Raw genomic sequence first — 72,089 nt, forward strand, 5'->3', positions numbered from 1 at the left:
AGAACAGGACAAAACCACTTTAAAGTATTTTTATTATCACCGAGGCTTGGAGAAGTGAAGAACACTCTTCACTGGAAGGTGTCCCTGTAATTCATAAAAGTCCTGCACATGAGAAATGCCCTTTTACGCTTTGTAAACGAGGCTGAGCTGCTTTTTATGCTCCACTTAACTTTTATGGTGTGTATTTTATTCCTCTTCTAGATGGCGCCAGTGTCTCATTACTGAGATGACTCCTGCCTCTTCATGGATGTTATTTCCACAATTATATGTAATGACTTGTGTAAACCACTGAAATAGGCATTTGTCAAGACTCAGGTTTGCATTCCTTTCTGCTAGCTCTTGCAAGCTGCTATTATTTTTCATACAGTCTTGACTTTATGGTACGGCTGCTTTCTACAGATGTTAAATTTTAGTATTTCTTTTACACCTGTTTTATGCTTTATTATTGTTATATGGAACATGCCAGTTTACATGAAATATGAAAGAAGATTAATAATATTACTCTAATTTTTCTGCTTTTCTGGGCCCTCGGGAGAGCAGGCCTTTGGTAACAGACACTCTCTAAGAGCAGAATGGAGCCAGTGTGTACTGGGGCATCCCAGTTCATGTGTAAGGAAGAAATCAGCGATGTTGCTTGATCAGCTCCCTACAAAAAAGATTTTGTGGTAAAAAAGATTTTCACATGTAGCTGGTGCAGTTCAGTTTGTCTTTTATATACCAATGCAGTTTTAAAGAGTTCACCACCTAATGTCAATTACTGCTGCAGGACGGATGTCTCTGGTTACAAAGAAATGAATTTTCTCACACTCCAGCTATTTCAGGAAGAGTTGATGGCTCTTGCTTTCAGATGTATCATGCAAAACTCCAAGAGAAGGAGCTGTTAGTTGAGCTATTTTTTTAACTAACTTCTTTATTACTAGGCTGATGTTGCTTTGTGAAGTCTAGACCAACTTTTTGATTGGTCTACCCACCCTGGCTAACATTTTTTATTATATTGCTCTGCTATTTAAAATCCGTATCTGCCACAAGGTTTTGTACAGCATGTGTCATTCAAAACACCTCGGTAGAAATGGGATTTTCTGGCCTTTCAAGTGGGAATGCTGAAAGAAGGAGGATTTTGGAGCATACCTGAAGGTTAATCACAGTTTTTATCATTTTGATTTCCTTCAGAATCTAATTCCCCATCGGCAACCTTGAACTGAAAACATCTGTCTGTGACTTGCTGTTCTGATGCTGAGATTTGTTTCAGCAGCAAGCAGTTGCCTGGGTGGTGCAGGGAGGAAGTGGCATTGCTGTAGTGCCCTGGACCTGACACATTTCTGCCCAGATTCTGAGATGGGTGTTGCTTTGCACCTGCAGTGCCTCAATAGCATGCTCTTGGTAATGCTGAGGCGCTGCTATTTGCAGCCCTGCAGCCTGCCTTTTACTCACAGCTCTGCAACATCTCGCTAAAGCTACTGTGGCAGTGTATTTCAGAGCTTCTAAAGCAGTGGTTTTCCCCTGTTAGCCTCTTGCTCCTCATGTTGGTCATTTTTCATGCTCTCTTCATGGCTTCGTACCTGCAAACCCAGATATTGTTATGATGGGTTTTCAAAGAAAACTGCTACCACTGCCAAGACACTGACACTGCATTTCCCCTCTTTCTTGCCTCTCATTTTCTAGGTTTTTGTTTGCATTTGAGAAAGCTAAAATATAGCTTGTAATGAAGTAAATAGAAGTAATTTAAATACCCAATAAATATTATCCAATAAAATACATGCAATGCTTTCACCTAATGGGCAGATTCCCATCAGCATTAAGAGCCTCATGAACAGGAACAAGTAGTAGGGTGTTCAAGTGAGTCCCAACAAAGTGCATATACCTGTAGGGAAATAATACAGTCACCATTGCTGCCACCCACTGCACTGGATAGAAGACCCTGAGAGGGATGCTCACCTGGGTCCCCATCACTGTGTTTCCTGGCTGGTTATTGGAGAGTTTTCACTTCACCTCATCTGTCTCTGTCTGGGATTTTTGTTTTGTTTTGTTTCTTCCAAAAGTAACTTTCAGCATTAGATCCAATATAAGCCATGAGCTACAGACCCTGCAAATAAAACTGCATGTGCACCTCTGAACATCCTTTGTGCAACGGAGAAAATACAGTCTTCTGCCATCCTGCAGTGACATTGTGGTGTCCCTGAAAATAGCCCACATGCTTAAATTATATGGCATAACAAGAGTCCCTGGTCTCTCTTTTGACATACATAATACATGTAGAGAATACATGTGTATATAAAAGCAAGTTTTGAGTTCAGACTGAAAACACTTTCATTAAGGATTTTATTCCTGAAGCAACTTCAGTAAACAATAGGTACTGTTTTAATCCAGATGACTGCAAAGTGTCATATGAACCACTCTGCAGGTATGAACTTGCTTTCTGCCTTTACCAGGAACCAGCAGGGACTTTGGCAAACTCTGTACATATAAATGGAGATCAAAGAATGCTCACACAGAATTCAGTAGATTACTGGAAAGGTTAAAAACCCCTTAATCAAATAGCAAATGGCAAAATTATATGACAGATGGGCATCCAAAGTACTCATTAAGAGATAGTGCAAGAAGGAGCATGCCTGAAATTATGCTCTCTCTATTCACACAAGCCAAATTCACTTTGTAAGCAGATTGACACCTCCTGGAGAAGTAATTTCAAGTCAGTTTTTAGGTATTTTTGGTGTTTTTATAACACGATTGCTCCTTCTTCCAAACGCACAAGGGAGAAGCCTGACCTTTTCAAAGATGAACTGAAGCTTTACTACAAACAGGTCTGTCTAATAGAGGCTTTGCCAATCCGTGGCTTGCATTACATGAAATCTGTTAAGAAAAGCTATTTAAGCCAGCTACAAGGAGGGGAAGAGGTTTGTGGCTAATAATTGGCCAGTTTTATCTGGGGCATTTAAGCCTGTGGGCTTTGTGGCTGCGTATCCAGGCACTCTGGCTATATTTACACTAGTACCATGCTGCTGACAGTACCCCAGACCAAACCCTTTGCCATCCTTGCTGTCCCAGTGCTGCTGCACACAGGGATGGCTGAGCTCCCTGCTGCTGTTGGCAAGGACAGGCTTTCCTGGGTAGGACACATCTGACACATCTGGCCTTGCTCAGACCCTACACTGCACTGCCAGGGCATCTCCTGCCTCAGTGCTGCTTTAGTGCCAAGGGACTTAAATTTACCTCACAACAGGTTGTGCCTGCAGACGTTTTGTGCTTGAGTAGCTAATGTTCCCAGCCACAGCCTGTCCTGGCTTGAATGTTTGTCATCACCCTCCCTAAGTCTTGGCATAGACAGCCCAGATAGATGGGCCTTTGGGGCACTGTGCGTTGCAGCACATGGTCAGATTTAGAGGACACATGGAGATAGAAAATGAGCAGTCTTAACAAGAAACCCTGATTTTGCCCTAGTGATTTCCACTGGACTGTGAGTTGGTTGTACATGTGTCTGACTTACACATGCCCCACTACATGGGTATGTGGGGAAGCGTTTATCTCTCTTTCAGAAGCCTCACTGTGCCACAGGCCAAGGGCACAGTGAGATCTGTGGGGCCATCAAAGCTTCTCTTGATATTATCTGTCCCCTTCTGAGCTGCCCTGGGCAAGCTTCCCTTGTGCACTTGGTGTCTGAGGATGCCTGTAAGGGCCCTGGCTTTGCCCGCAGTGTCTCTGAATAACAAGTGCAGAGGTGTTAAGCCTGGCACCAGAAGCAGAAATAAGATCTCTGTTGACTGACTATGTGCGCCTTGTGTCCTGACTCATTGCATTAGTGTTTCCAAATCCTGTGCTGTTCCTTCCTCACACCCAAAATGGGATTTACCCAGAGAACAGTCATTCCCTCTCTCCCATAGCCCAGGTGAGTGGTCCCTGGTGTCTGTGGGTGTTTCCAAGTTGTGCTGCTCTGGGCTGAAGCTCGTAAGCCTCTTCTGTGGAAGAAAGCAGAAGGCATTCAGGCCTTTTCTCTGTGCTAGAAGAAGTCCTCAGTGTGCTGGTCATTTGGCTGTGAGCTCTGCACTGTTCCATCTTCTTCTGTGATAGGAGGAAGCCACCTCGATGAAAACAGTGATCTCATGTGCTGAGGCATTATACGAGTTAACGAGTATGGAGTAAGCCCTTCCCAGCCCTTCCAAAATAAGTTAAGGATTAGAATTTTACTCAGAATCTGTACCTACTTTTTGACAATGGTGTTATAGATGCTGGACAAAGAGGCAAATTTCACTTTTAGGTATAGCATGGACAGCTTGGACTAAATTTACTTTCAAACACCAACATTAGAAGTTTCCCCAGAAACTGCACGATGGTAACAATCCACTCTTAAAGCTGAGAAAGAACTATGCAATGACAAGTGGAAAGGTGTGAAAAGTTTGTATTCTTCAGGTCAGTATCTTTCCCGAGATAAAACCAAAACATGGAATAGCGGTTAGGATGTAACACACTTATTGACCAGGGCAGAAAAATGAGAGTTCCGAGTAATTCAAAATGGTTTTAGTCAGTCTGCTCAATTCATCAGAATTAACTGCAGTTGTAAATTATTTTCTTCTTAAGTTCTGGTTCCTGTAGAGGGTGTTGAAGTACTTCTTAATGGAGTCTGCATATGTTAATTTTGCTGGTCCATAAAAGTGCAGATACACTGAAATGCACCTCCTGAAATCCTAACCCCGCTTCCAGTTTTTTGCTCAAATCAGCATGGAGACTTGTTTTTCAGATTTTTTTTTCCTCTGTCTACAGGGAGATATTATTGAATTGGAGATCTCAAATGCAAGAAGCACTGTATTAAGAAGTCCACCATAGGTATTTTTTGTCCTTTAAAACTGAACTTTCACACTCTAGTTTCTTTGGAGCATTCCAGCTCTGCTGGAATATTCAGTTCAAGGGGCTGCAACACTCTTGGGCTCCTTTCTGACACTAGTAGAAAGCACTGGCTTGAAGCCTCTTTACCTTCTGACAGTCAGGGACTTGTCACCTCTCAGATCATCCTTGACATATAATCTCTTACCTACAATAAAACTAGCAAAGCCCATCACTCTTCATTAGCACCTGGCAAGGAGAGAGAGCAAACATGTAATAAACCTTTGTGACATTGTCCTCAAGTCTCGCTGTGGTGGCTTGGGAGCGGACGTGATGGATGTAGTATAGCAATTACTTTCAATAGAACAGTACTGGAGGGACTATTTAAGGTGCCATATAATTTACCCATCATTAGTAACCAGAAACATACATTTAAAAAGAAAATACTGCATCTCAGAATCATCATCTGTTTGTCTTAACTAACACCTTAAAGGTCTTTTCCAACCCAAACAATTCTATGATTCTATAATGAGACAACAGGCCAAACTTATTTCAAAATTAATAACCTTACCTTTTATTCACTTTCATGATTTTCTCCTTGGTGAGGCCATGATGTTCATGTGTACCAGAAATAAATGCATATTGATTCACTTCAAAGAAGTTCTGTTACTGTGTAGGTAAGTCATTTTGCCTTAAAAAGAGAACTTCTCCTATTTGGCCATGCACACATTAGTTTAGCTTTCTGATTGCTTAGATCAAAGTCATTAAGCTGTTTCCTGAAGGCCTTTGTTGCTTCTGCTAATAAGTTGCTAAGGACAACCAGCCTTCAAACAAAAAACATCCAGGTGAACTTCAGTAGATAAAGATTTGGTTTAGCGCAGATAGCCAGTTCTTCACAGTCAGATGCACTCTAAAACAAGTCAGCCTGGTCCTTCAGCTTCTTTTGGGAGTTTTACAATAATTTCTGTAAGAAAGCCATTTGCAACTTGTGAACTTGGGTTTGTGCACATACCCCAATTAAGGAAATATCACTCCATCAGCTGACAGAAGTGCAGTCACAAAGATGAGGCACAGAAATATAAGTTCAAGCCTTGTTCTGGAGTCAAAATGAAGGTTGCATAAATAAAATTCTTGGTCTCTCAGACTGGAGAGCCAAAGATCAATGTATTGTAAGACTAACCATCACTTTCCTCTGGGAACTTACTGTTTAACTAGACTCCAAGGAAAAACCTATGTCAACAGACAAGTGTTTGTGCATCACCAGAAAAGAAGTGTAAACAGGCACCCTTTATACCAGCTGTAACATTGTCTATTGGTAGTCTGATAGTGTTGTTTTCTGTGCTGCAATGGATTTAAACAAGATCATAGCCCAGATGGTGTTCTCAGCATGTTTGTTGCAGTGAGGGTAAAAGATAATAGGGACTGACTGGCTAACTTATTCATCACCACTAATTTAGAATCATAGAATAGTCAGGGTTGGAAAGGACCTCAAGATCATCAGGTTCCAACCCCCCTGTAGATCATGTCAGTCAAGGCTCTGTCCAACCTGGCCTTGAACACCACCAGGGGTGGAGCGTTCACAACTTCCCTGGGCAACTCATTCCAGTGCCTCACCACCCTCACAGTAAAGAACTTCTTCCTTATATCCAATTTAAACTTCCCCTGTTTAAGTTTGAGCCATTACCCCTTGTCCTATCACTACAGTCACTAATGAAGAGTCCCTCCCCAGCATCCCTATAGGCCCTCTTCAGATACTGGAAGGCTGCTATGAGGTCTCCACGCAGCCTTCTCTTCTCCAGGCTGAACAGCCCCAACTTTCTGAGACTGTCTTCATATGGGAGGTGCTCCAGTCCCCTGATCACGCTCGTGGCCCTCCTCTGGACTTGTTCCAACAGTTCCATGTCCTTTTTATGTTGAGGACACCAGAACTGCACACAATACTCCAAGTGAGGTCTCACGAGAGCAGAGTAGAGGGGCAGGATCATGTCCTTCGACCTGCTGGTCACGCTGCTTTTGTTGCAACCCAGGATACGGTTGGCTTTCTGGGCTGCAAGCGCACACTGAAGCTGGCTCATATTAAGTTTCTCATTGACCAACACCCCCAAGTCCTTCACCCTCAAGTCCTTCTCTGCAGGGTACAATTTGAGGTACAAGTAAGTAATGTCTCCCACAAAAGCAGCCCGTTTGGCAGAGTCTCTTTTTCCTGGACATCTCCACATAGTTTTGCCTTTCATGGGAAATGCTTCAACCCCTGTTGCTTCTAAATCAGAATGTGTACGCTGCCAAGTGGCAGTGGTTTTGTAGAGTCTCTTTGTTATCTACTCGCTTGGGTGAAATATTTGTATCAAAATTAGAAATACTTGGTTCCTTACAATTAGTGTGGGTGCCTTTGCTTAGTAAGCAATTGTTAGTACAGTTTTCAGTATCTTTTCTCTTCTTTGGGAAGGGAAAATTTATTTTGTGGTCAAGAAGCCCTTTCCTTGATTCATATTCGTCTCTTTTCTCATAAATTCATTTTCTATTTACTCAGGAATCTGCTGTTTACCAACCAGTTTGTGCTTCAGCTCTTGTCCTGAATCTTTGAATTACCAAATAAGATGAGTCTGCTCTAATAGTTTTTAGTTATTCCCATTCTTTAGCTCATTTCCTGGATTGACTGCAATTCCTATGGCTACAGCTATACGAGCAATAAGTATGCTGAACCATTCTCTCATATTGAACTGAACGGCTCAGGCCCATATTGCAGAAAAGTTTGACCCTTTTAATCTTTCTAACCCTCTCTCTTTTCCAAATGACCTTTTGCAATGACCCTGATAGCTTCCAAATCACGCATGGAAATTGGGAGAACACATGTTGGCACTCCCAGTACCAGATTGTTTTAACCATGTAACATTGCAGACCATCTGGGAACATTTCTGGTGTCTGAGAACATCTCTGGGCATGTGTTATTTCAGTCTTATAATTGTAGCCTCTGCTTCTTAAAATAGCTGTTTCATAGACTATTGGTATTCCCAGGGATCTCTATCTGTCAGACTTCCAATGGGGATTTTTCCAGTAAATAACATCTAAGGTTTACATTTTTTTCTACTGTAAATACTACTACTGTTTACTGCTCATTTCAAATCTTAAATACACAGAGCCATTGGTAGTTGCTGCCAGAGCCTCCTCTTCCTTTATTTGAAAAGATCTGAGGGATGGCTTTCAGGGGCACAGCATGCTGCTGACCCTGTTGCCAGTCTTCTCCTGTCTCAGACACTGACAGTATTTTTTTGCTCGCTAGATTCTCCCAGTCCTGTCCAGTTTCCATGAGCAACTCTGGCAGCCAGAAGCCAGCACCATGTCCAGTGCATGGTGGTAAAGTCAACATGCGGGGACCATGTCCTTACTTTTCCAATGACTCTGTCTTTGTGCCTGTCTCTGCTGGGCATCACATTTTGTCAGTACCTCCTTCTTCCTGCTGCACCACAGCAATCCTTCTCTGTTAGTCTGTGCCTGGATACTACTTTCTTTTTGCAGACTGATGACCTGTTAACAGCTGGATGACCTGTTACCAAAACCATTCTTTACTTTGTTTCTTGATTTAAGACATCACCACCAATAATTTGCATGCCTTGGCTCTTGTCTTCCTGGTTACTGAATTTTATCTGTGCAGCAATTGGAGACTCAAAACTTCTAAGGACCTCATTCTTGATTCTTCCCCCTTATTACTTAACCTGGGCACCAAAGGTCTCATCGCCTCCCAGGGCTAGTTTGAATGGTAGTATCCAAGGTTTTGCCAAGCCCAGCTTTATCAGCCTAGGACCTGGAAAACAAACAAGCATCTGAAGTCTCAGTATTCTTTCATAACTGTGTTAATAGCAGTCCATCTATTTCTATTACTCTCTGCATTTTATTAATACTTTTCCAAACGTAAGTAAGGATCATTGCTATGAATAAACCATAATTCCTACAAGAGAATTCTTCATCTCTGTCAGTTCAGGTTTTAGTGTTGATCTGTGTTGCTTTGCTGCTCAGCCTGTCTTTGTCTGTTGATTAACAATGCCAGTAGAAGAGATCTCTGCCTACCTTCTGGGCCCTTTCGGTTACAGTCTGACAAACACTAAATATGTCTCAACTGATCATCATTCCCTCAAAATCTTCTGTCTTAAAATTTCCTCATGGGTATCTTCCTTTTTTTTTCCATGCAGTTTTAACCTTGCTTAGGAAGGAATTTCATTTTTAGCATGGACCAGGTGTGGCCTACTAATGCTCCTATAAAAACAGATTCTCCTACATCAGACATACATCTTTCAGGTCTAAGCAATGTAAATTAATGTCTTTAAATTAAGGAGTTAAGATCTTTATTAAGTCTTTAAATAAATCCTTCAGGAGTAAATACTGAAATATTTCTACCTTAAGGTGAAAACCATGAGAAATTGAATCTTTTTCCAGGAGTGTCCTGGTATTGTTGTACTTCCCTTCCTAATCAGAAGGAAGTAGCTGCCTTTCCCCCTTCCCTCCCCCAAGTCATGTATCTCAGAATTAGGCTGCTTCTATAAGCTTAGCCCTCTGGAGGCAGAGATACCTGCTGTAGGGAGGAAAAGCTGTAGCAGTGATCAGTTTCACCATAATCCATATAAATAGATGAGCTTATAGCAGTGACTTGCTTGCCAAATGAACCTCAAAATGTATCTGAATAAACTTCTAGGAAATACTGGAGAGGTGTTGGTACCTGTGACCTGTGTTCAGGAGGAAGCTGAGTATCAGGATCTCTCTGGTTGTGTTGTCCAAAATGCTCCTGGCATCCTGCGTAATACGGGAAAGAGGGATAGATGTTACTCTGATACTTGTGTGAGAAAATGCTACAAAGAGGAGTCATACAAATTCCTTGGGACCACAGGAAAATTCCAGAATAAAGGGAGCACATACCAGACAGATTAACTTAATTTAAAGTGCAAGATAATCATGCTTTTGGCACTTAAGAAAGTCATAGATCAGTGTTTAGACAGAATTGCACATGGTTTGAGATGTATCACTGAGTAGAGAAAAAACAATGGAAATTCTCTGTAACTGAGCAGGAGAGAATATTGCAATATTCACATGGGAAACAGGAATAGAAAGAACAGCTGAAGTCTGGAAAATGGGACAGAGAGGCTAGAGTGGAAAATTTTAATGAGGGTATCAGTATAATATCAGAAGCCTGATGGAACTCACAATGATACAGGACATGAAGTATTTTAGCAAGGAGACCTGTGCTGATAGAAGATCTCTGTTGTATGTTACAGAAAACATTAATCATGTTAACAAATTGTTCACAAAGGAAATCTGGGTTTATGAAGGAAAAGTAAAGAATGCAATATTATTTGATCGTATTATGATTGTGATTATACTAATTACATTCTTTTCTGGTATATTATTGTTATTAGATACTATTACATTACAAAATCACAGAATAGTTGTAGCTGGCAAGCACCTTTGGATATTGTCTAGTCCAGTCCTGCTTGAGGCAGGGTCAACTGAAGTAGATTGCCCAGGACTTCATGAAGGAACAACATTAGCATATAGTGATTGTTACTGTAGAAGAGCCATTTTGTAGCTGTGACCATGAATTTACATGTCATGTTACCATGACTTGAATTTACATTTTCAGGACCAAAAGAAGCAAGAAAGCCCAAAGAAATAAGTAAAACCCCCTTATAGCTGTTAAATTTCACAAAGGGGAACTTACAAAAATGAGGGTGTTTGTTAAGAATGTGTTTACAAAGGCATTGAATCTCTGCACGCAACTTTGGAACCAGTGAAGGGTACCATAGTGGAGGAACACAGCAAATGCCTTCTTCTAATTTAAAAATGTTTGAGAAACCACAGAAGGAAGGCAGCATAGAGAAACATCATTGAAAGGAATGCTATGAAAAACAAGAAGGGTTCCTTTGAACAAATGAAATCATGCCCAAATAGGGTGAATGAAAAGGTATCTTTTCTTGTTGTGAGGCACTGAACAGGCCACCCAAGGAAAGCTGTTAATGCTCTGTCCCTGGCAGTGTTCAAAGCCAGGTTGGATAGGGCCTTGAGCAACCAGGTCTAGTGGGAGGTGTCTCTGCCCCTGGCAGGGTCGTTAGAACTAGATGATCTTTAAGGTCATTTCCAGCCTAAACCATTCTATGATTCTGTGATTTTATAGGTTGCCCAGGGAGGTTGTGAATGCTCCATCCCTGGCAGTGTTCAAGGCCAGGATGGACGAAGCCTTGGGTGATATGGTTTAGAGCGAGGTGTCCCTGCCCATGGCAGGGGGGTTGGAACTTGATGATCTTAAGGTCCTTTCCAACCCAAACTATTCTATGATTCTATGAATCTGTATGTAAGCTGCAATTACGTGCAAAAATAAAGCGTGAAAGATGTAGGAAAGAAAAAGCCACAGACAGAAAAAATGAATGTATTTGTACCTTTTGGATCTGTCTACTGAGGAAGAGGCTGGATAGCACTTCTTAGAGGTTTTATCATGAACATATCTCAGTTTTAACTGAAAGGGTCTTGGAACAGTCAGGCAGAATTAGCATTAATGAGCCCCTATTACTTGATGGTTTTTATCCAAAGTGCACCAAAGGAGCTCCAGGTAGAAATTGCTGAGTTTCTCATGGTAATATATAACTTTGCACTTACAGCTGTCTTAGTACCAAAGGAATGAAAGATAGTTAATGTGAAAAAATTGAGACACTAATTTGTGAACCTGGCTTATCTACTGGGCAAATTACTAGTAACGCTGTTAAAGAACCATTGAGAATTAGTGGATAGATGCATAAACCAGATCTATTGAGGAAGACCATTTTTGTAGCAAGGAAGAAAATTTTCAAGGGAAATCGTGTCACACAAATGCATTGGACTCCTCTGAATGAAAAATTGTGAAAATAAAGGAGATCTGGATTCATCATACCTGGTGATGATCAAAAAATATTAAAAAATCTAAATCTAAAGGGGCCTTTAAAACAATTGAGCATCTATTGGATACAAAGGAAGATCCTTGGGGGAGTAATCAGGAGAGAGAAGGTAGGAGCACATGATCGATCTTTAGAGTGAAAAGAGGTTTCTGCAGGTGTGTCTCAGAGGTCTTTGCTGGAGCTTCATTGCTCCCATATAATGATCATCCAATCATGCCATCTAGATTATTATCTAGAAAAGAGGAGATAAAATATGAAGATGATATGCAGAATACTTTGCTATTCTGAGGGTTGTCTGCAGAACTGCAAAAGCAGCATGTGAGGATGAATAACAGAGCAATTAAATGACACATGAAATTTAGTAGAGACAGATGCAAAATGATGCACGTCAGAAGCCTCCTTGTCCAGCAGTTTTAGCTTTATAAATAAGATGGGGGGCTCTGAGCTCACTGCTGCCTCTCAAAACTGAGAGCTCATTGTATGAAGACCTCAGCTTTGAGTTCAGGAGCAGACAAAAACCCCCATGTTACTATGCCACTGTGTAAATCTACAATGCACCTTTGTTTTTAACATTCTGTGCAGCATAGAGCTCCCCTCAGTGGGTATTAACTCAGATAAAGTTTACAGTTAAAAGTGACCAATGCTCACAACCCGGCTTCCATACACTGGATGGGTGTGTAGGCTGGGACCCTTCAGCTTGCCAGAGATGACAGGAGGATGTGGCAAAGGTCTACAAAACTGTATGTGGCCTGGGAAGGTTGAATACACATTGATTGTACTCACATAGAGTTTGGTAATAAAAGGAAACCTTTCATCCACGTTAATGCTGGAAAGCTGTATGTTGTCTTCCAAATGCACCGTGCTTTTCTGTACAGGCTCAAGGAGCCAACAAATGACGTCAGCGAGAGCCATATTCAGAATAAGCAAACAAAATTCTGTAGCTAAAAATACTTGTAAGGTACTAAGGGGAATTAGCATGTAAATTTGCCGTTCCCATGTTTCTCTGTCAACCCAGCTGGAGACTGGATACTTCTCTAGGTATATCCTCATTTTGAACCAGCCACCTTTTTCTTTGTACGTAGGAAGGAACATTTTTTTCCTTGCCCTTTTCAGTAGAAGTAGTATGGAGTCTCAAAGAAATGTAGTAATCAGAAGGTTCAAAAAAGATGAAAGGGTGTGATTTTCATGGAGGTAGTTCTAATGTATGTATGTACATGTGTATAATATACATGGTATAATTCTGCAGCACATACTTTCCATGATATGTACTTTGGCAAAAGAACTCTTCTGTGCAAGATGTTGTGATTGTCAAGGGTTGACACGGTCAAATTCATTGAAGAAAACCTCATGAAGGGTTATTAAATCTCCAGGCAGTTCTGCGGCAAATCCTGAAGCAAGAATTGTTGACAGCTGAAAGACTGTTCTGGGGAAGCATCACTACATACTTGACTTTTTATTGAACTGCTCCACAGGCATCCTTGATTTGTCCCTGTCATAGGCAGGGTGCCAGGTAAAGTGAGCATTTTGACTGATTCTGTGTGGCCTTTCTTGGCGTCTGATTTTCTCTTGCAATGATGTGAAGAATGTTTGTGTCCATCCATAGGTTTGATCTCCCCAAGCCTGGCCTTCAGGGTAAAGTTTTCTTCTTTCCTTTTTCTTTTAGTTTTCTGATACAAGAAGGAGCTTTTTCCCAGGCACACACACAGTGGCTGAGATGCAGCTCTAATTCTTATTGTAGAGCTTATAACTCTTTTAAGTAAGGCTACCATTGTGTATTACCAAGGTAGCCACTGCTTTCTAGCTATAGTCTTTCATGTTTCTGGTGAACACAAGCATTGCCTGATCGTCACCCAACAGTGTGTTGATACACAATGGCCAGCTCTTCATCACTAGCTCAGTCTTTTTTCTTCCATTAAACAGTTGCATAAAGGGAAGCAAAATACTTCTGTTTCTATAGCTATGGTCTGCAGACTTTGTGTATTTTATCTCAAGAAACAGTCAAATATAATTTGACCTTAGCTGTGGCTAAGTTTCTTATGCTAAAGCAGAGGAAGCTTTCATTTTAAAATACTGTGTTTGCTTTACTGCAATTTGCCATATCAAACAGAGAAGAGCCTCTGTTCCCTTTGTAAACTCTTGACATAGTAAAACTGTGCCTTCAGTTTTTGGTTTATTTTAGCACTTCAGCAATTCCAGTTGTAATATGTTTCAGCAGTACAAGTTATGGATCTGTGCATTAGAGAGATGAAAAATGAAAAGCAGAACACATCCCTAAAGTGGGAGCATGCAGTTCCCACATCCAATTTGCCTACACTAGCAGGTGTTTTCAGGATTGCCAGTCAAAGGGAAGCAGAATTTTCTAGGGATGTATCTGGAGGATACAGAATGCTGCTGATCCTACTGAAGTACTTTAGCTTTGTGGATATGCAAGCAGAGGATACATAAACCTAGGAAGTTTGTTTGACAGAAGGGAATGGTGCTGCTATGCTGATATGTAGAAACTACCCTATTACCTACAGAGGTTGTAGTGAACAGGCTTGATTATTAGAAAAGTAAGACATGATACTATTAATAAATTAGAATATCTGGGTTTTTTGCTAGCATCCTGGTTTCAGCTGAGATAGAGTTAATTTTTATCCTAGCAGCTGGTACAGTGCTTTGGTCTGGGAATAATGCTGATAAACACACTGATGTTTTAGTTGTTGCTAAGTAGCACTTACCCTGACCAAGGACCTTTCAGTTTCTCATGCTCTGCCATTGAGGAGGGGCACAAGAAGCTGGGAGGGAGCAGAGACAGGACACATGGTGTGAACTAACCAGAGTTTTTCCATACCATAGAATCTCATGCTCATTATATAAAGCACTGGGGAGTGGGCTAGGAGGGATGACCAGTGCTTGAGGGTGATTACTGCTCGGGGATGAGCTGGTCATTGGTCAGTGGGTGGTGAGCAATTGTATTGTGCATTATTTGTCTGTCTTGGGTTTGATTTCCCTCTCTCTTGTTGCTATCTCCCTTTTCATTATGATTACAATGACATGTACTAGTTACTAGTACTACTACTGCTATTATTGTTGTTAATATTACTATTACTATTATTATTATTACTATTATTAACTATATTTTAGTTATTAAACTGTTCTTACCTCAATCCACAGGTTTTACCTTTCCCCATTTCTCGTCCCCCTCTCACTGGGGGGAGTGAGCGAGTGGCTGCGTGGTACTTGCTGGCTGGACTTAAACCATGACAGGTAGATTGCCTTTGATTAGTGGTGAAATGAAAGGTTTGAATTATAACATAATGATTCTAATACAATATAATATGATGATACAAATTTGTTAGAAGTAATCTAGCTAGCTCATAGGAATTATACTTATTATCTTACTGAACACACTTAAGACATGCCTAGGAAATGAAAGTGTAGAACAGAGCAAATGAAGTGCAAAAGATGTATTTAAGGTGTTGTTTTTTAGAGCTTTCCTCAGAGTGATGTTTTTTAGAGACTGCATCACTTAGTCCTATCAAGTAATGTTAAGATCCAAAAGATAAATAGCTGCCATGATTTTAAAGCATATTAACTTTATCTCGTTTCCTCTTTACATAAGCCTGTGACTTTCTAGAATAACTTCACAGCATCACAAAATAACCTGGCAAAGTTTGAGCATCTCAAACAGATGTTATGAGCCTCAGTCACACTCCTCATCTGTGCATGGGTACTAGTGATTGCAGCAACTAAGAAAAATTACGCTGCTCAGCACTCAGAAATGCAAAAGATCAGTTTGCTGTTCAGAGACATGGTTTACACTGCTAAGAGCCTTCCTCACCCTAGCACGGTGCCACACATGCTGCACATGTGGGTTAGTGGTCCCAGCAGACTTAAGAGGGGACCTAGACCACTCCTCCATCTGCTTGGCAAGTGATGTTCTCATTGTAGGGAAATTGGTCTAACACATGTGAGATTCCTGCAACGGCAATGCTTGTGTGATGTATGAGGGTCAAATTGTGGGAAAATGAGAGATCTGTGTGAAGAAAGCTGTGAGATTTCATCTGAATTGGAAATCTGCTGGCTGCCTGCTGTGTGTTTTGCCTCTTGTCTATCAGCCAGGCTAGGCATTGTTAAAACCAGTCTAGCATGTGGAAAGCAAGAGCAGGGGGAAATGTGCTAGGCAAACACAGCCTTAGCATGGGAATACAGCATCATCCTCATTGCTAGCAGAGTATAACATGATGCTGTGGAAAAGGGATGCTTAGTATGCCACCATCAGGGTAGGCCTTCCTCACGGGAACCACTTCATCTACTAGGGGAGATGATTTTAATGGTGATGCAACATGGATTCAAAACCTGATAGAGCCACGTGGGCAGACATTTTGGCCAGTGCTGAAGTCTCACTTTGGAGTGACTTAGGTTTTGCAGCCATGAAAGTGTGCTAGCTGAACTTATAAAATGTCTGGGCAGAGGGGAGGACACTTTCCCCCATTCACCAAACTCACTAATTGTATAAACTGTTCTAACAGTTGCCTTGTGGCCTGGGAATTTGATGAATTCCCTGTCCTAAAGTTAACTACACCAAAGCTTCATTTGCCTGGTTCTGTGAAGAGTCGATCAGAGCTAATTGTGGCATAGACAGTGAGTCCTGCTGCAGCTAACCAGAGCTAGAAAAAGTACATTTTCATCATGTCATTCTTTTTAATGAGAAGTAAAATAAGAGCTGATGCAGGAGATCCTGGGCAAGAGAAAGCTTTATTATGTACAAAAACTTCTGTACTTTTCTCCCAATCTATTATGTGAAAAATGAGTCATCTTTTTGATGGTAGTGGATAAGAAAAGTTGTGGCTGAGGGACTGTTGAGTACAAAAGGAGGCAGATGGATGGGTGCTGGAACATGCTGAACAAACAGCTTACTTCATTTTGTTTATTCTCTTGTAAGGACTCAGTCTCTGAGTATTGGGAGTGCTACATAAAGCTAAAACCATTGTGCTAATTCTTCTCTGGTGACATGCTCTGTATTTCAAGAGAATTACAGCCTTGGTGTTGTAGCAACAACAACAAAGTGGAAGAAGCATCTTTGCCAGACAGAACTGAATTAAATCATGTGTTTCCCTTTATTTTCTTCCTGCGGCAGCAGTCCAGTCGGCCTCTGCTCAGCTTGTCCTCGTTGCACTGAGGACTCTGAAAGCAAAACATGAGGTAGTTTAATCAAGATGGAGTGAGCTGTCTTCCCGTTTTGCTGTAAAACCCCATGCAAGCTTGACTGACAAGCACTCGGTTGCGTAGCCAGCCCATGTCAGGCTGCTCAGACCTTTCCAGTCTGGTCCCAAGCACTAGTTATGCTGGTGAGCAAGTTCATCTGGTGACAACCAACCACAAAGATGGGTGCCCATGGACTTGGCGCGCAGGCACATGTGGGGTGGCAGCACATCTTGGGATTCTCTTGTCTTCTGCAAAGAAACCCAGAGTTCATATTTAAACCTCTATGGTAAAGGGCAGCAACTGTATTAATGAGTACAGCAGCTTTCCAGTGTGTGGCAGGGTGGGATGTGCTTCAGGGAGAATAAAACCCCTCAACCTCAGATGAAAATAGCGAGGAACTCGTGCCCCACACTTATTCTCATGGCTCCCTAAATTCTGGCCTAAAGAATTTAGCCTTAATGCTTGAGTTCAAGCTTTTTATTGGACATGTGTATGTACATATGCATTTATATTACAAATGCACCTGCACACAGATGGGTCCTCTGTAAGGGCTTGTATCTGAATGCACTTCTGTGAGTGCATGCATATAAATGCATACATGCAACTGCACTTACACTTGCAGTATATGGATGTACACAACCCTCCCCACATAAAGAGAGTGCATGAAATAGCACTAGAAATGCATTGGATAAGGAATGGTCCTTTCCAACCCTAACTATTCTATGATTCTGTGATCCTATGACTGCAGTAAAAACAGGGAATTTGGTTTCAAAGTTATACAGGTAAGATGTAGGTTAGATAGAAGGAAGAAATATTTTACTCTGAGGGTGGTGGAGCCCTGGCACGGGTTGCCCAAAGAAGTTGTGGCTGCCTCATCCCTGGCAGTGTACAAGGCCAGGCTGGACAGTGCTTTGAGCAACCTCGTCTAGTGGAAGGTGTCCCTGCCCATGGTAGGCAGCTTGGAACGACATGATCTTAAGGTTCTTTCAAACCCTAACTATTCTGATTCTATGATTCTATTAATTGCATCAAGATGCTGTGATTAGGGAATGGAATTGCGGTGAGGCACACTGTTGTCTGTGATAATGTTTTTCCTAAGTATTAGCAATGATTACATTGATAGGAAAGTGGATTTGGTGGTAGCTGGAGTTTGTGTGGAAGTCTTGCAGGTTGTATCTTACAGCAGTGGTTAGCCATTGGATATAAGATGTAAAGCACTTACATCTTGTCATTCTGATTTTAGTACATTGTTGCTGGGTTTTATCCAGCTGTTGAGTCATAGAATCATAGAGTCAGGGATATTGTAAAGGGTCAGAAAGAAAAGAAGAAAAGAAGCTTGTTTTACTTCAGGTTCCTGTATTTGTATGAAAGGACAGTTCAACAAAATAACACAGGATTTGCAGACATTTAGTATGAGGTAAACACAGATCAAAACACAGAGCTGTGTGCATAGCGAACTGTGGAATTGCGAACATGTGCCAACATATACAAATTAGAAGTCTTTAGGAGACCAAATCTTAAAGTAGAAATAACTAGATTCATTGCCAAATCCTGAAAATTACTCACTTTCATTATCCCATCAGTTTGCAACCCTGTAATGTCTAACACACAAACCAGAAATAATAAAGATCACAATTGCAGATGGTGATTACTCAAAATGCATAATGCAAGCAGAATGTCACTTCAGCATCATGGTAGTTAGTAAATGGCTGCAGAATTTGAGCGAGAGGTTTTGAAAGATACACAATGCAGAGAAGACAGAACATACCTGGCACGCTGACAGCCTTGCACATTTTAGATCTGAAAGGCTTTTAGATAGTTGAAGTGAAAAAAAAATTCTTTCTTTCTAGTCACACTTCCTGAGGCTGTCTTATTTAGGTTTTAATCCCAAAAGGTATTATTCTTTCCAATGGCTTCAGTGGACTTTAGATGATAGCCTTAGAAAGTGTTTGCTGTTTTGTCCTGCTCTGGTTCAGTCTTTTCAGAGTCGAGGACTGGATCGATTCATCTCCTGGAAGAGCACTAATGCTCCCATCTGCCATTGGCTCCACGGCTTTTGGAGACAATCAGTTCTTCCCAAGGCCCCCAGCCACCTTTGGAGGGGCTGGCAAAGACATTTTCAGGTTTAGTACTTCAGACTCAGAAAGGAACAGTTTATTTTACATAAAACATTAGATGTCTTTTTTTCTGTCCAGCTATATATTAATGTTCTTCTGCCCTCAACAATATCTTAATGAAGAACATCAAACAATTAAGAAAGGACCACAGGCAATTAAAAAAGATGTCATTACTAATGATGCAAAAGAAACAGCTTGAAAACCTTCTGTGCTTTTTGTTTCTGAATAACCCTTCTTAAAATTGCCCCTGGTTCTTCCTTCTCCTTCATGCAGCTGTCACTTTCATCTTCCCATCTATACAGCCTTATGGCTGACAACAGATGAGCTACTAGCATTGGATGCTGGTTTGTTTTTTTTTTTCCTGGATTGCACAGGGAATGAATGTAGGCAATTTTAGTCTCTGGAGATAGATATGTGTTAGTAGGCTAAGCTGCCATGTTGAAGACATGCAGCTCTAAAATCTTCAATGGAGATAATCCCTTTTATTTGTTTGACAGATCCATTTTTACCAAAAATCTATTGGCACAAAAAAAGTGAAACTCTGCTGCTGGAAGTTAGTGCCTGAAGACAACAAAACATGGACTGAGTACCTGGAAAAGTATGCAGGCTCCTTCATCTGGGTTGTCTAGGATACTGATGATACTCCCTGGTGCTGGGTATTACTATGTCTGCCATGGCCATGGTCCCTTATGGCCATGGCGCTGCTGAGCTACTGGAGCTGATGTGCAAATGCATCAATGTCTCATGAGCTGATGAGGTCGCATGAGTCTGTTGGGCTGTGCACGTGCATCAAGACTTAGATGGGTTTCAGGCAGCTTTCAGGCCCCTCTGCTCAGGTGTGAAGCGATGACAACCTGCCCAGTGAGACTGCAGCGATGGAGGGATGCGCCAGAAAACAGTGTCCTCAAACAGCAGCTCACCCCACTTTAGGGTGACACAATATTGCTGTGCGGAGACAACTGGCCCTGTGGAGCATGTAATAGCAAGATGTGTGTTTGAGATGTCTCACGTGGCCTATACGGGTTGTGTGGGAGACAGGCTTCTTGACTGGCACTCCCAGAAGGCAGTGCTCAGCCCATGAGGGCTGAACTAGCCTATAGGAGATGCTGAACAGGGGAAAGAGAGTCTTAAATTTTTGCTTCTACGTGGCTGTTTTTTATGGGCAGTATGCCTGTGAAGGACTGGAGGGGAGCTGGGTTTGTGAGGAAGAAGAAGGACAAAGATGAGTCATTCTCTCATGCTCTTCTGTCGTGAAACTGGCCTGTCATGGAGCCAAAAATGCAAAAGGGAACAGAAACGAAGTCAGGATGAGGAGTAACTGCAGCCCAGAGGGGTGGTTTACACTCTGCTACGTCCTTGATCATCTACGTATTTTATGGGACTTAAAATTCAGAAATAATCTAGGCTCTTAATTGTTGAATATGTGATATACACTCATCATCTTATGATGAAAGTCTTCGATTCTTCATGATATTCTGAGATTTCTTCAGAATTATTGAGCTTTTTATTAGTAAGATATGTAATAAACTCCCCTCGGAAGCTGAGTCATTCAGTGACTGATTCTAAAATATCCCAAGCAGTCACTCAGGATCTAGCTCATCAGGTGCAGGGTGAGTTGGCAGCCAACCTCATTTACTCAAAGCCAGGCAAAAAGCAAAATACAGAATTACGTTATAAAATGGAGGAAACAGTACTCTCCAGAAAGCAGGGTGTTTAAGGTCAGTGTGGGAAACTATCCAGGCAACAAAGATAACCTTATCATACGGTGAAAGAGATGTTCTCAAAACACATTCAGGAAAATAAAATACAATCAGTGCCTAACTTTTCTGCATATTTCAATCTCTGACCTTCTGTATCTTAGAACAGCCTGCCTATTGGTCCTAGAATGATTATCACCATGTGCCATGTGATGGAGATGTCATCAGACTACTACTGCAATGCCTAAAGCAGTCTCTGCTGGCTGCAGATAAGATGCAGCCCAAGTTACTGGGGCATCTCCTGAGTGAACACCAAGGCCATAGCTGTCCTCTGGCTGTCACATCCCACACTGCTTCCTGCCATGTGTCACAGCTCCCTCCCAAACAGCTCTGCCCTCGAAACCTGCCACCGCGGTGCTTATGGGTCATTTACACCTTGCTTCAGTCCATATGGACTGCATGAACAGAGGCCTCCTGTTTCAAGTGTCTATGTTTCTCAGCGACTGAATGGGACTAGGAAGCGCACAGAAGCCACTCTGCAGGCGGACTTTGGCAGACGGGGAAACAGCTGGAATGGTAATGGAAACATCCAGCACAATTACAGCTAGAAAAGGACATCTATCCACGGGCTTAGGTGCCACAAGATTTGGGAAAGTCTAAGTTAGCCAGCAGTGGTCTCAGGTGCGTCCTAATTCACTGTCACACTGAACCTTGAAAATTCACCTTGATGTAGATCTCAGGTGTGGATCAGGGAGCTTTTTAAGCTTACTTTGCTCTGTTAATGCAAATGTAGGCAGATGCTCAGAAGCACCACTTACGGATTTTGTGCTCACCCCAGAGACTGAAGGTGTTAGACTAGTTCCTAGCCAAGCTGGTTTTCCTTTTTTAGCCCCACACTGAAAACAACACCTGCAGAGCTGCTTGCAAGCTGTACGTACCTCTTCCATGGGCATAGGGATCTGTGGGCTCTGGTAACATGGATCTTTGCAGCCATTGCACATTGCCAACACAACCCTGCATGGAGTATGCTGAGAGGTCTATTTCTGTTCTGAAGCCCACAAGTAGAACCATAGTGGAGAGTGATAAATGAGAATCAAGCACAAGTGGCTAATGGAAGATAGATAGCAATCATTACCTGAAGCACCCTGGGGTGTAGACAGACATAAATGGGGGATGGGGGGGGAAGAAGGTTTTTTTGGAGACTACTCATCCACTGAGCCATGGTGAGGAGTCATGCATGGACTCCTGACCTGCTGCTGATACAAAATACAACACAGCATCCAGAGAGTACTTGAGTATGTCTGGTCCACCTGCATGGGCTGACAGAACAGAAGAGGAATAACCAAGCTGTTATATCTATAGCATGTATAGATACCTATTTCATAACTGCGGTGGGCTCTGAGCACCCATCTGTGCAGACAATGTTGCTCCACTGTGAAGTGGTAAAATGTTAAGGGGAAGTAAGGCATTCACTGCAGCCACTTGCTTGTGGCCTAACTATGGATTCTGTTCCTATCAAAATTCAAGGAAAATTAGTCCCTCAGCTCTGTAAACTGAACCTTGAACTATGAGCTGAATGAGATGACACAGTCAGTTCCTAGCAGCCTGCTTTCAATTTCGTCCTTCTCGATTTCTGCATGAAAAGCCTGGGAAATAACCCCATTACATGTCTTTTCCATAATTCCAAGAATTACATCTCTAACAAGACATGTGAAGGTTATATGGGGATCTCCTCTAATATTTTGAGCAACCCTGATTGCTGAAAGCATATATATAGAAGTGTGGGCCCAAATACAGAAATCCAGAAAGCTTCCCGATATGCCACGTAGCTGCAGAGCCTCTTTCATTGGGTGAAAATTATGAAAGATTGCCACGTGATTACTAGCACAGCTCCTTGATCTGAGAACATTTCTCTTTTAAGAAGATGGAAGATCTTTGAATCAGGATTTACTTCCTTTTCTTACTGCTCATTGCTTTTCTGTGGCTTCTGCATAAACAGCCCTTGGGTTTTGCATCAAGTTTTTGTGTTTTCCCCTTTTATTGAAAAACCCTGAAAGTTGTGAGCAACAGCAAGCAGAAGAAGGGAATACTGAACACACCAGAAGGCGCATGAGTTGAGGTAGGACAGGATTTGTCTGCTTTTTCTGATGGAGATTAAAATGTTGCAATGATTAAAAAGCAACCAACCTACTTGTATTCCGTATTACTTTCAATAAGTTTTTATTTGCCAGAAGCTGTGATTGTTGACTAAAGTTCTCTATGAGAAAGCTGGTCTTTATAAATATTTTTGGCAGAAGAAAGGGTGGATTTATGTTACTAGGCGTGTTTGCCAGATGGAAGATAACAATCGAATTGTGGATCTGATTGTGAGTCTTTTCTTTTAACTAGGTGAAAAACACATATTTGGTTTATGGCAAACTTCTAAAATAAAAAGTGTTAAATGTCAGAGTCTTTATTTTTCTTTTCCCATTACTGTGCATGTAGAAAGGTTAATAAAATGCCATGTTTTGATGAATTTAGTGTTAATTCTAAATATTACATTCTGGTACATTTACTCTTGGTAACACTGCCCCTGAAACATAAAGTAAATGCTAGAAGCAATACAATACAAACTTCTAAAAAAACCATGAGAACTTCTGTTTTTCTCAGAAGTGCAGTGGCAAATGCAAGTGATCCCCTATATAGCAATGATATCGTAATTGCCTGCCTATTTGGGTAATGAACATGAGATGGTGGTGTTTGGGGTCCTCTTCAGACAGAGTTGTTGTGATAGATGCAGAGAGCATCTCTTTTTCCTGGCATATAGGAGGTTCTATATATTTATCACTTAACATAGCAAATACCTCTATTTTGAATGAGCAGCCTGATTTCCCTACTTAACTTTGCATGTGCAGAAAACTGTGTTCTTTGATAGTTCCCAGTGTTATAGTGAATGCGGCGCTCCAGAGCAGCAGGTCCGAGATCAGCACTTTGGAAAATGAGAGTTTAACCTTCAGAGACAGTTCAGGTTTCATACTTACACTGTTAGCAGCAGCACTCCTTCACCTCACCTCTTCAAAAGCAGTGTGTCCTTCTGTCCAGACATGGCATAGAAATCGATTCCGTTGTCCACTGAGATGCTGGATGTCTTGACTGACTGTCCTCCACTACAAGTGGGGGTAGCCTGAGGCTGCTGACTAACGCTACTTTCCCAGTAATAGGTTTTTGACAGAGAGTGGAATCTGTATTAGTATCACTACAGGCATTCGTCTCACCTCACCAGCAGGAATTTGGATCAACTCAGTGAAGTCAGCTATGGTTGTTACACTTCCAGGAGCTAGGAGCAAGTTGTGACTGTAAGAAATTAGCTGGCAGCTCAGACTGATGTCCATCTAGCCATCAATCTCTAATGGTGGAAATAGGAGAGGCTGGTTAGAGACAACATGAGAGCCTCATCACCTGCCTGATTGCATTCTGGAGTGCTTTGCCCTTGCATTTACTCAGCTTCTTGAATGCTGTCCATGAGCACTGGGAAGCACATCCCTGCCCAGTCTTCTGTTTCCCATTTATTGTTCTTGTATTTGTCCAGTCCTGTTTTGAACCTACTGAGCCATCTGCTGTGGCAGCAAGCTCCCAGTGCTGCACAGAGGAGCACCCTCTTTTCTGTTTGAAAGCAGGCTTTCAACAACTCTGTTGAGTACCTCAACTCCCAGTACTGCAGGGCCCTATGAATAACAGAGTGCATTCACAGTATCTCACCCTTCATGACTCTGTAAACTTTGACCACATCCATCTCCAGCCACCTCCTTTCTGTACTAAAGAGTCTCAAGATTTTTAGTCCTTGCTCTGTCTCCTTGATTATTTCATTTGCCCCTCTCTGCACCTTCTCCAACTCCATAATCTCTTTATTGAGATACAAAGACCAGAGCTGGTCATTATTGGGATATATGGAGATGTTATACAAGATGATACCCTACTTTGTTCCCCATAACCTTCTTGATGATGCCACTCATTTTGTTGACATTTTTGTTTGCATGTCCTGCTGCAGTCAATGAAGAAATTACTTCAGTAAGTGGTCAGTGATGACAATGTCAAATGCCCTTTCCTGAATGTAACAACAAGTTTCAAGTTCGTATTATGTAGACATGGTTCAGATTATTTTTCAAAGCATGTATCATCTTACATTAAAATACACTAATGCTCATCTTCCAAGCTTTCAGTATGGTATCTGCCAACCTAGATAACCATCTTTTCCAGGTTATTGATAAATATATTGAATAAAACTGCTCCAAGTACTAAGCTCTAGAGACTCCACTGCTGATTTATTAAGCCCCACACTTTGCAGGGCACAAAACACATGCTTTCCAGCTTTCTGACACCTTAGTTCCTTAAGAAACCCTTGGTGCAGAACTTTGTCAAAGGCTGACAAATGCAACCATATAAATGCATGCATATCCGTATATGCATATAAAACAACCCCTGAACCTTCTTCATCTATCATTCTCACAGCATTTCAGCAGGTGAATGGGGCAGGATCTCCCTTTTCAGAACTCTTTCTCATCAGACTAGCATTTCAATGAGCTCAGTGCCTTCATTCTTCGTTACAGACCCCCACAACATACCAAAGGTGTAAATCCGTCTCAGCAGTTGATAGCTCCCAGCACTGAATAGACCTACTTGCGGCCTTTGAGCTGCCCTCTCAAGCCCTTCTTGTAGATGTGAGAGCTACACTGGTGACACATCAGTACCATGGCCCTGTGCCTGATTGTAATGATGGGTTACATGCCTTGGCTGGCAGTCTCATGGTTGAGATCCTTCAGGATACCCATATCAAAGCCATCTGGTACTTATTACTTGCTGTTCTCCCTCTTATCTGGGTGGTTTAATACTTCCTGCACACATCCATTGAGTGGACCTGGCTCCTCTGACCGCTTTGCTCCATCAGGCATGAAAATACCCCAACTTTGGCAGGGAAGAGTGAATTCACTGAGTTTCTCTACTATGGCCTTCATGTCCCTAAAAGATCTTTTGCCACCAAGCAACACTGCCAGTTCCTTAACAGTATTTCATATTTCAACAGGTTTACAAAACTCACTGTCAACCTGAACATCCTTTACCAGGTCTTCTTCACTTTTTTTATTAGATGTTTTCAGTTTTTTTCTCCATATTTGATCTGCCATGAAACAGGCTTTCTTATTCTCCCCTGTTGGACAAGCCTTCTGCTTTCTAACTGGTGATCTCTTTACAATAGTCTTGCTAACTACTCTACTGATAGACATCAGTCTCAATATTTATTAAAACGTCTATTTCCTTAGGAATGTAGGCTTCCAACACAGGCTTTGTTGAATTTTCTGCTTATTTTTCTAAAGAGACCCCCTAATTCTGTGGGCTTCTTCCCTCTGGGACTGCTTCTCTGTTCCACAGTGCTGCCAAACATAGCTCTACTGTGATTGCCAGTACAGGACTCCCTCCACCAAAACCTGCTGAACATGTGCAGCACTAAAGATGAAATACAGAATACCATCTTGTGTTGCAGATTTGGCTGCAGGACTCATTGTTCTAGCAATCAGGCATTTGTTGCATATGGGTATTATATCTCATTTTGCTGAAGCATCACAACTTCATAAAAGCACCCAAAATCTCCTGCTATTGCTACCTGCTTTCAGCTTCCTACTCTCACTTAACATTTTCTGATGACTGTCATCACCATGGTGAGAAATTTGGTAGTTCATTCCTTGTTCTATATTTTTATTATTAGTCTGTGGGATGTTTGCCTACAAGAACTCTGCAGTGTTTCTCTTTAGCCATAATATTGTTATGCTGTTGCAAATTATATAGTCCTTTATGCACAGTGCCACTCCTCCACCTGTGCATCCTACACTATCATTACCATAAAGCTGGTAGCATGGCAACACAGGCTCCCACTGATTATCCTTTCTCCTGCAGGTCCCTGAGGTTCCTCTTGCACCAGGGTTGCTGTTTCATACCAAGCCTGCCAGCTCCCCAGTCCTATTATTGGCTTTGAGCATTGGTGCAGAATTACACGTAGGATTTGCTTTTGATCAGTTGCTCAAGACAGCACGTGCCAGCCAACTGGATTTGGGAGCAGTTGGATTTGCCTTCCCTAATTATTGCAGTTAGGCTTTATTTCCGTTATGACCTTGTCAGAGGTGCACTGGATGTGAGTTCACTGCCCTCGCAGCTCTCATCAGTTCACTCTTATGCCCATTGGAACCCCTGTTTCTTCTCATTAAATACTCCTTTGCAAACCTTTCAGTCTGCAGCACCAGCAGCCTGGATCACTCCTAGTGCAGTGCAGTCTCTCATTACTGTATCACTGCCCTTTATCCTCAAAGATCCCTCAGTTCCTCACATACCTAAATTTCTTCTCTCTGCTGCCTCATGTATGCACTGAAACACTGGGTCTGACCTGAGCTTCCCTCTCGCCTTGTAGCTGAACCCCTAAGGTCCCACTTTGATCCCTAGTGCCCGCAACAACCACAGCCAACACCGGCTCCTCTCCTGCACCCCCAAGCAATCTGCACAGGCATCTCATGAGTCTGCTCCTCAGGCTGACCTGCTCTTGCCCTGCGCCTGCTAAGCCACTCTTGCCTCAGGAGAGCCATCCTTGTCCCTCCATGTCCTCAGCTGCTTGTCCCACACGTGCATGCACAAAACCTGCCCCAGGGAGGCAGCCATACCCGTCACACTCTGGGCAATTTACAGGGTAGCCCTTACTCTGCTGCTAGACTGCTACCTGCATTCTGAGCTTAAAATACGATGTTTTGGGGGCAATTTTTAATTTATTTAGTATCTCCTCCAATTAAACATATCTCTTCTTAATTTTGCTCTTATCAGTTGCCTACCTGGCTTGTACACCCATCTGTTTGCTAAAGGTATTGGATTCATCTTAGCCAAAGAATGTCTTTCTGTTATCCCCTTGCCTTAAATCACACTCAAGCCAGGCTAAGATAAAAGGCAAAATATTTCTTCATAAGAAATATATATAATTTACCATATATATGCAATTTATAATAAGAGGCAAATATTTGTTAATAAAATCCATAGTAATAAAATCATGAATATTTCTAAAACACTTCACAGACGTGAAGACAAAACCCCACCAAACTCTACACCTAATCTACTTACACAGCATTTACATCAGAAAAACCTCCCTTTTCTTGCTCAGCTGAAAGGCTCTCTGTCTGCTGACAGGTTATTGTCAGAGCCTTGGGACGTGTGTCAGGTGCTCCTGCTTGAGAGCTTCCATCAGGGAAACTCATATATAGAAAAATCTTGTGCTAGATGGTATGCATCAGATAAACCTTGCAGTACTGCTTAAGAGGGATTCCCATTTCAGACTGTCCCTATCTCTCCCTCTTTTTTTCTCAGGGGGTTGTTAGAGCTTACCACTAATTTCTCTTCTTTTGGGGCTCTCTGTAGGTCCACTCTTTCACCCTAACCCCACCCTGTTCATTCCCAACCCAGGAGACCACCTGGACACTCTGGTGAAAACAAAGGTTATTGCCTGTTCTTAGATACCAATTCTTTCTGTTTATCTAATAGCCATCTCCTAGCCTTAGCTGGCTAGTAAACAACTCTTGGCTTCAAGGAGGCATAAAATTCTCCTTCTCCTCTGTTGCTGCTTGAAATGTATCTTTCACTGCCCCTTCCTTTCTACATTGATCTGTAATATGAGCATCTACGCATGATTACTGCGTGTGTTGCTCTTGACTCTTGACTGAGGGCAGGCACCGTAGTGGTGAACAGCTTTCAGATGATTGCTTTCCAGCCTTTTGCTCTTGGACATCCTATAATGGCTTGAAAGTTTTGTTTGGATAACTTGGAGAGGAAGCCAAGAACCGGCTTTCTTACCAGGTCCAAGGATTCTCAATTACACATGTGCATCTAAGTTCCTAAAGGTCTTTAGCTGGAAGAAGAAAACAGTTTTAATGGTAGTTGTTAGCTACATAACCCCTTACGAAGACCCTGAGAAAAGTGCCTCAGCCTCTGTGCTTGTACCAGGGCTTTTCATCAACTGAGTTTTCATTGCCCTAATCCTGTCCTTCAGCAGATAACAGCAGGCCACAAGACATTGCTTGTAGTGCTCAACAGGGCTTTGAATTTGTCCATGCTCCAAGTTCTTCATCCTCATTTGACTGCTCTAACTCACAGGTTTAACACACAACAGGAATGCTTCAACAGGTTGCAGATATCTTCATGATATTTTCTTGTGTTTTGGGATATCTAAAAGCAAGGATGCTTGAGCCATAGAGAAACAGCTAAAAGGGCTCTTCCCTTTGCAGTACCTCGGGCTGCAATGTTTCCCTGCAAAATCAGGAGATCAGATTCAATCAGGAGAAAAGCTGACCCTTCATCCTGTACAGAAAATGTGTATGTCAGACTGCCACTTGTTACAGAAAACCAAACCCATTCAAAACCCTTCTGACTGAAAAAGATTTGTTCTTAGGAATCTTGTTTCTCCCATCATGAGGAAAGAGGGTCTCAAAAAAGTAGATTTCCTTTAAGAGCATGTGTTTACTGAGTCTGGGGCATTGCTGAGCCCCAATATGCAGTTTGCCCACTTCAAGTCTTCAGCACTCCTAAGTTCAATATGTACTGTATTTTCTGGAGGGATAATTTCAAGCACTTCAGGGATGGGCATGACACTGGTGTAAGTGAATGTCCTCTTCCCCAAGCCACCAGGCTCCCATCCCATGATGTGGGGGGGTAAGTCCTTGAGAGCCCAGCCTAAGGGTTGCACTTCCCATGCTCCCTTTTGCAGTGGGGCTGAGTAAAATGTGACTGGTAGGGCACATCTGGTTGATGTATGGAGGGATCCAGATGGTTTCTGAGATGCTGCCCTGAAGATACTGTGGGCTGCTCTGAACACAAAATCACAATCATAGAATCACCTAGGTTGGAAAAGGCCTTTAAGATCATCAAGTCCAACCATTACCCCAGGACTGCCAAGTCCACCACTAAACTGTGTCATTAAGGCTCTCATCTACACAGTATTTGAATACTTCCATGGACAGTGAGTCCATCACTGCCCTGGGCAGCCTGTTCCAATGCCTGAGCACCCTCTCAGTGAAGAAATTGTTCCTAACCTCCAGTCTAAACCTCCCCCAGTGCAGCTTGAGGCCATTGCCTCTTGTTCTATCACTTGTTACCTGGGAGAAGAGACCAACCCCCATCTCACTACAAACTCATTTCAGGCAGTTGTAGAGAGTGATAAAGTCTCCTCTGAGCCTGCTCTTCTCCAGACCAAACACCCGCAGTTACCTCAGCTATTCCTTATCAGACTTGTATTCCAGGTCCTTCACCAGCTTCATTGCCCTTAAACATAGCTCAGGCTCCCACACCATGGCTTGAGTTTGCAAATTACCTCCCATTTAAGCACACTGGGAATACTGCACTGGGTAACTGGGATTCCAGAGCACCCAAATCTAGAACCCACTTTTCCCCCTAGGGCTTCTCCACCTGTACAAATAAATTAATTTCAAATTGTGAAGCCAGTGAGGTTCAGAATAAGAGGTACGACACAGTTGTGCACCATCAACTCATTATCACTCTCAATGGGGCAAACTAATGTATCTAGGACGCCATGTAGTTCTGTTTTTTAGGCTAAAATTGTCCGTGCTTCATCTCTAGAATATGTTGGCAGATGCAGAGAGGGAGTTGCTCCCACTATTAAACAAGCAACAATACTGAACTTTCCTTTCAAAATACTACTAGCTGTAGGTCAGCTGGGAGAAGAAATCAGGAGCTCGTCAAGGAAATAGACTCTAATGAGGAAAAAACCCTATTATTTAGAGTGTTTTAGTGATGGGTGGTTTTGATTGGATTGAATTATAGCCTCATAGGAGGAAAAATGTCACTCTCTGTGAACACAGCCCATTTTCTCACAGCCCATTTTCATTAGGGCTGCAAACACGGCCTGCCTTGGAAGATGCAGTGCGTGTAGATGACTGTCTGATGCAGAGCAGCTGAGCACAAAAGAGGTTGAGAAAGTGGTAAATGAAGAAAAGGCCCCACAAAAAGAGACAAGCATCCATCAGAAACTGACAGGAAAGAAGATACACAGTGTAAGGAGGAGGGAGTTAAAAATGGAACTATGCTTAACTAGCACAGTGTTTACACAGTGTTTAAGGTCAAAATTTCCTTAATTTGTACATTCTGACATGTGTCAATATGCTGTGGTATTGCTGGGGAAAGTTCAGCCACATGCTCCCAGCAACATACCAGAAAAATTTCAGTAGTTCCAAAAGGCAAATTCAGTTCTTTTGGCTAATCTCAACTGCAGACTTACCAGCGGACAGCAGTTTCTTTTCTGATTTTGATGTTTCCATGGTAGGTAACCGGGGACTCAAAAACTGCCAGCTACAAAATGGCTGACAGCAGGTTGGCTTGTTTTGCACAGAGAACATCTGAGAATTGCCATTAAAACACACACACTAGCACTCACCTTTAAAAGGCTGAGACAACAACCAGCTGCTGTAATAGTGTAATAGTGAAATAGTGTAATAGTGAAACTGTTCAGAGATGACTTGGGGATTTACACTCTGAGATGTGTATTTACTGGGACATCACAGCTAATTACTCAGTAACAAACCTTTACTTTACACTGCCATCCACATCTTACTATTTCTGCCCTCAACAGAACAGTCCTGAATAGCTGAACTCCCTGCCCTGTCTGTAATACAGCACTCACACCACTTCTTTTTACTCTGGCAGAAAGACAGAGAGCCTGGCTCCTGACTATGAATATTTCCAAGATGGTGCTAGTCGACAACTTCACTAACAGCTCCTTCAAGTGTACGATTGATAGCTTCAAGCAAGTTATTTATCCCACCATTTATCTTTTTATCTTCTTTTTTGGTGCTGTTGGAAATGGCCTCTCCATTTACGTTTTCTTCCAGCCTTCGCAGAGGAAGACCTCAGTAAACATTTACATGCAGAACTTGGCTGTTTCAGATCTCATGTTTGTGAGCACCTTGCCCTTTCGGGCCACTTATTTCCTGTTGGGATCACACTGGATATTTGGTGATATTCTCTGCAGGATCATGACGTATACCTTGTATGTGAACATGTACTGCAGCATTTATTTTCTCACCGTGCTCAGTGTGGTTCGTTTCACAGCCATCGTCTACCCATTCAAACACTGCAAAATAACCAACATGAATTATGCCAGGATAATATGCGTGACTATATGGGTCTTTGTGATGGCAGGCTCCAGCCCTCTGTTAACCAAAGGAATTGCTGGGTACATAAATCCAGCCAAGTGCTTGGACCTCCACCCCTCCAGCACACATAGGCTCCTCGTGATGAACAGCTTTGTCCTCGTTGTGGGCTTCATTCTGCCCTTTTGCATCATTATTGTCTGCTACATCTTTGCAATCAAAGCGCTTTCCAAGTCCAGGAATCCGCAGCGCAAGAAGGCAGTCTGTCACAAGAAGGCACTGTCAACCATCATCATCACTCTCATCCTTTTCCTCCTCTGCTTTCTGCCGTATCACATACTGCGAACTGTCCACCTGATGTACAGCAGCTGCAGCCAGGCCAACCTGCCTGTGCACAAAGCACTGGTGGTCACTCTCTGCCTCGCTGCCATGAACAGCTGCCTCGATCCCATCCTCTATTACTTTGCTGCTGAAAATTTCAAAGCAAGAATCAGAAGTTTGTACCGCAGGTAGCTGGTCCAGAGTTGCAGAATGATGTATATAGAGTCCTGATGGGACATCTAGACTGGGTCCATACTATTCATTGCCAGAAGGCCGGCACAGATGCCAGTCATCTCTGGAGCAAAAGACTCTTGGTGATAGTTTGCTGGGGCTAAAACCAAGGTAGGATGATCACAGGTCAGGTACCTCAGTGTTATCCCTTGTCCTTTTCTATGCAGCAACACAGATATATCTCTAGTGTCCATTGTCCTCAGGAAAATGGATTGAAAGGGATGTAACTTGCTGCCTGAGCACATTCATTTCATTTCACAATACTCAACTGGTGACTTGAAGAGAAACTGCTCACATCTGTGTCTGTGTCTGAACCTCTCTGTGCTCCATTTCCCTGTGCGTGCAGAGGTGCATGGTTCAGATGCTGTGATACCCATCAGATTCACAGGGCCCTGTCAGTTCCCTTCGAAAATACTGGTCAAAGGTTTGCAGGTAGCAACACTGATGCTTTCTGCTGAGGCTGACTTACAAAGCAGGCAAAGAACCGAAGAGGACCCGGCACTGGCTCATGCTCCTTAGAAGGCATTAACGTTTCTGCATTTTCCACTCTGAGGGGGCCACCAAGGTATTCTGCTTAACACTTCAGTGGTTGTTAGGTGAGATAAAGATCTCAAGCAAATGGTGTCAGCATGAGTAAGATGACTGGTGGCAGTGAGGGCAGGATGTGGGTGCACGGAGCACCAGGCTGTAGCTCTTCATGTGTGCACCAATTCCTTTGAGGTCGTTGCAACACTTGCTTCGATGTGCAGTGTTGCCAGTGCTTTGCTGAAAGCAAGGTTAGGGAGCTCAGTTTCCATGCAGGGGCCCAAAGATAAACTTTAAAAATTATTTTGGTCCAAATAATACTCCTGAGTAGCTAGGGAGCTAGGCAGTGGTTTCCTCCACGCAGGTGAGCCAGTCTGATAGCAAACTGCTGCCAAAGGCATCCCTAATCCCTCACCTCCTACCTGCTCCAAGGAGGAAACTGGCCCTTTTTTCATAGGATTAACTTTCAGGTACTTTGAACTCCCTGACACTGAATGTAAGGGGAAAACACTAAAACAGGAACAGGAGGAAAGAGGGGCAGCAGAGAAGGAGGAGGACAAAGCAATGCAGAGCTACACGTTTGTGTAATTTGGCTGTCTCCATTTTTCAGTCTCCAAATATTTCCTAAAATGCATGTCCTAAAAATCAGACCACTTGCAATTAGGTGAAAACAGGCTCCAGACTCAGCTTGACTGCATTTAAATTTTACCTTTGATCACCTCATTCTGTAAAAACAAAAATAAGCAACAAGTTTTGTAATATTTTCCAGGAAAGCAGACTGTCCCATAAGTAAACTAAAAAAAAAAAGCTGAATGCTTTCCCTCCATGTGGAATCCACACAAAGGAAGGCTTCTGTCAGTGAAGATACTTTCACAGTGCTCTGAACTGTCTTGGAGAAAGCAATCTACAAACTGAACATTATTGCTCCCAAACAAAAATAACTGCAGCTAGCTATTTTCAGCTGTATATGAAATATGCAGAAAACAAATCATTGCTGGCCAGGTGGAAAAGTACTTGGCAAATCACTGGGAAAGTCACATTTTTCTTGGCTATGTAAGGGTTATGTTGAATTGCAAAGTCAATCTATTTCAATCGCTTTATACTGGCTTTGATGTAAGCACAGAGTTTTATCATAAGTCTTCACTAAAGTTCATGTTCCAAATCCATATTTCAGTAACTGAGTGGAACCTGCGAGCTGACCAAATGATGCCATGTGAACTCCTGCAGTGCTTGGTTCCATGCTGTTGAAGGAGAAGGGAATATGCTTGATCCCATGCTATTGAAGGAAAAATGAATATTCCCACTGGTTCACAATGGGAATGGAACCCAAATGGTAGCCTGTGCAGAGAGATAGCAGGCAAATAGTTAGAAGGAAGGGGGCAAACTCTTTTTTATGTCAGGAGTAGACCTGTGCAGGGTGACAATCTTGGAGCCTCTGATGAGAGAGTGTACACCTTAAATACTACAAGGGAATGGAAAAAAAATAGCCACAGTATATTCTCACTGATGTGGTTTTGTTTGTATTCATCCAATGCACCATATTATCAGGTAATTTTGCATCTAGAGGATATATGTATCTCACTTATGAGGCCACTTTTTTTTTTTTGTATTGACCACACTCTAACTTTGTTAGCAATTGAATTAACTGTCAAACCCTTGTTTTAATAAACTCGATTTACTACTGGCTGAAGATATGGTTTTTATTGATTGAACAGCTAACAAGGAATCTCCTCAGAGTGCAGGGGAAGAAAGAGCGAGAAACAGGTATTGCATTTCTGTAAGTGGACCATCATTTCACAAGAGAGAAATGCCTTTGGAGGTGTGAGAGCATCCTGCTGTCTTCTTCACTTCACCAGCAAAATAGTGGGGAACATCAGTTAAAATCTAGGTGCAAAGTATAAGACCTTTATTATTATTATTTACTTGCAAAAGTATTCAAGACAAACTTCATTAGGTATCCTTCCATGCAGCTTTAACAACACTTGCATAAATGCTGTGTTCCCATTTACTATCATTTCTCCATTTGGTATTCTTTCACGTCTCTACTCATGGAGCTGAAGACCAGGGTACTTTTCTGTGGAAGTACCATAGTAAAAAATGTAGTAAAGAAAAAGACACCATATTTATTCTGAAGAATAAAGCTCCTGACAGTGAAGTTACTGGCAATGTCTCTAGTTCCCTTGAGGGACCACCTCCCTTAAAAAAGATTTTGATATGTTCCTTCAATTTTCCAGGAGACAAAAACTAAGAATAGCTACATGCAGAGAAACTTAAGGCAACAGGAAACTTTTGAGCTTGAAGGAGACATTAGAACAGGAAATTAAGTCATTAAGTGACTGGTACCCCTAAGTGACAGCAAAAGTTACCCCTTCATATGTATGTTTGCTTGTCATTCAGGGAAGCCCTGGTATTTCTAGACAAAGACAATTTTTCAGTCCAAAGCTACACCAGAGACATAGAGAGATTTTCTAGAGCAATCTTACTGAAGCCTGAACCACACTCCAGTGAGATCCCACATGCAGTATTTCACCCACCTCTGGGGTCCCCAGTGTAAGAAGGACACTGGAGAGAGTCCAAAGGAAGGCCACGAAGATGCTCAAAGGGCTGCAGCACCTCTTCTATGGAGACAGGCTGAGAGAGTTGGGTTTGTTTAGCACAGAGAATAAAACACTCAAGGGAGCCTCATGGCAGCTTCCAGTGCTTAAAGGGGCTACAAGAAATCTGGAAAGGCACTTTTTGTAAGAGCAAGTAGTGATAGGACAAGGTGTAATGGCTTTAAACTGAAAGATTAGATTAGATATGAGGAAGAAATTTTTTATTATTAGGGTGGTGGGGCCCTGGCACAGGTTGCTCAGAGTAGCTGTGGCTGCCCCATCCCTGGCAGTGTTCAAGACCATGTTGGACACGGCTTTGAGCAACCTGGTCTAGTGGAAGGTGTCCCTACCATGGCAGGTGGTTGAAACTAGATGATCCTTAAGGTCCTTTCCAACCCAAACCATTACTATATTCTGTGATACTACATTTTTTATTTTAAGCAATGCATTATCCCATTCATTTTCATGATATATCTTCGGCCTTTGTCAAATGCATCCTGTTACAGTATCTTATATTTTGCTTTAGTCCCTAAGAGTGTCTAAAGAAAGGGGTGCCCATTTTTCTCCTTAGCATCTCCTTCTGAGGTGTATGTTCCTCTGTGATACTACAGCATGTTGTGCTGGCAGCAGAGCAGGCACTGGACTTTTTCCCCCTGCTTAAGGGCTGTTGATGCTTCTCTTGGTTATTTGGGATGGGCATGATAGAAATTACCTGCTGCCCCTCCATGTCGTAGGAGAAATAAGATGCATCTGAAATAACCAAGTAGTTGCAGTCAGGAGTTGTCAGATGCTGTTTCAATAGTGACACCATCCCTGGGCTAATGTTTTGATTTCCTACATATCTGAGCCAAATGACAGCCTACTTAAAAGACAATGTGAATGAAGTATAAATGCAGATTCCCTGAGAGAGTCCAGTATTGTTCCAGGTGTTTCAGCTTTCTGGTGAGTGCCAACTGTGACCTGCCATGTGATATAACGCCCCCCATGTGGCTATGCAGTCCTGTGCCTCTGACACTGTTGTGCTGTGTATGTACAGGAATCTTTCTGAACATCTGCAAAGACCAGCAATATAATTAATTGCATCTAGCTGATGTTATGTAGTTACATCTCTTTCTCCACCACTCAACAGCTTAAGGAAGCCAAAGAAATTAAATAACATCCTTTGCCCCAAATTCCCTTTTCACCTTTCAGAAAAACTGGCCAGATTTCTACCACTGCTTCTCCTCCATTTGGTTGTACAGCTGAAAGGGTAAAGCTGCCTGACCTGGAGGCTGAAACCCGGTCCCTCAAGTCACATTCCTGCTCACAGGAGCAAAATTTTAGCCTTTATTTCTGAACCTGAGAAATAAAGCTCTGGACCTTGTTCCACCACTCTCATTGCCTCACGTTGGTCTTAAATGCTCCGAGTAGCAGCTGGCAGGTTTGCTCACTATGTTTGCTGTCTGTATTTCCAGATGTTGTGAGATGCTGGGCATGTTAACTGATGGATGATATTACATCTTCTTCCGAGCAGCCGTGGTAGATGCAACAGGGGATGATTTGTTCAGAGTGGAACTGTGTTTTGTAACACACAAAATTTTTGGGAAAGAAATCCCTGAAGAGGGTTTCTGTTATCCATGTAGTTTTTCCTCACATTATTGCCAGCTTTCAATTTTGGATGTGTCCCGGGTTCAGCAGTAGCAGTCATTTTTCTCTTTCTTGGTAGCTGGTGCAGTGCTGTGTTTTGACTTTCAGCTGGGAACAGAGCTGATAAAAATGATGTTTTGGTTTGGCCAAGGACTTTGTGAGCCTCATGCTCTGCCAGGGAGGAGGGAAGCCGGGAGGAAGCAGAGACAGGACACCTGACCCAAACTGACCAAAGAGGTATTCCATACCACAGCACATCATGCCCAGGATGTAACTGGGAGTTACCCGGAAGGGGAGAGCGGACTGCAGGGTTGGAGGAGGTATCGGTCGGTGCTTGGTCGGGCTGGGGGGGGGGCAAGTTATAGGTCGCCTGGTGATGGGGTGTTGTATTCTCTTCCCTTGTTATTTCCTTTATCATTACTATTATTGGTGGTAGCAGTAGTGATTTGTGTTATACCTTAGTTACTAAACTGTTCTTATCTCAACCCATGGGAGTTACATTTCTTTTTGAGTCTCCTCTCTGTTCCCCCAGGAGTAGGAGGAGGGCAAGAAGGGGGGGAGTGGGTAACAAGCTGTCTTATCTGGGTTTAAACCACGATAGGATGCAAGAGAGCCTGACTGTCTCTGGCAGGGCAGATCCAGTCCCCTTCTGAGGCCCAGACCAAAAACCTCTCCACAGCAGAGAAATCCCTGTGCTTGGTTTCTCCTTGCAACCAGTCTCTCACCAGAGTTTCAGGATGTTTAAGGGTGCTTTGCTCATTGTTGAGATATCACTTGCATGCTGCAATTTAATCTTTTTTTCTTGGTTGGCTATGAGGACAAACAACCTAGAAAGAATGAGAAAAAATAATCCAGTTTAAGAGCCATCATACATCTTTGAAGGCCTTCATTACTGCAGCTACAGGCAGTCTCTTAGGTGGTTCCTCGTCACTAAAAGAAAAAATATTAAGCCCAGGTCAGGAATGTGAGTATGCTCTAAGAACAATGGCCTCAGAGTCACCTTTTTTTTTTTTTCTTTTCTTAATTTTGAATCTCATTGACCTAACCGTTGAAGACATTGAAGCATGAGGAATTCCCTTTATAAAGCTGCTAGCAGGCACACCTAGATCCTGGTGTGGTCATGTGTGGAGGGAACAGCTCGGTGCTTCTACACCAGCCTCTCACAGGCATACAGTCACTTGGCCAGTCTGTGGACCTGGGTAGGAGCACACACTCTGTCCATCCATGTTCAAGGACCTTCCTATTTCCTGGGCATATTCCAACTACACATGACTCCATGCCAGCACAAGCCCAGCCTGTGCATCAGCCCTTCCTATAGCTTTGTGTTTTGGGTGCCACAGAAAGGAAAAGTAGTTGTAGAGACCAGTTGGGAAGGTGTCATGGTTTAACTCAGCATCACGCAGCCACTCGCACACCCGCCACTTTTCTCCCCTATTTGGGCAGGAAGGGGAGAAGAATCAAAAGAATATAAACCTCACAGGTTCAAATAAGAACAGTCCAATCTTTAAAGTATAATATAAAACTACTACTCCTCCTACTACTAATGATAATGATAATAATGATGCAGAAAATAACAAGGGGAAAGAATATAAAACTAAAAAGGGAAAGAAAACAACCCCATAGGCACAAGTTATGCACAATACAATTTTTTCACCACCCATTGACCAAAACCCAGCCAACCTGAGCAGTGATCTACCTTCTGAGTAGCTCTTCTCAGTTTATATACTGGGCACGATATGCTGCGGTATGGAATACCCCTTTGGCTACTTTGGGTCAGGTGTCCTGTCTCTGCTTCCTCTTGGCTTCTTGTACCCTTCCCCACTGGCAGAGCATGAGACTGCAAAGTCGTTGCTCAGGGTAAGCATTACTTAGCAACAACTAAAACATCGGTGTGTTATCAGCATTGTTCTCAGACTAAAGCCAAAATGCGGCACTGCACCAGTTACTAGGAAGGAGAAAAATAACTGTTACAGCTGAAAGCGGGACAGAAGGACATGCTTCAGCAGGTCACCAAGATGCATGGCAAAAAGAGAGCACCCAACTTGTGTCTCTGGCCATGCCACCTTCACTGAGTTGTTAGCATCAGGTACAATTTGAGACTGGCCTCTTCCCAGTTCCTTTCCCTTCAAATCTCTGATTGCATTTAGGTAGTTATTTGCATGTGAGCTAGCTGGGCTGAACAGGTGAAACGTGCCCTGGAAGTGTAAGAGTGGGTGAGCAGATGGTCCAGTTGGAGAGGGTTTGAGAACATGTTGACCAATTCTCAGAAGAATGGGATATGCAAGCCAATGCTCAAAGACAAAAAAAGCCACCTGTCCACCTGCAGACCCTTCTGCAGGGTCTCTCATTTTACCATTCACTTTCAGGACTACTGCAGCTCAAATAACAACCTCTACTCTCTCAGGAAGAATCTATCTACATGCTTGCAAGAAGTAAGATGAACCGAAGGCCTACTGACACAAGCTGTGGTGCTTTTTCCTACTTTCTGACCATCCAGTCTAAAGCTTGCATGTCCTGCCTTTCTGGAGAGATCCTGCAGAGCAGACTCAAAATCAGCAAAGATCAGCAGCACACAAGGACATGACATGGGTAGCTTGGCAATGAGGAAAACAATGTGTCCTTTGGGTTGTGCCATGGAAGGGGATAAAATACTGAACTTCCTTTAGACACTAATTCCAGAGATGCACTTTACACAGGAAAGAGCTTTAAAGTGTTATTGTTGTCTCCCCCAAATTATCTTTGCCTGCTGTAAAGTCATGAGCAAAAAGCAGACCTCAAAGCTACCACCCACCACAGAGCTTTCCCATGGCTTTAAGCTAAGGTGGCATTGCAAATGCCCCTGGTGGGCATTGCTCATAACTCATAATCAACCACGCTATCAGGGCCATCAATGTCCTGAGGCAAAGACAGGATCTAAAGAAGCCTTTCCAAACACCACTCCTCAAGTGAGACGTTTTCTCCTGAATAAGTCAGCAGTAAGTACCTTTAAATACCGCAGGATCTCTTCATGAAAGCCGATAGGTAATTGTGTCCTCTTGAGTCATCTTCTACAGTAAGACTGTACACACAGCTACTCATTCAACCAAACTAGTAAGACTGAGGCAGAAAAACTCACTGATGAAAGGGAGTTCCCAAACCAAAATACCCCCTCTTCCGTGTCCCCTCTTGGGCCAGTACACCTTCCTGATCCACCCCTACAGTTTATACCTGCTCTAAGGACAGGGCCAATGGGAAGACATGGCTTTGGAGACAGTCCAAGACATGCTGACAGAGGGTTTGTAGCTGGTCAGAGAGAAAGTGCAAGGATAGCAGTCATTCTCTCACCCCGTGGGAAGCTTGGGAGCCTAAGGATACCCTGACATCTGCTGATCTCCCCTGTCCCCCTCCCTACCCAAACAGGCATGTTTTAACTTTCTTACCTTGGCAGCCTAATGGGTGGGGAGCCAGAGGGAAAATCTTAAGCGAAGCATGACTAATACTGACTTTAAGGTGCCTGTAGCTGTGTGTTTCATAGGGAACCAGGGTCACAGAGTAAGGAGAAACCAACAGTCAGGGGAACAATGCCAAAGACTTTATCAGAAAACAGCAAAAAGCAAGGAACTTACGAAACCTCTACCAGAAAGTTTTGACAACACCTCCATTTCAGAGATTCAGGTAGTTTGAACTAGTATACCAGGAAGGAGCATCAGAAATCAGAGAATGCCCCAGTTGCTCAAGCTGTGCCTCACAGCTGGACTTACTTCATCTTTCAAGGTGTTTAATTTCTGGCTTAATATCATCGTTATCAGGCTATCACATGATGATATAATATACTTGCCTTCAGAGTACCCATCCTGAGTCCTAATTCTTCAGTATATATTTAGTAGGCTTGGATTTTATATTTAGCATTCAGTAATTAAAGGTAGCAGCAGAAAATTAAAATATCTCAACCATAAGTAAGAGGGTTAAGTATTTTCAGTCATGTACTGCATTAAGGAAAAGCGTGTGTATATGTGTGTGTGTATATATATGAAGGCACATACACACTCTCACATTCATTTATTCATTAATTTTTATATGTTTATATGCATATATATATTAACATCTTAATTTGCAAAGTCAATGAATATCAGTGCCAAACTTCTCAAAACTAATGTCTCATATAATCCTGTTCCATTAATATCCCAGTAATGGATTTAAAAAAAGAACACAATGAGACTAGCCAGCCATCCCTGCTCCACCATGAAATTGTAATGTAGATCTGAAGTATAAGAAAGTGCAACTTTAGTCCCTAAGTGTTATACTAAAGTTCATATCTGCTTGGCTGAAACCTGATACAAAAAGGGACCCCAAACCTTTTTGTACTACATCTTGCTAAATTTTGCTTAGCATCCTTATTACGAGACAATTTCTACTTTCAGTTTCATTGGGACTCTCACTTTGGCCTGAGGTGATAGGTAAAACCTTTGACATGCTGTCTTTTTCAGACTTTGACAAGCTGCCTGTTTTTCTCACACATCAAACCATGAGGAAAAGATTTCAGAAATCTCTACTGACAGCTGTGAATTCAAGACCAGACTTTTGGCCTGATGCTGGTATAGTGAAATGATGTTTCTTGCCCTGTAGTGTACAGACCAGTGGGACTCATAGATCCTTCTAAGAGACCTTCTAATAAAAAACGTCAAATCTACTGTCAATCAGATTAGGTGGCTCACACGTCCAGAGGAAAGCAGAATGCCATTATGAAGCATCACTCCCAAATGTGGCCATGTCTCTTCCCAAAATGCGAATGTCTGTGTTCAGTGCATGCACTACCAGCATGTGTAACCAAGAAGCAGCAAAGCCGAACATCAGATTTGGGACATTCTGTGCAAGCTCCACTGGACAGTGCTGTACACTGCCTTGGTTCTTGAGTACTTCCATTTATATGGGGAAAAGAAAGAGACCTAGTGAAAAGTCAAACCCTTCAGCATCAGAAGAGAGTAAAGGGATTCTATTAAAATATTTAGGACTTTTACCCTGAAACCACTCTCTCCCATCAAAGGCAATGTTCCCAATTACAACTAATTTATCATTGTGGAAGGCATCAGGAGAATTCCAATTTTTAAAGTGGAATGAAGCGATGAAAATGTAATACCCAAAAATAAAGATGAAATAAAATTATAGTGAAGACTCATGAGAAATTGAAATTGATTTGAAGGCCAATATAATCTTCCTCCAGTAGAAGACAGTATTATATCTTCTTCCCATCCACAAATGTATGAGAAGCAATCAAATTTTATTGTTCCAGAAAAGATGTGCCGTAAGCGGAGGTGGTAACAGAACACAGTCAGATTGTTCTGCTGCTCTGGGGACTTTTGCTCATACACCGTGGGATTGCCTAGCTGCCTCTAGCAACTGTGGAAAAATATAAAATAAGATGCAAACTGCACTGATGCTCTATTTTCAAAATCCAAGCAAGATATTTAGTAAGAAACAAGCAAAGGATGTTAATAATTATCTTAATTCCTATGGGAGGAGACAGGTGAAAAAGTAAGTCTGAGCATGGGAAGAAGTGAGTTTGAACACTGTTAACTGTAGGAAGGTCAAACTCATGTGTGTGGAGTTGTGTCTTGGTGTGGCCAGATAGATTCCTGGCCCAAGTAAGATTAATTAAAAGCAGTCAGATTATTCAGAACTCAATATTCTGTAATGTATCGTGGTGTACAATTAACCTGCATGGGATGGGTGTGGAGGCAAAATCTAAAGTTTGAGCCAGGACTGTGAAGCAATCAGCAAGGCTCTACCCGAAAGAAGAGGGATTTCCACCTTGTAAACCACACAAGGATAGAAATTATAACAGTGCAAGGTTCAGAGAAATATAAAGAGGTCACATAGGGAGGATGCGCTTTTAAAGCATCCTGGCTACATGGTCTGGTATAAAACTCCAGTGCAGGAGAGTCACCTCAGTTAACCTTGGCTGGTGACATGTGTTCCAAACAGGAGAGCTGTGAAGAAAGTTCCAGTATATTTTGCAGAAAACCCTCCAGCACATTAAACGTGGTGTCGTTTCTTCCCCTCAAATATAGCACATAATAAGGCAGGAATAATTTCCCACAAATCTGTAATACAAGAAACCAGCTCGAGTTCTTCGACATTTCCAGCTGTAAGAACTGCTCCACATTGGCTCTCTCCTTGCAGGTGGATTTTGCTCTGTCCTTGTGAAGGTCAATTCCTCCTTCCTCCACCATCACACAGGTCTGCTGCCTGCCAGACACTGCTGCTCCACTGGCCAAGCCTCCCTGCCACTGTTGGCTAGCGCAGGTTTTCTGTGCAAACACTGTGCAAAGGGACAGATATTAGGTCAGTGCTTGTGTCAGTCAAGACAAGTCCTGAGCCTCCCTCTTGCAGGATGACTCACAGAGCAGGTGGAGATTGTGGATGAGTGTCTTTAGTGATACTTCCTTTGCAGAGCCCTTGTCTAAATCAGCAAAGATTGCCATAAGAGGAAATACAGCTTTTTGCTCTGATGATTGGAGAAACCAGCCGTGGGATTCACTGAGCTTCAGGCTCACGCAAGTTAGATGAAGAAATCTGGGCATGTCCCTCTATATTCTTCACATAATTAGCAGAAGGAGATGGGCATTTCCCAGCACTGGCTTATTGCACCCTAGCACAGGGTGTGTATGATTTGCCACAACCGAATTTAGTGGCAGCTCAGGGTGATTAGCTCTATTCTTTTTTCTATCTTCTAGATATCTACACTTGGGCATCTGAAATCTCTCAGTTCTCTCTCACGAATACCACAGGGACACAGCACTCAAAGAGATCTGGGAAATGGTTTTGTTGCTAGCATCATATGCCCATGTACTGATCAGAGGCACCTGGAAAGCAGTGTGACTACTATAGGAAAACATTCATTTGATACTGCTTTTTACAAGTTATGGTGCTTTGATGGCAAGAAACAATTCTCCAGTTCCACTCTACATGCATTGACTCCTCTGTGCTTTGCACAGTTGTTTTTCTCCCTCTGGAGATTATCTGCCAGACATATTACTGAAGGGAAACATTTTTGGCTTAGTTTTTGCTAGGTCACATGTCACATACTCTTTGAACGGTGTCTCCTCATCAACCTGGTCTTTCTTCCCTGCATTCATCAGATGCTGAGTGCATCTTCCTGGACATGCATGTTCACGATAGTACACGCTGTTTCAGCTCAAGTGAAATAACAATCAACAATGGCACATTTTCCTGCCTTTACTGGGATGAAGGATAAATGACTGGACTGACACATCCCCAAATGACTGGATTTTTTCATGATTACACGGTGTTCCCAGGGCTCATATTTGCCCTGTGGCTAACTCACTTGCTTCTATCCACCCCTTCTTATGTTTTTTCCACCAGAGGAGGGTCATGCATCTGTGCTTTGTTGTGAGCCTTTATGGCAGTGTCTATGCTGACAAGGCACTAGAACAGCTTTCACCCACACTATCATGTAGAAGTGCCCTGGAAAGAGCTGCCTGGAGCCCTCCAAAGTGGTGTTGAGAGTGAAATACGAGCCTTGCAGAGAAGCAGGTAATCAGATTCTGGGCTTGGTCTGGCTCTCTCATAGAATAGTTAGGGTTGGAATAGCTAGGGTTGGAAAGGATCTTAAGATCATCTAGTTCCAAGCCCACTGCCATGGGCAGGAACACCTCACTGTAGATCATGTCATCAAAGCCTCTGTCAAGCACCGCCAGGGATGGAGCATTCACAGCCTCCCTGGGCAACCCATTCCAGTGCCTCACCACACTCACAATACAGAACTTCCTTATATCTAATCTGAACTTCCCCTGTTTGAGTTTTAACCGGTTACCCCTTGTCCTGTCACTACAGTCTCCAATGAAGAGTCCCTCTCCACCACCCCTATAGGCCCCCTTCAGACACTGGAAGGCTGCTATGAGGTCTCCACGCAGCCTTCTCTTCTCCAGCCTGAACAGCCCCAACTTTCTCAGACTGTCTTTATATGGGAGGTACTCCAGTTCCCTGATCATCCTCGTGGCCCTCCTCTGGACTTGTTCCAACAGTTCCATGTCCTTTTTATGCTGAGGACACCAGAACTGTACACAGTACTCCAAGTGAGTTCTCACGAGAGCAGAGTAGAGGGGCAGGATCACCTCCTTCAACCTGCTGGTCACACTCCTTTTGATGCAACCCAAGATACGGTTGGCTTTCTGGGCTCCAAGCGTACACTACAGCTAGCTCATGTTTATTTTCTCATCAACCAACACCCACAAGTGCTCCACAGGGCTGCTCTGAATCTCTTCTCTAAGAAGTGTATGCAGTCTTATGTTTTGCACTACTAAATTTGCTCCTGATTTCCGTTTCCCAGAGAATTTTTTAATATTCTCCGTTGTGTGCCCATTTGTTGTGATAGGATTGTCAATAAGAAGGTTAAAAGGGGTGAGTTTCAGGTCTGATTCTGGCAGACCCACACTATAAACCTCCTTCCAGCCTTCAGCTCCTTCCTCCAGCACTACTTGCTGTGATTTTTCTTTAGAGAAGGATGAATGACTTCTAGTTTTTTATTTGCCCTGTCTACCTACTCTCTTTTTCTTCTTCTTAAGTAGCAGTACGGACCAAGAGCTGGTCAGTAAGTACTCCCCAGCTTGAGAGAGATACTGAAACTTTTTGCTTGCTGGTGACATCAAAGGATATGGATGTCATCACATCAACTGAAGGAGCCTGAAATGGGTTCAAGCAGGGATAGGTCTATAAATTAGTTGGCAAGAACCAGATTTCTGGGAAGACCAACATGATGAACACAGTTGAGGGGGAGCTTCCTCATCTGCTGCACAAGCATGCACACAAGAGAAACAACGTGAATAGAGAGAAGAAGGAGATAATGGAAGAAAACGGAACATGCAAGGCAGGAAAAAAAAAAAAAAGTGGTGAGAAGGGAAACTAGGAAACGAAACAGAAATAGAAACTTTTTAGAGGGATAACTTAGCATGAGCCAGCTTGTGACACCAGGCATGGAATTTTCCCACGGGACAGCTCTCTTTGGTTTTCCACATTTCTGTCAGATGAGAAATGGGTGTCAGAAGCTCAGCTAATGACCTGTCCCAGGAGAGGAAGTTTGAGGGGTTGGCCAGGCAGACCCTGGTTCCTAGCTACTACTGCTGGGAGCATGGGAGATCCAAGGGTCAGAACCTGGCCTTGGTGAGGAGGATCAGGGAAAGGTGATGTTGACAGAATTATTACCTTGGTGAATATGATCTTTGTACCTCGATGCATGCTGAAAGATGTTCCCTAGTTCCAAGGGTATGGTTATAATTGCTTTCTGGTGTTAACTTCTGGCATCAGTTAAACTTATCACTTCTCCAGCTGCAGAAAACTGGAGTAGAGGCACAGACCCAAGGAAAGAAAGAGGGGAGCAAAGGGGAAGAAAATATACACTGGTGTGGAAATGAGAGCTAGAAAAAAATAGAAGAAACAGTGGAAAATGCAGAAAAGTATGAGCAAAAGAAAGGAAAGGGATGGAAGACAGAGGAAAAGACACACAAAATCTTACTGCTGAAGTTGAGGAAGAAAAGCTGTTCAGGGGCAGAGAGGAAAGACACATGCTGCAGCTAGAGGAACTGTATAGAAAAGTTTAATATGCATCACCCTCGCTATGACTGCTATATAAACCCAATGCAACTTAGCACTTACATGATGCATTTTAGAAAAGTGGAGAGGGCAAAGGAGTCTGAGACACTAGTTTAAAAGGGTATGCTCATACAGTAGCAAAGAAGAAAGGTTAAGCACACACACACAATCGATGTTGTATCACCTGATCTCGGAGACCCTTGACTGTTCTCTGTACTGGTATAGATGTATAGACAATGACATCTGGGGAAGGTTTGGGTTGAGGTACTGATGACAATGGAGATGTCTAAAATAGACAAATGAAGCTGCTCTGGTGCACTGGGAACCTATTTTGAACTGTCCCTATTGCTATTTGCACTGAGCAAAATCTGCCACGTCTCCACTGTGTGATATTGAGCCACTGACTTAAACTTGTAGCATTTCAATTCCCCATAAATAAAATTTAACAAGTACTATGAACGGCTGCACTACTTAAACCAGCAGCTGTAACAGTAATATCCCCTATTGTTAATCTGCAAGTGCAGTGAGCAGGCTTCTATCAGAATTTGGAGGATTTCAGCTGGAAGGAGGGACCTAAGAATATGAATAATTTTGCCTTGTCACACCAGTGTATAAAGTCGGTGTAGCTCCACAGAGGTCAATGAATTCTTCAGATTTCTACAGGTGGAGCTGAATACAAAATGTGAGCAGCCTTGCAGAACTGTGAATAAAACCAAAGGAAATCCTGCTCCAGCACTTAGTAATTTAACTAGACTTCATACTAATAACCACTGCATGCAGTCTGGTGTTTCTAAATATGATATTTTAAATAAAGCAATGCAAGTATTTAAAATGCAGCCATCACACAGCAGCAAAGCGAGTGAGCTCAAACAAATCCCTAGGTAGAGATGACATCACCAAGGTCTTTAAATGATAAACTTTCACTTTCTGAGCTAATAAAAAGGAAGCCTATCTTCTTGCTAAAAATATACTGTACCAGCAAATTGCATACACTCAAAGTACACATTAAAATGCAGAGAGAACACTCTGGGATTTGAGGACAAATATGGTCCTGTGCCGGAGCTGACTGACTTAAGACTGTTAAAGTGATGCTTTTAAACAATTAAAAAATATCTGCCAGTCTCCTGTGTCTCCCACTATGTTAGAACAATTCCATGGTAATGGGATGATGCTGGTACACAGTGACATACGAGAGTAGAGGTCTGTGCTCTTACATTTCCAGTCTCCACCACTCCAGAGGAAGGACAAGAAAAGCGGTGGTTGCCGTCAATCAGAGTCCTTGAACAGCACAAGGCCTGGAAATGTTAATAGACTAAGAAAGATAAAAATAACTGGAATTCACAGAAAGAACTCAAAAATCATGCCACGTTTTGAGAAGAAGGTCTTTCAGGATGCCTGTCAGGGATGAGTGTCCCAGTCTCCAGGGACAGAGAGTCAGCATGCGTCAGCTTGGATTGATAAGCTCCTTTCTTCAGAAAATTATCCTAGGTAAGTTCTCAGTGAGCAAAGGCTCTCCAGGTCTACCCCGTAAGAATGGTCCTGCACAGCAGCAGGAAGGTGAGATGGTGTGATATTGTCCAGCAAAATCATTCAGAGCGGACCCTGGCAGTCTAATCCATGGCTGCCAGTTGCCATGGTGTTTGGACCCAGAATATCTAGGTGAGGGTGCTGCAGGGATCCTGGAAAGCTCAGGTTTCCCTGTTGCCTGCTTTCATTTCCAAAAAGATAAACTCCCTGAAGGCTGTGAGTCTGTAGACCTCGCTGGTCTGTTTGGGCAAGAAGCCTTTGCAGCAACCAGCTGAGGGATGGGAAATTTTTTCTTCAGGATTCTAAGGAACTCTGTCCAGTTGTGTATGGCCTTGCCTTACATGGAAATGGAGCAGAATCAGTCCTTCTGCAGGAATGTCTGCCAGAGGCATCAATAACATGACCTCCTACTTACATGACAATCCCCTAGCCTGGTGTGGCTTGCTTTTACTTCTTAGATAGAAATTAATTCTCTGTGCCCTGTCCCTAAGCCTTTCAGGGTTTGCAGCAGGGGTAAGGTGCAGAATCCATAGGACTTTGCCCACAAGAAGCAGCACAAATCTCCAGAGCTCCCCACTGATGCCAGAAAGAAACCCTTCTGATGGCTTCGAAATCACCAGCAAGCTGGGATGTGTCCATGGCTGAGGTCCCTCAGTTATCTTTTGGGAGCTGTTCATTGCTATCTCAGGGCTCCCAAAAAACCAGCAGCAGAACTGGACTGAACTTGGAGTCAGACACAGGGGAAAGAGGCTGCACAGGCCAGTAGAGACCCAGTTGTGAGGGTTATTGCATTAAATATTAACCTGTTGTAAGGTCTATGGTGTTACTGCCTGTGACCTTGCCTGTGGAGGAAATTAGGGTTAGCTGCATCAGCCATTTGCAGGTGGAGCCAGAGTGGGGGCTGCTGACGTGTTTCTGGAGGGAGAAGACATATTTTTCAACTTACTAATGATGGATTTTTAATAGGCCAAAAGCTGGGAAAGCATCCAGGTACAGAAAGTATCTTAATCAGAAAATTAACTGAATGGGAGGAGAAACACACTGTTGCTGTTCCTTTCGGGGTCATTTTGTCCTGGTGCTTTCAGCCGTATCATAGAAACTCTTCAAGGAAGATATACAGCTTGAATTGTATGAGGCAATGAGTTAATGGTTATCACAAACAACTCCTGCCACCCACAGACTACAGCCCTGGAGGAGGGAGGAGCAGTAGCAGCATGTTAGAAAATGGATCTGAATGAAAAATCCTCAGCTGCTCACAGGTCACTCCTGCTGTTAACCTGCTCACAGTCTAAAGGTTTTGAAGATACTCATAGGTGCTGTCCCACTGGAACCTCTTGTAAAGGATGATCCAGAGTCTGAGCCCACCTAATGGAGGTGCAGAGGGATGAGAGAGGCATCTTTGTGTCTGCTGCTGCTGGTAACTACATCCTGGAGCTGCCCTAAGCAAAAGGACCCAGGGTATTTATTGATGGGATCCCCAGCAGCCTCTTTGAGGACAGTGTTTTTCTGCCCTGACTGTAACACCAGCACCTTTGTTTTCTCCCCAGGAGTCTCAGCCCAGTAAATGTTTGTTGTTGTGTGTATTTTTACCCTGCTTCATTATAAAAACAAAGTTAAATGGCCATGTCATCAGCCTGTCATTTCCCTGCACTAACTTATGAGTGTACAAGACAGTTTTGACCACATTTGGCAATGGAGGTTGGAGGTTTTAGGAAAGAGGTCTTTATATTAAAAGGCATGTATGTTTTAAAGTGGTGTTGGAGAGGCGAGACACACAGATTCATTGCTGCACAGAGCAAGAGGCTGCAGCAGAAGCTGAGCAGTCACTTGTCCTGCCAGCTGGACCATCAACATGCTGGTGTATTAAGGGACACAGAAGGGTGTGGGGCTTTTGCACTGGGAACAGGAGTAGGGTACAAAAATATGCACCATCAGGTGCCATGGGAAAAACAGATTCAGTGTTTGTTCCTGTTATAAAACGTCTTGTTTTCCCACAGTACGAGGAAAAGTGATTTCCTGGTAAAGAACTAATGGGTGGAAAGTCAGGATGTGTTCCTGCTTAGTTGGAGATGCCACTGGTTTTCACAGACAGAAGAAGCCTGGAAGGGTTTCTCCATAGAAGTGGTGTGGTAAGGTCTCAAATCTTCCTCTTTCTCCCCAGCATACACACACACATACCCATTCATACATACATGCACAGAACTAGGGTCTCATGAGCAGCAGTTCACAACGTTTTTTTTCATATGTAGTATCTGGCTGGAGTCAGACACGTCTCCATATGCCTCATGTGCGTGTCTCTGCATGTTCCAGTTCACAGAGTCCTGCCTATATCTACCAAGGACCAAACCTCAAGAGTTCAAGAGAATAACCTATCTGTGATCTGAGCAAAGAAAGTCATTGGTAAGATCTTCATAAAAGGAGAATTCCTTGGTTCTTAGAAATGTTTGTGTATTAGCTTCACAGCTATTTCTGTCTTTTTCTTTTGCCTGAACACACATATGCATTCTCTGGAAGTACACATGATGGAAACTTCGATTGGGAAAACAGGCCTAAGAAGGAACAACCTCCTAAGGAAACATTTCAGGTTTGAAAAACAAACAAACTTGTCATCAGCAAAAGCTAAGTATCTAAATGTGCTCAACAAAGCTTTTGCTATAGGCATTTATAGTCAGCTAAGTTCTCTTACATATTATGAACAGTATACTTGATGATTCATTTGATCATTCACTCAAAAAATTGCTATATGCTAAGGAACTCACTGCTCCAGATCATACCACACCTGACAGATGAAGTGACACCCGAGTTGAAAAGCTGCTACAAACCTTGCTTGTAGATTGTTTTTAAAGGTGCTGAGTGAACTCATAAATGTCCATACATGAGTGCATGCTACCTCCTTACACACCAGGGAAGTGCACTGTCAGTCACAAGGGATGGAAAGAGCACAGCAAGCCACACCATGGGCACAATTCAGGCATTCCAGCTGCATCCAGCCATTTCCCTGAGCGTGTATGACCCACACAGGCTGACCTAAGGGAAGCCTGAGAAGCCTAAGAAAAAGCTGTTGGGAAAAGGGTTTCTCACATGCATTTATTTCCCTTCTTATTGCACAGCCATCTCCAAACTACCACACATAGGGCAGGCATGGAATAAGCCCAGTCTGCTGGAGACATTCATAATCAAGCCGGAAGGTGCTCACCTGCTGATTATGGAGCTGTTGTGAGGCTTTGGCAGATCTCAGGGTGCAGGCAAACCCTTTTCTCAACAGGTACACACACGCTCAGTGCTCTGCTCTCACACAAATCTTGGGTAGGATGCAGATCATTAACACAACCAGGTTAGGTTGTCTCTATGTCAGTGAGAGGTCTAAATTTACAACAGTGATGGTTCAAGGCTCAATTTAGTCACTCACACATAGGGCACTAGTGCCACTTAGAGGTCCTTCAGCTTTGTCATGGGGCTAATAGACATGACAATGAGTCTTGGGGCACTCAAGAGTGTCCCAAATGGCAACAGGCATGATGGATGCTAACAGAGACTCTCCTCTCACGACCAGTCATAGAATCATAGAATAGTTAGGGTTCAAAGGACCTTAAGACACAACCAACCCCACCCAAACACCCACAACACACAACCCCAACCCCAACACCCCAAACACACACCCCCGGGCAACCCATTCCAGTGCCTCACCACCCACAGAAAGAATTCTCCTTATATCCAATCTAAACTTCCCCTGTTTAAGTTTAACCATACCCCTTGTCCTATCACTACAGTCCTAATGAAGAGTCCCTCCCCAGCATCCCTATAGCCCCCTCAGATACTGAAGGCTGCTATGAGGTCTCACCAGCCTTCTCTTCTCCAGGCTGAACACCCAACTTTCTCAGCCATCTTCATATGGAGGTGCTCCAGCCCTGATCACTCTGGCCCTCTCTGACTTGTTCCAACAGTCCATGTCCTTTTATGTGAGACACAAACCACCAACCAAACCAAACAAAACAACACCACCCACCCCCAAACCCCACACACCCCACACCACACCACACCCCAACCCCCACACCCAACCCCCCCAACCACCCACCCACCCAAACCCACCAAAACCAACACACCCACCCACAACCAACCCCACACCCCCCCAGTTATCAACCGAACCACACAGCTTGCTGAGGGCGCGCTCAATCCCACTGTCCATGTCACCAACAAAGATGTTGAACAAGACCAATCCCAACACCGATCCCTGAGGGACACCACTCGCTACTGGTCTCCAGCCAGACATTGAGCCATTGACCACAACTCTTTGTGTGCTGCCCTCCAGCCAGTTCTTTATCCACCGAGTGGTCCATCTATCAGATTGTTGTCTCTCCATCATCTGTCATCTCAGTGACTCTTTAAGCTCCTCTGGCTGACATGGAAGTAGGCTTCAGGTTTCCAAACATCCCTAAGCCTTCCATTGTGCTGTCATTTTAAATGGTGCAGGATACCCTGCCTGGCTTACCAGGGCATGGGTCTATGGTAATTACTGTGTCATATCTGCCAGCTTGAAAAGGTGTCATGGGACCACAGGGCATTTCAGATGGCATCAGGTTACCCCTGCACATGGCTGGAGCTGGTAGCATAGGCACCTAGGTGGAGGAATCTAATCTGAACCTGGACGCCACCCCAAATATTTCAATCACATAGAAATTTGCAACTGCAACTTTTGCCTCTGAGTTTTCAGTGCAGTTTAATCGGTATCAGCATGTCCTCAAATCAACCCAAAAGACACTCAGGTAAGTACTTTTTACTTGCCTCCTTCCCAAACTGAAATCCACCAAATCAGGTTGGGAAATTGTGCTATTACCTCCTAAGATAGAGACTGAACAGAGGGTTTTGGCATTTGACCATCCAAGATCCTTTCCCAGTCATTTGACATGGTGAGCATGTAATAGCAATACAGTCACACTTTGTATTTCAGTTATTGTAACAAATCACTGATATTACATCTGTACAGGTAATCGCTGTAACATTGATAAGTACAACCCACAGTGCTCTGTACAAAGCTTTTACAGCTTTTACCTGTACTTTATTCCAGGTAACCAAATAATCAAATCTAAAATAACTTTAGCCACTCTTAGTCCTGTCTTCATTAGCTCTGCAGTATCTTTTATTAATATGCATAATATTGGCTGTCAGGTTTTATGCTCCTGTAAGCCTTGGGCTTTGTGCAGAAATTTTGGTCCCAGTACTTTGTGCTAGTTACCTTGCTCCACAATTACTGCCCAACAGCAGGGATTAGTCAGTATTTCAGCACAGTCAGAATCTAATGGGAAATCTTTATGTGCACCTGTTTTTGGCAAAGTATCTTTCCTCCAGTGACTTTCTGTATGGCTGGGTTATGATTCTGACAAGCTCACACAGCAAATCCATTCCTGTCGTTTTGGGGGTGATGAAGTCTAATGATGTCTTTAGTGTGGGGGTATGACAAAAATGTACATGCAAAAAAAGTACCATAGTCTGGCCTGCATAAGACAGACAATCTTGCATTCAATTGCTCCCATGACCATGCCTAAAAGTCCTTCAAAGTCAGAAAAGATGGGCCAAAGTATTTCTGTAGGATTTTGAAGCAGTGGGTTAATAGGGTGAGGGGTAATGGTTTTAAAGTAAAAGAGGGGAGATTCAGGCTGGACATGAGAAAGAATTTTTTACAATGAGGGTGGTGAAACACTGTCTCAGGTTGCCCAGAGAGATGATGGATGCACCATCGCTGGAGATATTCAAGGCCAGGCTGGATGTGATTCTGGGCAACCTGGTATAGTTGAAGATGTCGCTGCTCCTTTCAGGGGGCTGGACTGGATGACCTTCGAAGGCCCCTTCCAACCCAAACTATTCATGATTCTATGATTTTATTACAGTGTCTTTTCCCTCAGAGAAGTAAAAAAAATAAGTAACAGTATATAAAGATGTTGAAGCATAGTCTGTGTTTAGATGAGACAGTTGTGAGAAAGACTCAATCCTGCCACCTGAGCATAGACACATTATCCACAGAGAGGTGGAAGTGTCTGGGGGTCCATTGCAGCTAGGATGGACCAGATGACAGCTTACACTTGGCTTTTCTTTGTCAAAGGTCAAACTGCTTAAAAACCCCCATACAGCTCAAAGGAAGCAGCAGTAGCCCACTGCCTTTTCCCCCTGTACAGCACGAAGGATGTGGTTTTCCTTTTTCATGTGGGACTTCCCTTTTCTGCTACCTCAGTTGTCTTTTCTGCTACCTCAGTTGGAGGATGGCAAACATCCTTATGTGAGGGTGCAGCTGAAGGTCACATGGAAATTTCGGTTAGCAGAGGATGTATCTCCATGGCTGATTAGTAATGTTTCCCATATGGTGCCTTCATTATTTGCTGTCTAAAAATGGGACTAACTCCTGCTACACTTTGAGGTACAGTCCAACCAGCATTTGGTTTTGGCTTTGGTGGGTTTTTTTAATCCTCTCACCCTGTCCTGTTGGTGTCCTCTGTTTTTAAAAGCTTCTTTACCTATTTAAGAAACACCTTAGATGAAGACATTGCTGGAACATCTGAATGGCTAAAACAGAAAAAAAAACCAAACAAAAACCCCACAGGGCTTCTTCCCCTCCTTCTTTAATGGCTGCATCCTCCCTTCTCCTCTCATACTTACAATTTTTTTCTCCCTCCTGATTTCTCTTCTCATTTCTCTGATTTTTCCTCTTGTATATTCTCTAATGGCAACTGTATCTTCTCCCAGGGTTTCAGATACTGTTTCTCCAGCAGAGCCTTAAACCCAGGCTCAGCTTTTCAGCTTTGCATTTAATTCCTTTGACATTTGCTTTTGTGTGCCTACCCACCATCCCAATACAAGTTCTTTAAGATGAACCCCAGATCTTTTCACCTTGGCCTTTTCTGCATCATTTATCACTATAGACAACTCCATTTTCTTCTTTCTGTCTTGTAATCTGGACTCTTTTCTCTCCTTCAACCACGCTAAAGCTTGTCTCACGAATCTCGTAATTTCTTTTTTTTAATATAATCAAGACCAGTCTTTTCATTGCTATCTCCAGTCTTAACACCTGATTCATCTCCTGTCCTTGTGACGATTCCTGCAACAGGCAGCTGTAATGCTGCTAGAATATTTCAGTAAGGGAATAAATCCTGCTCATCTGGGTTTTTTGTTTGTTTGTTTGTTTTGTTTGGTTGGGGTTTTTTTTTGTTCAATCTGGATGATTTGTTGCTCTGTGATAAACTAACTTTTCTTCATGGACAAAGTAGACCTCAGATGTGGTCCTTTCTGTGTGCTGTTAACTGTATGGCCAATACCACTTTCAACCTGATCGACTGTTGAACAAAATTTTGTATGGTAACTTCTATTTCTTTTGCTACTCCATTGCAGGCTCATCTGATCTGTTTTCTACTCTGCAGTAATTATTTTATGTCACTCATTACAAGTGAACAAATCGATTCAGTTTATAAGCTCTGACTCTTTCTGCCTCCACACTTGCTCCAGTGGATTGTTTCCAGCTTGTGCTCTTCTCTGAGCCACTGACAGGACACGGCTTCACTGGATGGCATGAAGAGAAAGATCTTTTTTCTTTACTTGCAAAACAATTAAATGCTAAACCTACTCGAATGAGAAAGATGATTATTCCTCTATGTTACTTCTTTATTTGAGCTCTTCTATTTGCACAGTCTCTCTTCCCCACATATTTTGTGCATTGCCAGTTTAAAACTTTATATATCTGTAACTCTACTGCTCATGATGAGTGCATCTGCAATGTGTTGATTAGGAGCCACCTGGAAGATATGGCAGTCATCACAAACACCTTTGCTTTTCATTCACATCAGTTACAAGCCAGGTCTTTAGTATCGCTTCCTCACCCTTCAACTCTTAGAAGAGAAAAGATTCCCCGTATCTTGTGCCTCTACATGTAGTATGATGTAACCTACAGGAAACTGGTAGAGATGCTTCTCTTTATGTGGTTTAAGTATTTGTCACTGCAAATAACATTTCTTTTTGTAAGTACTGGGATGGATTTTACTGGTTTGCACAGCTTGGCCACCTGGGAAATTGCAGCGACAAGAAGCATGGAAGGTGCATGCTGCTGCACATAGATTTGTATATATTATACCTACATATACACATACGTGTCAGCCCCTGACAGGGGAAATGTTCACCACATCTGAATGTCACACGTCCCATGACAAAAGCTGAACGTGCCTGATTCCTCCCAGCAGAGGTCAGTGGTATCTTAGTTGCCAAAATTGCTTGGTGTGTCCAACCAAGCATGCACACACAAAACTGCCTTGGATAAAGGTGCCCTGCAGAAGGGTGGTTCAGGCAAAGTTATACACCCGATGCTGGGAAATTTCTCAGTATAGGGCCACAAGCATTTCGCATATGCAATACTGACTTAGCTTTTTTTCCTGAGATGTGCACTGAACTTTTCATTATAGTAAATAACACTTATGGCTCACAGCAGCTTCCTTTTCTCATTGGTTCTTTCCCCCCACTTTAGATCATGTTGTTAGCGTCACTTTGGCCATTGTGGCCAATTTAACACAACGTTAAGAATTCCCACAACAGTTTTAGTTGCTACTGAGAGTGCATAATGTATTAAAAACTTTCATTTAATGTTTTCTTTCCTCTTTTGCTGAAGATGAGAACTATGTAATATATGCTTTCTCTTTCATTGTTTTTCCCCCCACCTTTATGCCTGAACCCTCCTCTAAGACTCACGCTGCCAATATAAAATATGTATCAGATATAAGAGGCTGGAGACCTTGTTTAATAAACTGCATTGCAGCAAATAATTGTCTGTTGTATTTTTCAGCTTCTCTTTTCTTTTTCTTTCTGAAAAGCACTTCAAGTTTTATTTCACATTAGTGTTCAGTACAGCCCAGCCACCAACTCTGCAACAGAAACAACAAAGTACAGGTGAATGGGAACAAACTTCTAATTAGAGCTCAGCTTGCCTCTGTTAATTTATTTCATATTCACCAACCTTGAACCACTTGATAGATGGCAATGACATTCTTGCAATTCAGTTACTCATCATTTAAACAGGAGCACAAGAGATTCAGAGCATTTCATAGACATTAATGACCCCCTGGAGACCTGCTGACCTAAGGCCAAGGCCCCATAACCTTGATTGATCATAAATTCCCAAACAACTGTTTTGGCCAGAGTTCATCATCACTATTGGAAGCTGAAAGGAATGGAAAAAAATGTAAGATGTCTGTTTTTTCCCCACTGCCAGGTTCTGTGATGTGCCTGCCCTAAATTGCCCTGGAAATTCTGGGAACTGCTAGGGAATTGACTTCCTTTGTGTAAGCTCACCATGTTCTGTTTTTACATCTTAACTACTCTGTTTCTCTAATTTAGAGAATAAGCTGCAGCACTCTGCAAGATTGTTTTGTCCACAGTCTTTAACTCAACTCATCTTTCTAGTGACAACGTAAGGTACATGTATTGAAATGTGCTACAGTCTTAATGTTTAAACCAAAGACACTGAAGTCTAATCACCTCTGGTTTTTTCTGCTGTCTTTTTGAGGTATATTTGTATGGTGCCACAGCTTCAGTAGACAAGCTATCCTTCCTAAACTAACGAGGAGACCCAACCCAGAGCAGCCCAGGGAAGGGCACAACCCTTGGGGACCAGCAGAAATGATGTTCACAGCTGTTTTGCAGCACACAATGTGATTTGTAGATTAAGGACAGTATCAGACCCATGAGGAAGTCTAAACACTTCCTTATAAAGGAGATATCAATAACTCAATTGTTTTGGTTCATCAGGAATAAACCATGGAAAACCTCCTGGGTCATGTTAGGACAAGGGAGCAGGACATTGTATACTGTGGCGTGTCCCATGCTGATTTCGTTAAGGATGGCCCCTGTGATGTCAGGTCTGTCTAAACAAGGTGAAAGATCCTCTCCATGAGGGCTTATGCCTGCAAACACTTCCATGTTTGGCCTGGCTAAGACCTTTCCCAGCAGAGGCTTCAGAAGAGCTGATGAAGGAGAAAATTCCCACCAGCAAGCTCCATCACTTGCTGTTTATTACACTCCTCCTGCTGGACCCAAGGGAGAAGCAGAGACCACCCAAAGGGAAAGAGTCTTTCAGTATTGCATGAAAGACCTAGAGAGCTGATGGAAGAGCAGGGAGGTGGCTGGGCAAAATCCATCAGGCCCAAGGGGGTGCTAAAGGGGCAAAGGCCTGCTGAGGGGCAAAGAGTGTAATGCTATTAATTTTTGGTCACACTTTTGGGGGAGGAGAGGCTAAGAAATTATAATGCGTGCAAGAAGGCAGGGGAGACAGCAAAGGATGATGGAAAATGGACAATTTTATACCAAAATAATTTATTTGCACTGTTCAAGTATTCTTGGGGCATCCTAGAATACTATCACAAACTTGCAACCAGTCAAGTAAAAGGAAAGGGGGGTCAAGTGGAAAGAAAATGCATGTTTTTAATATCTTCACGATAAGATCTACTGGTCTGCAGTGCCAAAACCACATGAAGAAGTAAATGTGCAGTCTTACTTAAAAGTTTCTCCACAGATATACTAATCTGTTGGGCTTAATGTTGTGTAATTTCTGCACCTGGAAGATTTAGCTAGATATTCCACCTGAGCATTACTGCAGAGCTTTTCCCTCCACCATTTACTAGCAACACGTTATGCTAATGACACAAATCCTGAGGAACTCTGAGGCATGGATCTTACTGCTGAGATACTCTTCTCTCACTTGTTTCTTCTTCATAGTTCCAAGGTTGGGCTAAGGTAAAGATTCAGTAACAATGTTTAAAAAGTCATCAAATTTCAACAATGGATAGAGACATCTCCCATCCAAACCCTGGTTTCTTCAAGGTGGTCCAGCTGCCCTAAAAGAAGGGAAGATATGGCTACCAACTGTGTTGAAATGAGGAGGAGTGTGAAAGGCAGTCTATATGTCTTCCCCATATACCGAATCAGGGTTCCAGCCACACAAGTGTGAAACTGGAAGAGGCTTTCTGGGAAGAGTTCAACCTTTTCTGGTTGCAGCAGCCGAGCTGTAAAAGCAGGGAAAATATAACTTCAAACTTCATTTTTAATCACTTAGGTTTCTTACCTGCACAACTTCTGGTGGAAAGCAGAACTATTTTCCTCTTATTTAATATATCTGCTTGAAAAAAATCACACCAGATGAAAGATTTCAGCAGAATTTCTCTCCAAGTTATCTTTTCTGACTCCTTCCTATATTTCAGAAGGCAAACAGCAACACTAAAACAAACTGAGCTTTTAGGAACTGCTCAGCCAACAACTAGGTGTTTTCTTCATATAGTTTTCCCATCATAAATATACTGTCAAGACAGCATAAACCAGAGGCAGATGGCTTGTCAAAAAAAAGTAAATCTAAAAATAGGATTCTCTGTTACCTACAGTTTATTACAGCTGCAACTGTAATAAACTGTACCTCTTTTAGGTTGCTTTCCTGCAAATAGTTTTATGGGGTTTTCTGCTTGCGTGGATGGATGGGTAATTGGATGGATGGGTAGACAGATGTCTGGAGAGGGAATTTTATTCAAGCAAATGGAAATCTAGCATGTCAACAAGTAGATTCATGCCAGAATTGCTTTCTCGCCTGTCATGGATAGAGACATAGAATTAAATATGTATAAATAGGTGTATGTGTGATTATTGGCATAAATGTGAGCTAAAAATGAAGGAGGTATCTTCAGACTGATAGCATTTCTGATTTGTCAGGAGGAAAATCCAGCTATTTAAAAACTGGGACCGGCATACCATGGAAACATAACACTTTTTCTTGTGCAAAACAAACAGCAACAAAAGATGAACACATTGTTAAATGCTTTGATTTTTCCTAGGCTTATTTTTCAGCTATCTATATCTGAAGCTATGGGGTAAACCCAAGCACTAACATCACAACTATTCCTCTGGAAAGCAGGGAGAAGGGAGACAGTGCCTGTTGTTACCCCATCGGGTAAACTCAGTGATCCACACGTACCAGCTGGCTCCAGGGCTGCGCCACACTGCACATCAACCTCAGTGTAGGGCAGACTCAGCCGGGTGTTGCAACGGAGGATCCTGCAGGCAGCTCCCACTCAGCACTACAATTACACCACCTGTGTGGCCTTGCCTTTATCTAAGAGTGCAGCAGCAGGTTCCCATGTGAACAGCCTGTCTGTTGGATGGGAGGAATTAAGAGCAGAGTTGTTTTCTTGTAACAAAATCCTGTAATAGCTTGAATAACCAAAATGGAGTAACCCTTTTTATGGATGGGGTGTGCACATTGTGCTGCACCTGATGGGAGGCTGGTTTGGTGCTGCACAACTTGAGGTTCCCAGCACATAAGGAGAAGCTAGGTTTCCTCTAATACGCTTTCTTTATTTATATCATTAGGACTAATAAATACCATTTTAAATGATCCTTTACAGAGTCTGAGCTCATTCCTTAGCAGGATCATAATAAACCAGCTAACGTGAAGGGCAGACAGCTCCACAAGGAGCCATCATACATGCCATGATGAAAGGGGCAGGGGATGGGGGCAGCTGCCTTTACTGGGAGCTGGGCTTCCCTGCATGGTTGTGCTCATGGAGAGAGGGGAAACTGGAGCCTGGGCTGAGAGGATTGCTTTGCTAGTGCTGGTAAGGTAGCGTCCCAGCAGCCAACTTCTGCACTTGGGAGCAAGAAATCCTCCATCCTTTTAAGTGTGTAAAATACATATTGGCATTGCCCTCTGCTGGTTAGTGCCGGCCCCATCCAGGGGTTTGCTCTGATGAACACTCACAGACCCACAAAGCACCCTCTGCTCCCAGTCCCTGGCTCTGCTGGAACCCAGGCAGGTCAGGCATGGGCAGCCACCACAGGAGCCTGTGGAGAATATTGCCCTCTGCATTTTACTAATTTATTCATTTATCTTTGCTGTATTTTCTTATTTATTCTAAAGGACGTCTTTTTACATTGATTCATGGTTCACATTTGCTCAGTCTGTGTGGGACAGCTCCTCAGGGGATGGAACCAACCACCCCTGCTGAGCACTTGATGTCCTACAGGGAATCTGGGCTGTGCTGGTAAGTTTGGTCAAGGGTACTGTTCCTATTCCCTGGGGTGATGAGCCCTACTCATCAGGAAACTGCCTGAGGATTGAAAGAGGGAGGGGGATGATTGTCCTGCTAGAAAGAAACAGAACAAGAAGATCAGGGACATCCAGAAAACTAAGACTTAATTTAGTGGGCCTCAGTTTAAGCTGCAGCTTTATCCAGCCCTTTTCCCATGCGGTAAGTGCTTGTGTGCAGACATGTATCGGAAGAGTCAGCGAAATGGTCAGACCTTGCTATTTTTTATATTGTATTTTCATATTCACATTATTTATTTTAAATTTTATTATTTAAATGAAATTATTTATATTTATAGCATTCATCTCTATTACAAACACTATTTATCATATTCATAATCATGGTGTTTATACAATTTATGCTATTATTATATTTATACTATCTTTACATTATTCTTATTTTTTTGTCATGGACTGGGGGTGCAGCAGGCCAAACTCAAAATGCAAATAGCAGCTGCAATGTACTTTAAGCTTGTGGCACCAGCCTGTGGGGTTCCATAACGCTGCAAAACTGGCAAGTGCAGAAGATCATCAGCAAATAAGGAAAACGAGGAGGAATGAAGAGACACAAGCCTTCTGGCCTGCATTCAAGGCTTTGCACCCATGCAGCCAGGCAGGTCTCCTCTATACTCAGGTACTCAGAAAACACATATTTATAGGGATGCACTTATGCTGGGAAACACATTTTTGCACGAGGATAACTGCCTGCCTCAATATGTACCAGTTAACCTGTGTGCTAAGGGAGGGGGTCCTTTGAGACCCAAAGTGATATCGAGGTTCAATTTTCTTAACTTGCCAAGAGCTTTTCCTCAAACTCAGGCAGAAACCATCAAACGAAATCCTAGAGAGGTAAAAAAAGCAGCTGCTGGTGCAGTATCTGTCCAGGCTTATGTTAAATCTATTTCTTTTGATCACAGGGTTTAAACACTGTGGGTACTAGAGCAAGCCAAGATCTGAGAAGTGCTCAGATTATTCTGTTTTGTCCAACATCTGATGAAGCCCAGCTAGGACACATGTTCAGGTTATGGGATGAAAAGCTTCTGAAAAACAAACTGCAACCAGGTGCCACAGTGCAATTATTGCTAGCAATGCTGCAGGCTTTGAAGGGGTTTCTGTTGGATTTTGGAGCAGGTGTCCAACATTGTACATGCTCTACAGTCATGGCAGGAGGGGCTGCAAGGTTCATGCCAGGTACCTCACATAATGCCAAATCCAATAACAGCAAAAATTAACTCTGGGACATAGCATTCTAAATGCTGATCTTAAAATTGTTCCTAGAAGACATTCACACTCACTCACTGAGATGTTGCATTTGCCTCACAAGCACAGATTCCTGAGCTCACAGGCTCACATACTTCACTTTGTGCTAGGAAAAAGTTCTTTGTGTGGTTTACTGGGTAAAGCAAGTGGAGGCCATGTCTTTGCCTCCTGAAGTCTTTTGGTAACTCAGGGACAAAATCTGCCCCTGTATCAGGGACATCGCCCTTTGTCTGCTGGGATGGCTCCCATTTAAAGCCCTCGTGCTTAACAGGGACCTGGCATGTGAATCTGTTTTTGGGGCTCTGCCATGTTACCCTGCTAAGCCTAGGAGAGCAGGCTGCCACATTTGTACTTCAGCACTGCTGGAAAAAACAAAGAGGGAGATACATAAGGCAAGCTGATGCCCAAAGAGCTTGTGGATTGCAAAGTATTTTGATGCTATGATAGCAGGATATTTTGATCTATGGTGCAGTAAGAACAAGGAGAAGATAATCTGCTTCAGGGACACTAAGGGAGCAAATAAATTCAACATGATATTTTGAGTCCACATGCTCCATCCATGTATCTTAGTGCTCTCTGAACATATGAATACAACACCCAACAATTCCTCTGCCAGGAAAGGTCTTCTTTTTACCCCTGTTTTACAGGCTGGATCTCAATAGGGGATCATTAGAGATGCCCAATGAACCAGACCTAGCTACTTGTCCCGTTACCTGTACCATCACTGTCCTCCCAGACATCTCAGACATCCTTTTTTTTCAACTAAAAATGGGTCTGGGTGCCTATGCTTAGTGCAGGTGGACTAAGCAGGGTGTTCAGCTCAAGGGCTGAGGCATCAAGATTGGGGACCCTAAGAAGCAGAGCTCCCCATGCTCCCTGCTTCCCAAAAGGGGCAGGGGCTATGCTGGGACACCAGCCCAGGGTAGCCAGGGCAGTAAACCTGCCTCCCCAGGCAATCTCATTTCATCTGCTTCCTCTGGGCAGCAAAATTCAGTTTTGTATAGACCACTGTGAAGCCTAGAGCCAGCTCTGGAAGACAGCCCCAGATGTGCCATGTGAAGGCACATGAGCTCACAGCAACAACCAGCTTTTGCCTTCCATCTGCTCTGATTAAATATGTTTGCGACAAACTGGCTGTGCATTCCTCCAGAAAAAATACTCATTTTTAAAAAAATCTGGACTCAAAACCCAAAATGACACAGCAAAGCTGATCGGGAACCGGGAGTTCAAAACCATTTTTTTTTTTGAGGATGATATCCTTTTCCTTTACAGCTTTTGCCCTCTCCTTTCTGCTACTTCCTATAAAACAGGGAAGTTATCTTGAGAATCAAAATTTCCAGTTCCTTTTCAAACAGACACAGGGGACAGTGCTATTTCAATCTTTCAAGGTATGCATTGAGAGGGGAAGGCAGGCAGATCCTAGTTACCATCTTGTCTGGTCCAGTAAAGTCCCAGTTCCTACCCAGCCGAGTAGTCTGATTGCCCACAAGAGCAGACACCTCCCTGTGTGCAGCACAGCTCACCCCATCTCACTCAGGGTGCACCATATACAGCACTTCAAGAGCACTGTGGCCAGCATCTTACGGCAGATGCTGTGAAATGGGTGGTCAACCATTGCCTAAGCTGTCTTTCACTGCTGATACCAGTATTGATAAGAGCTCAGCCTTGAGGGTGTATGAAAAGGAGCAGTGTTACACGAGACGAGCCTTAGGTAGGGATGCTATATCACTGCTGTATATTAGATATCAAGTAGGAAATGAACATGATGGATCATTTCTAAATCAGGCCTCCTCTGGGAGCGCTGTTCACCGGCTGCAGTAGAAGAGCCCTGATGTGTCACGGAGATTTTCACAAGCCCCCGTCTGCCCCAGGGGCTGACGAATGCTTCGTGATGAGATCCGGACCTTCGTCTGCTCCTTCTGTCTCCAGTCCATCAGCCCATCCGCTGGTAATTGAAAGCTGCCTGGAAATTACTAGTCTAAGTTTCTGCAGCAGAGGAGAGGCTGCTCTTGTGGATTTCCTCTGTGGTTTCCAGCAGCCTCTTGTTATGAATGTCAAATCCCTGCATTTCCCACAAAAAGAGCTAACAAAGCCTTCACACGGCTGTTTGCTATTCCACTTTTTACATCCTTTCATGCCTTTTTGAATGGATTAAGAAACCCTCAGATACCAGTACCTGAGGGAAAACTCAGCGACTCAGCTTACATGCAAATTCTGCGTGTTTGTAATTCAAACTGTGTTGATTAGGTACAGTAAATAAGTATTGATTCTGACTAGATGGTTTATGTAACTAAGCAGCGCAGCAGGAATGAAGCATTACAACTATTACAGCTGCATGTGCAAATTACAGAGCTCTCATTTATTGGAATAGTTGAAATGAACTGCTCCTGCTGTGCTGATTAGTTAAATAAGCCATCAAATCAGGGAACATAACCATGTGCCGTAACACCACGCGCAATCTGGAATTATGCATTGGACTGTAGTGTTTGTGATTCATACCAGCTAGTCATCTGTCCAACCAACTCAAGGCAAAAAGAGATTTTTCTTATCCCAAATGCATAATGTGATATTTGTTCTCCTCAAATACTGAAATGCAGAGTTAGCCTGTGATGACTGGCTAGGGCTTTAAAGTGTCTGAGAGTATGAACTGCACAGATATTAAATGATAGCAGAGACGGGGTAGGAAAGATTTTGTGACCCGAGCCATATCTAAATTTCAAGCAGCTGTGGGCCCACATCTCCATCAGATGTGAGTGCCCTCTTTTGGTGCTTTGGCAAAGCGACTAGCATCTCTCAGGTGTGGCTGGTCCCCTTGGCCAGCTGGTTCCACAGGAGAAAACTGTATGTGCAGCCCCATGGCTATTTTTGTGGAGGCTTTGCTTTCAGCATTTGTGTTGGTTTTAGCTGTTACGCCCATACAGCATATTGGGAAAAAAAGGCAGCAATGAAGTCTGCATGCAGGGGTATGAAGATGTGTGATTATCCCTACTTTATTGGTCTTATATAGCTATTAGCTGCAGTAGGCTTGCTATGTCCTCCAGCTGGGTAGATGGACTAGGTGACCTTTGAAGGTCCCTTCCAAGCCAAGCTATTCTATGATTCTATGAAATCTTCTGCCTTTGGTAAGCAGCATGAGGGGCAGGCACACTGTCCTCCCTCCCCATCTTTGAGTTCTTTCTCATGTTTGACTTCCTCCTCCATTCAGAAACCACTGGAATTCCCGCTTAAATGGACCTTTGGTCCCAATAAGTCTGTCCTAATTTTTTTACTTCTTGGGCTATCCCATCTTGAATCTATCCTCTGCCTCTTGCAAAATTTTCAAATAGGAAAATGTGTAGAAGAGATACAGGGAACCGCAGAGCTCTGCATGGTTGGGAGACACTGGGCTGAGGACTGCAGGTTGCATGGAGGACCAGGAATGGATGTGAGTTGTTATTTTAGGTAAAGCTGGTGCAGAGCAAAAACATGACCTCATGGGTTGTGCAGCAGCCCTAAGGGATGCACTGACAAGGCACACAACTTTAGGGGTTTCAAAGTAACAAGCTCATCCTTCAAGCACATCCTCCATGTTTATCCTTCACCCTGGTCTGAGTATTTCTCCCATCAGCAGAGGACGGAGGGGACAGCTGGGGCACTGCAGGCCAGTAGTGTCAGTCTCATTACAATCTCAGTGAAACAGAAAGCTGAGTAACATGTTCCTTCACCTGGATAAAAGTGCTTCTATCACTTAACTGGGTAGCCTGCTACATTAAGTTTGGCAGCTTGCTTTAGTATGCTTTTGGGGTGATGCCTGGCAGTCCTTACACAGCACATGTGAATGAGGCATGCTCTTGCAGAGCTGGGGAGCAGCACACACTAAACCACACTGCAAAAACAATGAGGCAGTCATTAGCAGGCTAGGTCTGATCTTGCAAAATCTGCCCAGATCTTTGGCTTAAGCCTTGCAGAGATGTGATGCAGGCTGTGTACCAAGCAGAGCTGAGTTATATAACATTTTACAGTGACTGGTAAGATTGATGACCTGGAAAATAGGATTTGGCACTGCCTGTGGCAATCAATGGGTGTGCTGCTACCATGTGCAGGTAACGAGTGGTCTCTCGCCAGGCTGTGTCTCAGGTTTTGGATAGGGTTTGCTCCTTCCCTACAATGACGTACCCCCTGACTTCACCCTGACCTCCTGTCCATGCTTTTGTGTTTTCCCATTTTCTGTAAGCATCTTGCTGGATTCCTCTCAGTGGCTTGGAGAAGGGGATGGACTGCACCCACATCCAGTTTGTGGATGGCAAGAAACTTGGTGGCAGAATGCACTATGGAGGTCCCACCCAGCCTGTTTCTCTGTGAGTCAGTAATATGTCACTGCTGTGCAAAATGAGAGTTTGTATTTTGCAAGGCGAATCAGTCCTATACTAATTGTAAGTCCAGACCACCAGGGGATAGGTGAAGCTTTACTTCTGAGATGCTCCGGGGAATTCTGGTGTTTGCCTTCCAGTCCAAACACATTGGCAAAACAAATCAACTCAGGCTTAACTATGGGTCTGCATCCTAGAGGTGACAGGAAATGTTAACTCCTGATTTGCAGTGCAACAAGCAGGAAAAGGATCACACCTTTGGTCTATCAGCCAGGCTTCATGAACTACATCTGGACCAGATGAACTCCAGAGGTGCCTTCCATCCTCAACCATCCTGTGACTCCACAACTGTATTTATTTAGCACGTTCTCACGGAAAGTGCTCATGATACTGTACAATACTGTGTTACAAAAGCCTAGTGCAAATACCAACTCCTGGATTAAAAAGAAAGGAACAAATGAAATTATAGGAGAGCAGGAGGGTTTGTAAAGGGCTCATCACTGTCAGATATTACAATGACAGTGAGTTTCTATTACTCAGCCTCAGTTCAGATCTGACACTTAAGCAATATAAAAATGCATATCAAAGTCCTACAACTGTACAGTTTTGCAGTACCCTTCAGTGTGAACTTCAGCGCAGCTCCATCTGTATATGGAAGTTGCTACAGGAGCGCAAAAAGTTGGAAGAGGACAGACCACCTTAATTAACCTGTAATTATTGGCATGAATAAATGTTACAATAAAAATAAAGACTGAGTTCTAGCTAAAAGCATCTTCCAACTATTTTTTGCCATGGAAGGACATTACAATCAGGAAAATAAATACATAAAGGAGGGCAGAAACACACATAAAGGATGCCGCCCACATGGGACTACTTACCCCAGATACCTTCATGTCTTCCCCAGCCACTTTTCTACCGCCTTTTCACTTTCCACTGACTTTTCCCCTTCTGCTTCTCACCACAGGACCTTCCTGCCATCCTTGGTAAAACTGCAGTCCCTAAGCCCTGCAGTAAAGGGGTGTTACAAGATACTGTATTTATACATATTAAAAAAAGGATAAAAGAGCGGGGTATATTACAATCACAAAAATAAATTCGGAAGTGTATGAATTCCTCAAGAGGAAGGTGATGATCACTTTAGTTTTACTAGTGCTGTATATGCTTCTGGCTCTATTTAGAAAGTCGTAGGGGGTTGCCTCGTCTCCATTGCTATTCACATTACCTGAGCATTTCCCACAGAGCAGGCGTGGCTTTGCAATTTCATTTTGCTTTCCATTTTTCCTCCCTGGCCTGCTGGGAAATCACTGCAGAAAGCACACAGCTGCGCACACTTGTGCCCAAGCACAGTGCATGGCCAGCAGACAATGCCAGCCCTGCCCTGGCGCCAGGGAGAAGGGCATCCTGGAGCCAGCCACCCGCTGCAGCCCACGAGGATCTGCATGAAGGGGGATTCACACCAGAGGCTTCTCCTACTCCGTGTAAGCAGGTTCAGTGGCAAGTTAAGATCTGGAGATGGTGGATTTAGCCAAATACAGGCCCCATTTTAAATAGCCGAAAGAACATGCTGTAGCTTTCCTCTGCTGGCATGAACAGAGTCACTGCTGTGGCACCCTTGGAACATTGGGCTGGCTCTGGGAAGCCTCTGGGCAGCAAGGCATTGCAAGCACCATGAGCAGGCCTTCTGCAGTCCTCTTCCAGCCTGGTTCCTCAGGAGATATTTCTGCAGTTGTTTTGGATACCACCACCTCCAACTTTTCTGGCAGAGCACACAATGCCCATGTTTGCTAGCCTGATGCCATGCACACAGCTCAGGACCTACATGGTGCTGTGACCCACTGTAAGACCTGACCCGGGTGGGGTTTTTGTTTTGAAGCTATTCAAAACAATCACTTCAAATGCCACCTGTGCAGCTGCAGAAGGGCAGTAACATGGGCCTAGAGAGGCAATGTGAAGTCAAGGACAGCAGGTTAACATCCCTCGCTCCTTTACAAGGCTTCTGGTATCCTGGACCAAAAGCAGCAAGCTAATGCTTTATGCAGTGCTTCTTCCATCCTTTTTTCCTTTAGCGTGCACTCTCCAATGGCATGGGGTCCCTACCCCTGGCAATCCAGCAGCCCTCAGGAACAGCAGCCTGACAGCTACAGCTGGCATCTCCTGACAACACCTAACACTGGTGACTTCCGTTGATTCTTACAGCATCATTTCTGGGGCCCCAGAGATAATAATTGTGACTTGTTTGTGAGCAAGCAGCAGTGTGAGGACTTATTAAGGAAAACATTGAAAACAGAGTCCAAGAAAAAAGGCCAGGATGTGTCTCCTGCATGTAGAAAGGAGCTAGATCTGTGCAGAGAAGCATGGAAACGGATAGGCATGGCGGAAGAGGCAGGAGATACCACCCTCAGTGGGGACTGACTGGGTTCCCATCATCTGAACTGGCTCCTGTCACTTCCTTCCCCAGCACAGTGGGTGCTGGAGGTCAAAGGCAAAGGTCTGACGCAGAGACCTTGTCTTTGGGCACCTTTCAAGTGAGAGAAATTCTGGATTGTCCCGAGATTGCATAGAGTTAGAGGGGTGGGGAGCAACGTGTGAAGAGGCACCATGAAGGAGGAAGGAAAATGCAGGAGAAAAGCATGTAGTAGAGCTGCAGGAAATCAAACTGGGGAAAGTCAGGATCTACAACAGCAAGACAGGCTCAAGTGCAGGAAAACGATCTCTCAAAACCAAAGTTAACCCAAGTGAAGTGCTTTAGAGAAGCACAGCCACTGGTCCAATGTCATCTCTTATCACTGCATTTAGGAACAGTGTTTGGGTCCTAAGACCTGCGTGCTTGCTGCTCAGATTTTAATTTTTCATAATTAAAAGTAATCATAGGTGGATGTTTGATTGATTGCTCATGTGCTTTTTCCCATGGACACTGCTGACTGAGTGCTGCCCCCTCCTTCATCCTGCCAGCATCAGAGCAAAGGGGAGATTTTCCTTCACTCACTTTACAGCTAAGGCAGCTGGATTTTGTTGGCTTCTGGCACTCCTGGTGTTTTCCCAAGGCAAGTAATTTTTAGGGCTGTGCTGCTTTGGAGTGGGTAAGTATTGTGAAAACTTTCATTCTCCCCTTCGGTAAGAGCTTATTGTAATGCATGGCACCCTGACTTTCAAATAATAAGGTAATTGCATCATCACACAATCAGTTGCCTTAGAAACCGATTTCCTAAATTTCCCTGTTGCATCTGCATGTTTATAAGCATGAAAATCAGACACAAGAGAAGTAAAGGAAATAAAAGACAATCCAGGGCTTTGTAGGATGTGCTCCATGACTGGAAGGCACCTGTAAGGCTGTTTTCTGATCATCCTTCACTTTTTTACTCACCTTTGTCATGTCTGTGGCCCCCTCGGTGATGCAGCAGCAGATGGTGTCAGCTGAATGGAGGGAGCAAGCCTGGAAAATTACTGGCATCATCCCTGCAAGGTTTGGTGGCACGGGGAGAAATAGATTATGGGCAGATCTTTGTATTGGCAACTACCAAGGGAGAGCTAAGGCAGGGCTAGGAACCCACCAGACAATGAATTTACAGTTTTAAGAAAGCTTGAGGTAAAAACCTTCAGTGCTGGAGTGCTGCTTACTCAGTGATGCTCGACTCAGCAAAGGTTACCTCAGCAGAGGTCATTTTTCTGGAATTTGCAGCAAGCTTTCCAGATCAGCTCCCTGCTCAACCCAGGCTCAGATGGCCCCACTTGTGCACTCAGAGGAGGCTGCGGAGGTGATGCTGCTTGCCATTTCAAGGGCTTCTCTCCAGGCGATCCACTGCAGCTCAGTAACCAGCAGCCTCTCAAATCTAACACTGAGCCTCAAGAAGCAGCTTCAGCCTGTTTTGAACTAGCAGCAGATGAGGGACTGTGCAGCCTGCACCTGGAAAGTCTGTTCTTCTCTTTCCTGGTAAGCTTCACAGCAAAATATGAATTGGGACTGATCTGGAGATAATGGTGGGGGAGTAGCTGAAGGTGCCTGTGGTCAGCACTAGGTGCACAAAGTACCAGCATCCAGGCCAATTGTAATGGCCTAAGAACAACAATCCTTTGGGAAGGATGGAAACTCGTCCACCTCGGCACAAGTCCTGCTTATCCTGCTGGAGCCTGTGCCATGCCTGGAGGTGGGGTGACAGGCTTCTCCCTGCCCTGGACATCCACACTCCAGCCCCATGGAGCCCCTGCACTGCCCTCCCCTGCTTGTCCTCTAGGGACACATTCTGCAGAGGCACTGGGGGAAATGTGTTCTTTTTGGTACTGTCCACAATTTGTGGCCTAATCTACCTTTGAGGATGGAGGTAAGATGAAGGGCTGGCCAGCCTCCTCACCTGCCCCAGGCAGTGCCAGTGCTTAGCTTTGAGACCTCCCCCATTGAGAACAAGCAACTCACAACCACCACAGAGTATTTCTCTGTGCAAACACACCCCAGCTGATAAGGCTGAGAACAAGCTGCAGTCACACATTATAAAGTCCAGCTCAAATAAGCCATCTCACTGACTGTAGTCACCCAGTGCTGCTCACATGTAGGATGAGGGCAAAGGCTACAGCAGGAGGCCAGCAAACACAGCTGATACACAGCTAGCACAACATTCTATCAGGAGTCTTGTTCTTGATTCCCATGCTTAGTCTCAAACTGGGTAAAGTGCATGTGGAAATTAAAGCACGCTTTGCTAAAAGGTGAATATTGAATACAATGAATTAAGAAAGCACAGTATATAGAGAGCACTGTAATTATATCATCAGGGAATATCATGTACACTGTGCAATGCTGTGATTCATGATGTTACAAGTAAATAACAGGAGATTAAAAATGTTCTTAGGTTCTCATCTGTAATGTAGGCCATCTTAAGGTTATAAAATTATCAGTGGAAAAACACTGTATTTCAGAGCTGAGTCACAGATGGTCACACCGAGTCAGAGATTAAGGTCTTGCTGTGTTTGCTCATGCTAAGACCAAGAGCAAGGTCCTGGTTATCCATAGAGATTTCCAAAGATTGAAAATACTGGGAAAACATTATTGGATCTTTTCGGTATAGCTATGGGAGGTGTAATTACT

The 72,089-nt window shown here is 43.3% G+C and overlaps 1 protein-coding gene across 1 annotated transcript; it reads left to right on the forward strand.

The window, feature by feature from the left end:
* The first annotated feature begins 22,512 nt into the window (after positions 1-22,512).
* On the forward strand, positions 22,513-32,879 carry CYSLTR2 (cysteinyl leukotriene receptor 2). Its single transcript, XM_061353087.1, has 2 exons — positions 22,513-22,852; positions 31,450-32,879. The coding sequence occupies exon 2, from the start codon at positions 31,476-31,478 to the stop codon at positions 32,406-32,408; it is 933 nt and encodes a 310-aa protein (XP_061209071.1). The 5' UTR covers positions 22,513-22,852; positions 31,450-31,475; the 3' UTR covers positions 32,409-32,879.
* Positions 32,880-72,089: the final 39,210 nt, after the last annotated feature.

The sequence above is a fragment of the Neopsephotus bourkii genome, unplaced genomic scaffold, assembly GCF_033783945.1.
Source record: "Neopsephotus bourkii isolate Nb327-2 ecotype Australia unplaced genomic scaffold, CSIRO-AGI_Nbou_v1 NB_663, whole genome shotgun sequence".
Taxonomy (NCBI): domain Eukaryota; kingdom Metazoa; phylum Chordata; class Aves; order Psittaciformes; family Psittacidae; genus Neopsephotus; species Neopsephotus bourkii.

Bases quoted from the DNA above. Each gene is read 5' to 3' on its own strand.
- CYSLTR2 (XM_061353087.1), top strand. From the start codon at position 31,476: ATGAATATTTCCAAGATGGTGCTAGTCGACAACTTCACTAACAGCTCC.